Source organism: Prionailurus bengalensis, chromosome A1 (assembly GCF_016509475.1).
Source record: "Prionailurus bengalensis isolate Pbe53 chromosome A1, Fcat_Pben_1.1_paternal_pri, whole genome shotgun sequence".
Lineage (NCBI taxonomy): Eukaryota > Metazoa > Chordata > Mammalia > Carnivora > Felidae > Prionailurus > Prionailurus bengalensis.
The window spans coordinates 158764154-158836242 of record NC_057343.1 but is presented as its reverse complement, the minus strand read 5'-3'; the positions used below and the strand labels follow the sequence as shown (position 1 = coordinate 158836242).

General features: G+C 37.6%; 1 long non-coding RNA gene and 1 pseudogene across 1 annotated transcript; one reads left to right on the top strand and one right to left on the bottom strand.

Moving 5' to 3' along the window:
* The first annotated feature begins 41426 nt into the window (after positions 1-41426).
* On the top strand, positions 41427-41960 carry LOC122475078 (annotated as a pseudogene).
* Positions 41961-44943: 2983 nt separating this feature from the next.
* Positions 44944-65055, bottom strand: LOC122491386. Its single transcript, XR_006299347.1, has 4 exons — positions 64912-65055; positions 49000-49113; positions 47159-47242; positions 44944-45046 (listed from the first exon to the last, which is right to left on the bottom strand). It is a non-coding gene; the product is annotated as an uncharacterized LOC122491386 (long non-coding RNA).
* Between the last annotated feature and the right edge of the window lie 7034 nt (positions 65056-72089).

The following is a 72089-nucleotide window of genomic DNA, read 5'->3' as shown; positions in this document are numbered from 1 at the left end:
CACCAAATATAAAACAATTTCCCTGTGTCTCTGCAACACATAACCTAGTTTTATTCTCTTCAAAATGCCTATCACTCCCTGGCTTTTTTTCTCGGTTTTATTCCTTTATTTTCTTTGCTCCCCATTGCTATTCCCAGAATGAGAGCTTGCAAGATTTTTCTACTTTGTTTACTGTCTGGAACTGTCTCTGGAACACAGTAGATATCTAATATATATTTGTTGAATTGATTAATCCCTATCTCTTCAGAAGCCTTTTTAATTTGCAATTATAAAAGACAAAGGAAAATACCAAGATCTAGAATTCTGTTTTATTTCGTGGGATAGTAGTCTTTCCCCCATTTGGGTATATAAGAAAGTAATGGCATAAAGTATTTTACAAAGTTTCCAGGAGCTATATTTTTACTTTAAATATTGCCTCTCCTTTTCTTGGTCTCATCCCATTATTCCTAGCCATATAGACAGTTGCTGCTAAATAACTTCACAACTCGTTGGAAATCTATGACTTAAAAAGAGTGGATTTCCAGCACACTTATTCTAAAGTATTTAAGCTCAATATGTATAGTAATTTATATATTTGATTATAATTTATATTCTCCATTCTGATTGCTAAATGTTTTCAATTTATGAGGATTTTAACATGTGATCTTGTACAAAAGAGCATACTTCCTGAGATTGGCTTTTAAGATTTTTGAAACCAGAAGAAAATATTTTTATTTAAATGTTGGCAGTATGCTCAATATGTACCAACATAGAAATTGTCCAAGGTATACACACACACAAATAAAATGAGAAGTAGAATAGTATATACATTTTTTTAATTTGTATTTTCTTTTTAAAGGAAAAATTTATAGTTCTATAAATGCTTGCATGTGTGCAGACTGGCTTGAACATAAGACAAAAGACAACTGGAGAACATGGCTGCCTCTTGGGAAGGAGATATAAAGGGGGAAAGGGTGGGAGGAGATTGACTTTTTAACATGTCCTTTTTGGTAGCTTTCAAATTTTGTGTACTTATGTTCATCACTTATTTAGAGATTGGCAGAGTCAATTAAAAAACATAACCCAAACAAATGCTGTGTACATGAAACTCACTTAAAATATAATACAGGTAGGTTGAAAGTAAAAGAATAGGAAAAAGATATATCGTGCAAACATTAATCAAAAGAAAGCAGGATGGGGCGCCTGGGTGGCGCAGTCGGTTAAGCGTCCGACTTCAGCCAGGTCACGATCTCGCGGTCCGGGAGTTCGAGCCCTGCGTCGGGCTCTGGGCTGATGGCTCAGAGCCTGGAGCCTGTTTCTGATTCTGTGTCTCCCTCTCTCTCTGCCCCTCCCCCGTTCATGCTCTGTCTCTCTCTGTCCCAAAAATAAATAAAAGTTGAAAAAAAAAAAAAAGAAAGCAGGAATAGCCATTTTAATAACAGATAAAGTAGACCTAAGAACAAAGATTTACCACAGACAATGACATGACATAATGATAAAATGGTCAGTCTACCAGGAGCACAAGGCAGTCCTGGATATGTATAGCACCAAACAACAAAACTACAAAATAATTGAAGCAAAAACTAGTGGAATTGAAAGAAGCAGACAAATCTATAATTATAGAAACTTTAGCATTCCTCTCTCAACAACTGGCAGAAATCAGATAGAAAATCATCAAGGATACAAAAAATTCTAACACCATCAACCAAAATGTTCCATAAATGAAACAGTCCACCCAACAACAGCAGAACTCACATTCTTTTCAAGAACAATAGAACATACACTGAGAAAGACCATATATAAGGTCACAAAACAACTATCAACACATTTGATAGAATTTAACATAAGACTGTGTTCTCTGACCACAATGGAAGCAAACTAGAAATCAATAACAGAAAAACAATACATTTTTAAACAACTCATGGCTCAGAAAGATGTCTCAAGAGAAATCAAAGATTACATTGAAGTGAATGAATATGAAAGTACAACGTATCAACACTTGTGAGCCACTGTTAAAGCAACGCTGAAAGGAAAATTTATAGCACTAAATGCTTACAATAGAAAAGAGGAAAAGTCTTAAATCAGTAATCTAAGCTTCTACTTGAAGAGCCTAGGAAAAGAAGAAAAAAATAAACCAAAATTAAATAGAAGAAGGAAATTAAAAGAAAAACAGAAATCAACTAAATAAAAATTTGATTTGAAGCTGGCGGTGTAGGAGCACACTGAGCTCACCGCATCCTGTGGATCACTTAGATTCCACCCACACCTGCCTAAATAACCCAGAAAATTGCCAGAAGACTAGAAGAATGGATTCTACAGAGCCAAGCATAGACGAGAGGTCCACGGAAGAAGGTAGGAAGGGCGGAGAGGTGGTGCATGCTACACGGACTGGCGGGAGGGAGCCAGGGCGGAGGGGCAGCCTGCCGGCCAAGCAGAGCCCCCGAGTCTGGCTTGCAAAAGTGGAGGGCTGGACGGAGTGTGTTCAGACAGCAGTGGGACTTAACATCTGGAAGCTTATAAGTTAACAGTTCTGCTCTGAGAGCAGGAGGGCTGGAGTACAACTGGAGGGAGAGTTGTTGACCCCCAGACCACAAAGCGCAGCTTGGCGGAGAACAAAGGCGCTCGCCAGCGCCATCTCCCTCACCCATCCTCCAGCCAAAATCCCAAAGGGAACCGGTTACTGCCAGGGAACTGGCTTGCACCCTGCAAACACGGAACGCTGTGCTTCTGTGGATCAATCCCTCCGGCGGGTATGACTTCCTCCCGGTGCCACAGGGTCCCTCCCGAAGCGGATCACGGAGGATAAGCAAGCTGAGCCTGCCCCTCCCGCCCCCATGCACCTTGCGGATCCACCCCAGCTAATACGCCAGATCCCCAGCACCACAAGCCTGGCAGTGTGCAATTAGCCCAGACCGGCCACACCACCCCACAGTGAATCCTGCCCCTAGGCGAGGGGAAGAGAAAGTACACACCAGTCTGACTGTGGCCCCAGCAGTGGGCTGGGGGCAGACATCAGGTCTGACTGCGGCCCAGCCCACCAATGCAAGTTATTCAAGACAGCACAGGTGAAGTGCCCCGTAGCTCCACACCACTCCAGGGACTATCCAAAATGACGAAACGGAAGAATTCCCCTCAAAAAAAACCTCCAGGAAATAACGACAGCTAACAAACTGATCAAAAATGATTTAAATAATATAACAGAAAGTGAATTTAGAATAATAGTCATAAAATTAATCACTGGGCCTGAAAACAGTATAAAGGACAGCAGAGAATCTATTGCTACAGATCAAGGGACTAAGGAACAGCCAGGAGGAGCTAAAAAATGCTATTAACGATCTGCAAAATAAAATGGAGATGACCACAGCTTGGAACGAAGAGGCAGAGGAGAGAACAGGTGAGCTAGAAGATAAAGTTATGGAAAAAGAAGAAGCTGAGAAAAAGAGAGATAAAAAATCCAGGAGTATGAGGGGAAAATTAGAGAACTAAGTGATGCACTAAAGAGAAATAATCTACGCATAATTGGTATTCCAGAGGAGGAAGAGAGAGGGAAAGGTGCTGAAGGTGTACTTGAAGAAATAATAGCTGAGAACTTCCCGGATCTGGGGAAGGAAAAAGGCATTGAAATCCAGGAGGCACAGAGAACTCCCTTCAGACATAACTTGAATTGATCTTCTGCACGACATACCATAGTCAAACTGGCAAAATACAAGGATAAAGAGAAAATTCTGAAAGCAGTTAGTGATAAACGTGCTCTAACATATAAAGGGAGACCTATAAGATTCGTGACCGATCTCTCTACTGAAACTTGGCAGGCCAGAAAGGAATGGCAAGAGATCTTCAATGTGATGAACAGAAAAAATATGCAGCTGAGAATCCTTTATCCAGCAAGTCTGTCATTTAGAACAGAAGGAGAGATAAAGGTCTTCCCAAACAAACAAAAACTGAAGGAATTTAGCACCACTAAACCAGCCCTACAAGAGAACCTAAGGGGGATCCTGTGAGACAACGTACCAGAGACATCGCTACAAGCATGAAACCTATGGACATCACAATGACTCAAAACCCATATCTTTCTATAATAACACTGAATGTAAATGGACTAAATGCACCAACCAAAAGACATAAGGTATCAGAATGGATAAAAAACCAAGACCCATCTATTTGCTGTCTACAAGAGACTCATTTTAGACCTGAGGACACCTTCAGATTGAAAGTGAGGGAATGGAGAACTATTTATCATGCTACTGGAAGTCAAAGAAAAGTGGAGTAGCCATACTAATATCAGACAAACTAGACTTTAAATTAAAGGCTGTAACAAGAGATGAAGAAGGACATTATATAATAATCACAGGGTCTATCCATCAGTAAGAGCTAACAATTATAAATGTCTATGCACCGAATACGTGAGCCCCCAAATATATAAAACAATTACTCACAACATAAGCAACCTTATTGATAAGAATGTGGTAATTGCAGGGGACTTTAACACCCCACTCACAGCAATGGATAGATCATCTAGACACATGGTCAATAAAGAAACAAAGGCCCTGAATGATACATTGGATCAGATAGACTTGACAGATATATTTAGAACTCCGCATCCCAAAGCAACAGAATATACTTTCTTCTCGAGTGCACATGGCACATTCTCCAAGGTAGATCACATTCCGGGTTGCAAAACAGCCCTTCATAAGTATACAAGAATTGAGATCATACCATGCATACTTTCAGACCACAATGCTATGAAGCTTGAAATCAACCACAGGAAAAAGTCTGGAAAACCTCCAAAACCATGGAGGTTAAAGAACACCCTACTAAAGAATGAATGGGTCAACCAGGCAATTAGAGAAGAAATTAAAAAATATATGGAAACAAACGAAAATGAAAATACAACAATCCAAACGCTTTGGGATGCAGTGAAGGCAGTCCTGAGAGGAAAATACATTGCAATCCAGGCCTATCTCAAGAAACACGAAAGATCCCAAATACAAAATCTAATAGCACACCTAAAGGAAATAGAAGCAGAACAGCAAAGACACCCCAAACCCAGCAAAGAAGAGAAATAATAAAGATCAGAGCAGAGATAAAAAATATAGAATCTAAAAAAACTGTAGAGCAGATCAAGGAAACCAAGAGTTGGTTTTTTGAAAAAATAAACAAAATTGATAAACCTGTCGCCAGGCTTCTCAAAAAAAAAAAGGGAGATGACCCAAATAGATAAAACCATGAATGAAAATGGAATTAGTACAACCAATCCCTCAGAAATACAAGCAATTATCAGAGAATACTGTGAAAAATTATATGCCAACAAACTGGACAACCTGGAAGAAATGGACAAATTCCTAAGCACCCACACACTTCCAAAACTCAAACAGGAGGAAATAGAAAATTTGAACAGACCTATAACCAGCAAAGAAATTGAATCAGTCATCAAAAATCTCCCAACAAATAAGAGTCCAGGACCAGATGGCTTCCCTGGGGAATTCTACCAGACAGTTAAAGCAGAGATAATACCTATCCTTCTCAAGTTGTTCCAAAAAATCAAAAGGGAAGGAAAACTCCCAGACTCATTCTATGAAGCCAGCATGACTTTGATTCCCAAACCAGAGAGACCCAGCAAAAAAAAGAGAACTACAGGCCAATATCCCTGATGAATATGGATGCAAAAATTCTCAATAAGATACTAGCAAATCGGATTCAACAGCATGGAAAAAGAATTATTCACCATGATCAAGTGGGATTGATTCCTGGGATGCAGGGCTGGTTCAACATTCGCAAATCGATCAACGTGATACATCACATTAATAAAAGAAAACATAAGAACCATATGACCTGTCAACCGATGCAGAAAAAGCATTTGACAAAATTCAGCATCCTTTCTTAATAAAAACGCTTGAGAAAGTGGGGGTAGAAGGAACATACATAAATATCATAAAAGCCGTTTATGAAAAGCCCACAGCTAATATCATCCTCAATGGGGAAAAACTGAGAGCTTTTTCCCTGAGATCAGGAACACGACAGGGATGTCCACTCTCACCACTGTTGTTTAACAGAGTGTTGGAAATTCTAGCATCAGCAATTAGACAACAAAAGGAAACCAAAGGCATCAAAATTAGCAAAGATGAAGTCAAGCTTTCACTTTTTGCAGATGACATGATATTATACATGGAAAATCCGATAGACTCCACCAAAAGTCTGCTAGAACTGATACATAAATTCAGCAAAGTCTCAGGATACAAAAATCAATGTACGGAAATCAGTTGCATTCTTATACACTAATAATGAAGCAACAGAAAGACAAATAAAGAAACTGATACCATTCACAATTGCACCTAGAAGCATAAAATACCTAGGAATAAATCTAACCAAAGGTGTACAAGATCTGTATGCTGAAAACTATAGAAAACTTATGAAGGAGATTGAAGAAGATACAAAGAAATGGAAAAACATTCCGTGCTAATGGGTAGGAAGAATATTGTTAAAATGTCAACACTACCCAAAGCTATCTACACATTCAATGCAATCCCAATCAAAACTGCACCAGCATTCTTCTCGAAACTAGAACAAGCAATGCTAAAAATCATATGGAACCACAAAAGACCCCGAATAGCCAAAGTAATTTTGAAGAAGAAGACCAAAGTAGGAGGCATCACAATCCCAGACTTTAGCCTCTACTACAAAGCTGTCATCATCAAGACAGCATGGTATTGGCACAAAAACAGACACATAGACCAATAGATTAGATTAGAAACCCCAGACGACAAACGTATGGTCAACTAATCTTTGACAAAGCAGGAAAGAATATCCAATGGAAAAAAAGACAGTCTCTTTAACAAATGGTGCTGGGTAACTGGACAGCAACATGCAGAAGATTGAAACTAGACCACTTTCTGACACCATTCACTAAAATAAACTCAAAATGGATGAAGGATGTGAATGTGAGACAGGAAACCATCAAAACCCTAGTGGAGAAAGCAGGAAAAGACCTCTGTGACCTCAGCCATAGCAATTTCTTACTTGACACATCCCCAAAGGCAAGGGGATTAAAAGCAAAAATGAACTACTGGGACCTTATGAAGATAAAAAGCTTCTGCACAGCAAAGGAAACAACCAACAAAACTAAAAGGCAACCAACGGAATGGGAAAAGATATTTGCAAATGACATATCGGACAAAGGGCTAGTATACAAAATCTATAAAGAGCTCACCAAACTCCACACCTGAAAAACAAATAACCTAGTGAAGAAATGGGCAGAAAACATGAATCAACACTTCTCTAAAGAAGACATCTGGATGGCCAGCAGGCACATGAAAAGATGTTCAGTGTCGCTCCTTATCAGGGAAATACAAATCAAAACCACATTCAGATATCACCTCACGCCAGTCAGAGTGGCCAAAATGAACAAATCAGGAGACTATAGATGCTGGAGAGGATGTGGAGAAATGGGAACCCTCTTGCACTGTTCGTGGGAATGCAAATTGGTGCAGCCACTCTGGAAAACAGTGTGGAGGTTCCTCAAAAAATTAAAAATAGACCTACCCTATGACCCAGCAATAGCACTGCTAGGAAGTTACCCAAGGAATACAGGAGTACTGATGCATAGGGGCACTTGTACCCCAATGTTTATAGCAGCACTCTCAACAAGAGCCAAATTGTGGAAAGAGCCTAAATGTCCATCAACTGATGAATGGATAAAGAAATTGTGGTTTATATACACAACGGAGTACCACGTGGCAATGAGAAAGAATGAAATATGGCCCTTTGTAGCAACGTGGATGGAACTGGAGAGTGTGATGCTAAGTGAAATAAACCATACAGAGAAAGACAGATACCATATGTTTTCACTCTTATGTGGATCCTGAGAAACTTAACAGAAACCCATGGGGGAGGGGAAGGGAAAAAAAAGAAAAAAAAGAGGTTAGAGTGGGAGAGAGAGCCAAAGCATAAGAGACTGTTAAAAACTGAGAACAAACTGAGGGTTGATGGGGGGTGGGAGGGAGGGGAGGGTAGGTGATGGGCATTGAAGAGGGCATCTTTTGGGATGAGCACTGGGTGTTGTATGGAAACTAATTTGACAATAAATTTCATATAACAAAAAAAATTAAATAAATAAATAAATAAATAAATAAATACATAAATACAAATTTGATTCTCTGAAAAAAATCAATAAAATGGACAAATCTCTAACAAGACAGACAAAGGAATAAAAGATAAGCCACATATTACCAATACCAGAAATTTTAAAAGGGATATCATTACAGACCCTGGATAGTACAGGAATACTGTGAATAAGTGGACACACATAATTCTAACAATTTACAAGCAATGGACCAACTGTTTGAAAAGTACAAAGCACCACAACTAACCCACTATAAATAGATAATTTGTATTGTCCAACAATTATTTGGTTATTTCATGATCTAAAGATTCATCACTTAAAAGCTAAAAAAAAATAATAATTAAAGCTAAAAAAAAAATCTCCAGTCCTGGGGTGCCTGGGTGGCTCAGTTGGTTAAGTGTCTGACTTCAGCTCAGGTCATGATCTCACAGTCCATGAGTTTGAGCCCCACGTCCGGCTGTGTGCTGAAAGCTCAGAGCCTGGAGCCTGCTTCGGATTCTGTGTCTCCCTCTCTCTGCCCCTCCCCTGCTCATGCTTGTCTCTCTGTGTCTCAAAAATGAATAAAAACATTAAAAAAAATCGCCAGTCCTAGATGTTTTCACTAGAGAATTCTTCCAAATATTTACAGGAGAATTTAAAAACCAATTTTACACAATCTCCCAGAAAACAGAAGAGATGAGAACCCTCTCAAGTAAATTTATGAAGCTAATATTAACCAAATAACACACAATGTGAGTGTAGAAAAGAAAACTACAGGCTAGTATCACTCATGAAAATACATGTAAAAGTCCTTAAGAAAACATTAGCAATTAGAATTCTGCAATAAATATAATTATATACCATGAAAAAGTAGAGTTTATTCCAAGGATGTAAGGTTACTTCAATATTTGAAAATCAGTGCAATCTGCCATATTAATAGTCTAAAGAAAAAAATTATATGATCATATCATTTGATGAGAAAAAACATTTGAGAAAATTCAACACTCATTCATGAAAGAAACTCTCAGAAACGTAGGAATAGACAGGAACTTCTTAAACTTGATGAATTTAATATTACACTGAATGATGAAAGGCTAACTGCCTTCCCTCAAAGATTACGAATAAGGCAAAGGGGGCGCCTGGGTGGCTCAGTTGGTTGAGCATCCAACTTCGGCTCAGGTCATGATCTTATGGTTCGTGAGTTCGAGCACCTCATCAGGCCCTGCGCTGACAGCTCAGAGCCTGAAGCCTGCTTCAGATTCTGTGTCCCCCTCTATCTCTGCCTTCCTCTGCTCTCACTGTCTCTCTCAAAAATAAATAAACGTTAAAAAAAATTTTTAAGATTAAAAAAGGAATTAGGCAAAGAAATATGTACTCTTATTCAACATAATAGTGGAAGTTGTAACCATTAAAATAAAGCAAGAAAAGGAATTAAAAAGCATACTGATCACAAGGAAAGATTAATAAGACTATCTCAATTTGCAGATGACATAATTATCTACATAGAAAATTTCAAGAAATTCATAAGAAAAGCTTTAATCATCAATACAGTATGGTACTGGCACAAGAACAGACACTCACATCAATGGAACAGAATAGAGAACCCAGAAATGGACCCACAAACCCATGGCCAACTAATCTTTGACAAAGAGAATATCCAATGGAATAAAGACAGTCTCTTCAGCAAGTGGTGCTGGGAAAACTGGACAGCAACATGCAGAAGAATGAACCTGGACCACTTTCTTACACCATTCACAAAAATAAACTCAAAATGGATGAAAGACCTCAATGTAAAACAGGAAGCCATCAAAATCCTTGAGGAGACAGCAGACAAAAACCTCTTTGATCTAGGCCGCAGCAACTTCTTACTCAACATGTCTCTGGAGGCAAGGGAAACAAAAGCAAAAATGAACTACTGGGACCTCATCAAAATAAAAACCTTCTGCACAGCGAAGGAAACAATCAGCAAAACTAAAAGGCAACCGACAGAATGGGAGAAGATATTTGCAAATGACTTATCAGATAAAGGGTTAGTATCTAAAATCTATAAAGAACTTATCATACTCAACACCTAAAAAACAAATAATCCAGTGAAGAAATGGGTGAAAGACATGAATAGATACTTTTCCAAGGAAGACATCCAGATGGCCAATCGATTCATGAAAAAATGCTCAACATCACTCATCATCAGGGAAATACAAATCAAAACTACAATGAGATACCACCTTACACCTGTCAGAATGGCTAACATGAACAATGCAGGCAACAACAGATGTTGGCGAGGATGCGGAGAAAGAGGATCTCTTTTGCATTGTTGGTGGCAATGCAAGCTGGTGCAGCCACTCTGGAAAACAGTATGGAGATTCCTCAAAAAACTAAAAATAGAACTACCCTACGACCCAGCAATTGCACTACTAGGCATTTATCCAAGGGATACAGGTGTGCTGTTTCGAAGGGACACATGCACCCCCATGTTGATAGCAGCACTATCAACAATAGCCAAAGTATGGAAAGAGCCCAAATGTCCATCGATGGATGAATGGATAAAGAAGATGTGGTATATATATATATATATATATATATATATATATATATACACAATGGAGTATTACTCGGCAATCAAAAAGAATGAAATCTTGCCATTTGCAACTACATGGATGGAACTGGATGGTATTATGCTAAGTGAAATTAGTCAGAGAAAGACAGAAATCATATGACTTCACTCATATGAGGACTTTAGGAGACGAAACAGATGAACATAAGGGAAGGGAAACAAAAATAATATAAAAACAGGGAGGGGGACAAAACAGAGGAGACTCATAAATATGGAGAACAAACTGAGGGTTGCTGGAAGGGTTGTGGGAGGGGGGATGGGATAAATGGGTATGGGACATTAAAGGAATCTACTCCTGAAATCAATGTTTCACTATATGCTAACTAATTTGTATGTAAATTTTAAAAAATAAAAAATAAAATTAAAAATGATAAAAAAAGAAAACTTCTAGAAATACTATGTGAATTCAGAAAGGTCACAGGATACAAAATTAACATTCAGAAAATCAAGTTCATTTATATGTACAAGTATGAACACCAAAATTATAAATATACAATACCAATTACAATCATTCAAAAAATGACATACTTATGTGTAAATTTAACACTATAGTACTGTATTGTATTTGTATTTGTATGATGAAAACGGCAAAATGTTGATTAAAGAAATCAAAGCAGATTTAGATACATGGAAAGACATACTGTGTTCATGGACTGGAAATTGCAACATAGTAAAGATGTTACTTCTTAAATTCATACACAGTTGATCCTTGAACAATGCAGGAATTAGGGATGCTGATTCCTTCCACATACAACTTTTAACTTTCCAAAAACTTAGCCACAAATAGCTTACCGTTGATAGGAAGCCTAACCCATAACAAAAAGAGACCATTAACAAATATTTCTATGCTATATGTATTATATACTATATCCTTAAAGTAAACTGGAGAAGAGAAAATGTTATTAAGAAAATCATACCAAAAAAATACAGTTAGAGTACTATACTATATTAAAAAAAATGTGTTTAAGTGCATATGAGCAGTTCAAACCCATGTTGTTCAAGGGTCAACAGTATACGTTTAATCCAATTCCCAGACAGAATTTTTATAGATACAGGCAAGCTTATTCTTTATAAAATTTATGTGAAAAGACAAAGAAACTAGAATAGCTAAAAAACCAAAATTTTAAAACAATAATAATGGAGGAGAAATCAATCTACCCAATTTCAAGATTCATTGTGCAGCTACAATGAAAGTGTGTGGTCTTTGTGGAGTGACAGACACACAGATTAACAGAAAAGAATAGAAAACCTAGAAACAGATTCACACAAATATGTCCAGCTGACTTTTGACAAAGGTGAAAAGCAATTTAATGAAAAAAGGAAAGTCTTTTCAATCAATGGTGCTAGAGCTGTTAGACATCTATAGGAAAGTAAATAAATAAGAACTTTGACCTAAACCTCACATTTTATACCAAAATTAACCCAAAATGGATGATGGATTTAAATGTAAAATCTTGTTACCTTTTCTTTAAAAAAAAAAAGTGTATTTATTTATTTTGAGAGCTAGAGCATGAGCACCAGTGGGGGAGGAGCAGAGAGAGGAGGAGAGAGAGAATCCCAAGCAGGCTCAGTGCAGTCAGCACAGAGCCCATTGCAGGGCTCAAACTCACAAACCATAAGATCGTGACCTGAGCTGGAATCAAGAGTTGTACTCTTAACTGACTGAGCCACCCAGGCACCCCTGTTACCTTTTCATTGTTAGTGAAAAACAGGAGAAAATATTTGGGATTGAGGTCTAAGTAAAGAGTTCTTAGGCTTGACACCAAAAGTACAATACATAAGAGGGAAAATTGATAAATTGGGCCTCACAAAAATAAAAACTTTTGCTCTGCAAAAGACCACATGGGATAAAAAGACAAGCTACATACTGTAAGAAAATATTTGCAAATTATATATTTGGCAAAGGACTGGTAACTAGGGTATATAAAGAACTCTTAAAACTCAACAGTGAAAAAACAAGCCATCCAATTAGAAAATGGGTAAAAGACATGAAGATGTTTATCCTTGTCACAGCACTTGTTTGCAGAAGACTTGAATTTAAAGACTATAAAAATTATATGCAGATATGAACTTCACACGCTGGACAAGAAACCAAAAAAATAAACAGGCTGTACTTTGGAATTCCTAGTAATGATGTTATTTGGGAGTAAATAATTCAGACTGTTTAGATGCTGAACTAATAAATTATAGGACAATTTCTGTGGGTAGACTAGGGTCTTCCCCATATGGCATTCCCAGTGTCAGTCCCAGGAGGGGTCTGACCTAGAAATATGGGGACTCTGGAGAATGGCACTTTTACTGGAGAGATGAAAACCTCTCTTCTCCCTTGAAGCTTCTTGGGAGAATTTAAACATTCCCAGACTGAGCTAGCAAGTGAGAAATCATCCCTTTAGTCACCCTGAGACGTGGCTGGTCCTAGAAGCTCTGCCATAGATATAAATTATACTTCCCAACATCACTCTGGTCCACTCCCATGTTGGGTGAAGTTTGTGGAAACTTGCAGCCTGGTCTCTGCTGTGTAGAATTAGAAGAACTGGTTTTTGCTTTGGACTGAGCAGCTAAGGGTACAGAAAGGACCCCTGCCTTCCAACACCAGATCGGAAAGATGGTTAAACATCTTTGTACATCAATTTCATAAAATTCACTGACAACAGAGGCAACATGTGGTGGCTTTGCAGAAAGCCCAAATGAAAGAACACACAAGACATGCTCCATCCTGCATATCCTCAAAACGGCACCCTTTGGAACACAGGAAAAGTTGGTGGAACATTTGAGAGTGGTAACCAATTTTGAGGCAATCAGGCTGGTCTGTGAGACTAGAGCTCACATCATTTGGGTTATTTAGGGGAAATAAGATAATATTTTGTAGTCATTGGTTGTTGAGGCTGGTACATTTGGGTTTCACTAAGTTAAGAGAAAAGCTCACTCTCCCCTTTTCAATAACACAATGTCTTTTCATTAGAAGCCTGAAATAGCCGGGTTTTTCTCTGCTCTTCCATTCCTTTGAAACCCTACTCATAATTAGCTTCCCACAACTCCTAGGTTTCTTCCACCATTACTCATCATCCTGGTCTATTTGTGTTACAGATTATGATTTTCAACCTCCATTGGCTTCACCAAGGTTAGTACCATTTTGTTATTTTAAGTCCATATTGCTAATCTTTGGGGAACATACCTACTTCTCCCTTATTACTATATTTAGAACTTTCAAGTAAGTCTGATAATCAAGAACAGACGTTCTTAATCTGAGGTCTTGTGGCTATGGAGATGCATGGATAAAATTCAAGCTATCTGTGATTTTGGAGCAGAAAAAAAACCTCATCTTTGTTTTCATTAGCTTCTATTAACTTCTATTCATTAACTTCTATTGAGCATTTCCTATTATTAATGCAAGCAACAAATTACAATGAAATAAATGGAACATAAAAGCTACTTTTATACTGCATTCTAATTGTTTCAAGTATCTCAAAAGTCATTTAATGTTCTTCACTAGTTAAAATTATGGTTGTTATTAGATGTGCCAATAGATCCTATTATTTAATATGTTATATCATACATAATATCAAATATATATTATAAATTGAAGAAATATTTTGATAACTATTTCAATCAACATAATTGGTTTCTTCTGTAACCCTATAGTTTTATCCAAAAAAACAAAAAACACCCTTATTCTGGGAAAGGATCCACAAGTTTAACTGTCCAAGGGAATAACAATAGCACAAGAATGATTTAATAGTTTTGGAATAGCCAAATGTCTCTACAACACAATGGCAAAAAACTGAAACCAACCTAAATGCTCAATAACAGAAGATCGGTGAAATAAATTATGATACATACCTAGAGCAGAATATGATGCAGTTACTCAATGTAATATTATAGAACACTGCTTAATGGCATACATGGGTAGGTAACACAACATGTTATATAAAAGAAAAAGTTGTACATGTGATTATTTTTTTGTAAATCAAACACATATATAGTGTATTCTACTTATACCACACATATATAGAAAATGGGTGTCAAGACACACAAAAAAAATGCAAAGGGTTATTTACAGATGGTGAGCATTATCGGTAATCTTTCTATTCTACTCATTTGTGAAAATTTTCTATCAACTTACAATTATTTTTTGCAAGAAAAATAAATAAAAATCATCTTTCAAAGAAATGAAGTCCTGAGAAACAATCCAAATGAAATGTTAATTTCTACCTTGATCGGCTGTACATTCATTCATTCAGCAAATAAACTTCAGCTCAGTGGTTAATGTTACAGAATGAATTAATGTTATCTACAGGATCCATTATCATAATGAAAAAAAATCTACTGATTTTCATACAAATCATTTAGCAGCTGAACCAGCAAAAATTTTAATTAATTTAATTAAATTTAATAAATTTATAAATAATATTAATTTATAATATAATATAATAATAATATATAATATAAATTTAAATTAATTTAATGATTTATTAATTTTCTAGGCTGTGGGACCTAAAGTCCAGTCTGTCTTTAGCACAAGTATCAGATATTCATTTCTTTCAAAATTGTGTCCTACCTACCAATAAATAATTTTGTCTTCAGAAAATCCTTTCTGTTTTGTTTTGTTTTTGTTGATTTGAGATTTTGTTTTTCAAGTTTCCTATAACAAATAAAAATAAATTTAGATTCTCATCATACAAATCCTATTAAAAAATAAGCATATTTTTATAACAACATATGTTTCTGAATTCACAAGGCCCACAACAAAAACTTCTCTTGTTTTCATAATTGTGCCATACTTTAAAATTTTGAGTAATTCTGAATCTTACTGTCACTGGAAAAGATATTCAGTTATTTTATTTTTATATCTGGGTGTTAGGAATTCCAAAATGCTACTGAAATAAATATGCCTATCATACTCCTTATATATTAACATTTTGCTAACATGTTATATGATAACATTAGCTGGGAAAAATATACTAAGTTTTAAAAATGCTCCTAACTACAGGTTTAAACCTTTACTAAAGGTTTAAAATACAACTCTTCTAAAATTAGACATTGATCTAACATGAAAGATGTGAATATAAAGTAATTGGCCTGATATTATTGTTTTGGTTCATAAAAGCACCAGAATTTACATAAGAAATGATGTCATCCCCTCTGAGTAGTCACCTTGGGAGACCACACGCTAACTTCCTTGACATTTGCCTTTGCACACAACAATTTTAGCATCTTTCTTTTGGACTTATCTTTAGTCTGTTCCTTTTTTATTTTAAAGAAATGTCTTCAAAGGCAGCCAAATTTTGTCTTTTAAAGTTGGATGTGATCTTCATCGATGGCTAAAAGTAATCTAGGAGATGGGGCCCTGGATGTACCAGCTAGAATGAAGTAGATATGAAAGAAGGATTGAGGAAACACAGTGTGACACTTTATGTTAGGGGTGATATTCCAAGTATCCAACAAAAGGTATTTCAGGACACAGGCCAATCAAAACAGATGTTACTGGAGCAAGGTCCTGGAGTACCCTAACCAAGATCCAGATAGTAACTTTTTAGTAGCTGGGTTGTGCATTGCTCTAAAGAGTCCTGGAAGACAAAATGTAGCAGTGGGGATAAGTGGGCATTTGGGAGTTTCTGAGCTGTGGCATTTACCAGCCAACAAAGATATTTAAGGTATTTTAATGTCCACTGAATATTCCAAAAAGTGAAGAGGCCACTGATGTTTCTGTGTGTCTGGGGCATTGACTCTGAAGGCACTACCCAAGTGTTGTTTGAAGGTGTTGAGAGCAATAGTATTGGAATAAATGTGCAGGAAACCAGGATAACTATTTTGAAGGGCATTGCTTATCTGAATATTTAGAGTCTCTAAATTCTTTAGAACAGGCACCATGTCTTTTTCACTTTTTCTCCCTATAACCTAACATATTAGCTTGGCATATAGTGGTTGCTTAATAAATATGTGTTGAGTGAATGGCATGTTTGTTAAAGAAAAATAACTTCAAAATAATATCTCCTATTTAAGACCGTTTACAATTTTTCTTTTTTAAACCTGTAAACTCTTCATTCTATTAGGGATAACTCTTTTTTGTTTGTTTATTTATTTATTTTGAGAGAGGGCGAGTGAGTGGGGAGGGGCAGAGAGGGAGAGGGAGAATGCCAAGCACAGAGCCAAACGTGGGGTTCAATCCCACGAACCACAAGATCATGACATGAGCCAAAATCAAGAGTTAGACACTTAACCAACTGAGCCGCCCAAGCGCCCCTATTGGAGATAATTCTACAAATTGCTTTAAAGAGAGAAATCTATCAATATTTATTTCTGACTCAAAATACTTTGGATAGCTGCCTAATTCTCTCTGGAAAGCAGTCCTTTTTATTGCTCCTCTAATTTTTCACATGAGTTTAAAAGCCACAGGTAAATGGGAACCTGTCTCTAACTTCTTGACCTTCCTATCATTTCTAGACACAAAGAATTTTCCTTTTAGCAGATAGGACTTGAGGCTTTCTCAAGGCTAGAGTTGCTATACCATGCTGTCAAATATTTACAAGGCTATGGGTATCTCGTATTATGTACTTAATGCATCATTTGTTTCTCCTAACGTCCCCTTTTATAGCTGAGAAAACTGGGTTCTGGAGGACCTAAGCAACTTCCCCATATTTGCACAGTTAGTAAGTGGTGAAGATATGTTCTGAATTCAGGCAACTTGATTCCAGAATTGAGCACCCTTGACCAACACAATATAAGAAGGAACAAAAGCTTATTTACCATTAATCAACATGGTAGAAATTGAAGGATTTCCTATACCTTAGAGCTCTCATTACATTGACTCAAAAAAAGTAGGTTTAGGAAGGGAGATTTCATTTTACATACATTTTATAAGTGATACTGAACACATATGATGTTGAGGAACTGTTCTAGGTTCTAGGAGGGCAGGAAAGAGACCCAGTCTCTTACTGGTTTTAAATATAGTACCTAGAAACTTACTCAAGTCTTCTAGGGCTACTTTTTTCATTACTCCAAATGGGGAGGGAAAAAAAAAACTGAACTCCTGTGTTCAGTTTGAATTTTGGATCCTAAGCAATAATCATCCTTGATGAATTGCATAATAGACATATCTCTAGAGGGGAGGACATCTACTGTTTTCTTCCTTCTGGATTCCCTGGGTGAATATCTGATCACCTTTGACACCCTATGCTTATAACAATAGCAACAGAGGAAGGAGGAGGTGGAGGTCACAGTGAAATATATAGACTGTGTGGAACACAGGTACCATATGATCATTCCGTTAATGTGGGCAGCATTTTTCTGTTACTCTGGGATTACCCTGTATAATGATGGTATTCAGAGTCAGTTCCCCACAGGCTAATTATTTCATATATGAATTTTAGGTTTTAGGAGGCATTTCAAGTTATACAGTAGCCTTATGTATTATCATAATTTGGAATAATAGAAACATTAACTTTGTATCTTCCTTGAACGATTAAGCTGTACTTTAAAGGGAGGTTAATAAATAACCAACAAGAATGCTACTAAAGAACTAAACCATGAATAGTAACCTGTACTAAATGCCTTAAGCAAGTGAAAAATATAAGAAAACCCTTTTTATTTTATTTTTTTTTAATGTTTTTATTTATTTTTGAGACAGAGACAGAGCATGAGCAGGGGATGGTCAGAGAGAGAGGGAAACACAGAATCCCAAGCAGGCTCCAGGCTCTGTGCTGACAGCTCAGAGCCCGAGGCTGGGCTTGAACCCACAGACTGTGAGATCATGACCTGAGCCCAAGTCGGACGCTCAACCGACTGAGCCACCCAGGCACCCCAAGAAAAACCCTTTCTAACCATAAAGTATCTAAGATGTGCTGTAAGATTGGTCTTTTTTTTTTTAATGTTTATTTATTTTTGAGACAGAGAGAGACACAGCATGAGCAGGGAAGGGGCAGAGAAAGAGGGAGACACAGAATGTGAAGCAGGCTCCAGGCTCTGAGCTGTCAGCACAGAGCCCAACGCAGGGCTCGAACCCACGAACTGTGAGATCGCGATCTGAGCCAAAGTCGGACGCTTAACCGACTGAGCCACCCAGGCGCCTCTAAGATTGGTCTTTTATAAGTGGAGTTGGTGACTCCATCTCATGTCTGCCCTAAGATTTCAAGGTAAAATAAGAGTTACTATCAACAACAAAACAGTTCTTTTCCATTTTCCTCTAAAACCCAAAATTATCAATATTAAAGTCATCCTAATGTTCTCAATTATTTATTTTTAATTATTTTTTATTCTATGATGAATAGCCTTAAATCTCCGTTTTGAAACAAAGTACAATATAAACTTAAAAAGAAAAGCAAACAGGGCGCCTAGGTGTCCGCTCAGGTCATGATCTCACAGTTCCAGTTCATGAGTTGGAGGCCCACATTGGGCTCTGTGCTGCCAGCTCAGAGCCTAGAGCCTGCTTCAGATTCTCTGTTTCCCTGTCTCTCTCTCTGCCCCTCCCCTGCTTACACTCTGTCTCTCTCTCTCTCTCTCTCAAAAATAAAATAAGACATTAAAAAAAGATCAGACAAATACATAGGTAAATCATAATCAGGATATTTCTTTCTTTCACCTGAAGATTTGATCTGTGGTAAACTAAAATTTTCTTTGGGAGAGATCATGTTTAAGTGACATTATATCACTATGATGTGAAAGAGTGCTTGACTAACAGCATATTTATCTATAAAATAAAAAGTGAGATATGCCAGCCTTTTCTGAGAGCCAAACGTGCCAGAACTTTCCCTTGTTCTAATTTTGGCCCAAGAACAAACAAGAACCTTTAAAAAGCACCAAAAGCTTTGTCTTTCAAAAGCAAAATGCTGAGGTACATCCATCTTCTACCTTCTGAGAGATAAATCATGTTTAAATCTAATATTTGAAAGAAACCTCTCCCTCACACTCTTATTATACTGCAAGGCAAATAATCAAGTTAGTCATCCAGTAGTCACATAACCCATAAGAATAACATGTTAAAGGAGTTTTGTCAAAGGTATTAGAGAAAACCAGCCCGTTTGTCTCATGGATTGTTTTTGATTTTTCTGATCCTTTAAACTTCCTCTCCTGTGTTTCAGTCAGATCATCAGATCAATAATACCTGATGCTCAAACCTTGAGATTTCAGGCTCAGGAGTGATACAGCACATGCAAAATAGGCATTGCAACACACAATTGGGTTTTGCGGAAACTATGGTGTAATATCCTGAAAAAAAAATAGTTTCAAGTCATAAAAATGCAGTGCACTGACCCCCTGGAGAGAATTGTGTCCACGGGTCCGGGAACGACGTCTGTTGTCCAACACCTCACCCCACGTCTGAGCCCTTGTGCTCCATGTGGTTTTTCCCTCAGGGATCATTATTGGGTTTCATAATGATTAGTTTGTGTATGAAAAAGGAAAGCTCAAGACTATAATTTCATACATACTTAAAAAAAAGCGTATAAAGAAAATTCAGTAGTGAGACAAGTAATCTCCTGGAGCCTGTTGTGACCAAAAGTCTACCTGCAAGAAGGCTGAGCTGATAAATGAGTGTCTCTACATGTATGGGGACAAACCACAGAGAGGAAAGCTTTGTGTCCCTTTGGCCTAGGGAGCTCTGCTCTCCTAGTTCCCCACCCTTTCAGACACAAGGAGAGCACCCACAGAGAAATGGAGAGCAGCTGTTACAGCAAATGAGTATTAGGGCCATCAGAATCAGAAATTTAGTGACAAAAATAGGGGGAATATTTCTTTTAATTTTGGCAACCACATACTTAAAGAAATACTTTTTGGTAAAGGTGTAAGTGAAGGGTAGATTGAGGAAAAGTGGAGCTGAAAGCAAGGCCTGGGGGTAAAAAGTGCATCAAGCAGAGAGGACCGGGAGGAGGAGGAGTTAAAGCCACATCAGGAGTTAGAGAGGCAGGTGCGCATACCTGGTAAAGGTTCTTCAGCCTTACACATGCAAAGTCTCCTTTCCCTGCAGATTCCCAAGTCATCTCACCTGGAGAGGAAGCATAACCTAGAGAGTAGAAAAACCTGGCTGTAAATCCTGGGTTAGCCCCTCACTCTCTGTGGGACACTGAGCCAATCACTTACTAGTTCTGCACCTTAGTTTCCTCATCTGTGAAGAAGAATAACTATAGGAGAATTAATCCAAGAAAATACCTGCAACATTGCTTGACACATAGCTTAAGAAATGTTAGATTTTAGGGGTGCCTGGGTGGCTCAGTGGGTTAAGCGTCCGACTTCAGCTCAGGTCATGATCTCGCGGTCCGTTAGTTCAAGCCCCACGTCGGGCTCTGGGCTGATGGCTCAGAGCCTGGAGCCTGCTTCCGATTCTGTGTCTCCCTCTCTCTCTGCCCCTCCCCCGTTTATGCTCTGTCTCTCTCTGTCTCAAAAATAAATAAACATTAAAAAAAATTAAAAAAAAAGAAATGTTAGATTTTATATTATATATATAATATATAATATTATATATTATATTGTATTCTATATTATATTATATTATATTATATTATATTATATTATATTATATTATATTATATTATATTATATTATATTATATTATATTATTATTTTATTATATTATCAACAGCCATGTCAATATAATTTCCCTTCCAAAACAAACGTGTTCAAAACACGTTGCATCCCCTCCAGCTGTACTTAAGACTTAATGAAAAGGAAAGGTAACTTCCTCTTTTTCCCTTCTTTTAGTAGAATAAACTAAGGAGTTTTCTATATTTTTATTTGTATTCATCTCTGTATTCCTCTACATACAAAAAGTAAATCCTTCAAAACAACAGCATAAACATTAACATCCTTGTGTCTCATAGAGTAGACAGCTTACTAGGGGAGAAGTAGGAGCCTGTGTTCCTTTGGGAACAGAAAATTAAGTGGTAGAAACTGAGAAAGAGAAACCTGTGGAAAGAAGAAAGGAAATGGCAGAAACAACTGAAGATTGGTCTCTGGATTTTTACTGGGATGGATGCCATTTGCCTTGATAAACACCAAACTGTCCTGCCCAGTCATCTAACATAGTGAGTCTCAACTGAAGATGGTAGTAGGCTAAAAGCTGAGAAATGAAACTAGCGATAGTGCTGGACATATGATCATCAGCCTGAAAGATACAAGTTGAGGTTCAATCAGGTTGTAAAAGTCATATATGTGCCCTTCTTGACTGAGAATGTCTGTTGAAAAGGGTATATATGTGATTTTCATATACAACCCCTCAGTTGAAAGCTTTAATAAGCAGTCATCACCTTTAGGCTGAACTAACACAACAGCCTTCGAGCTAGTCTTCCTCATTTCACTATTAACCTGACTGTGGTCCATTCTCTACACAGACCCTGAGTTATCTTTGTAAAATATGAAAGTATATCAATCTCTGATTAGAAACTCTCAGGCAATAAATTCAAATTCCTACCATAACCTGTGAGATCTTGCCTTCTCTGGCCCTTGTCTTCTTTGTAAACTTCTTTTGTACTATCCAAGTTTTCATTAAATAGTGCTACACTTGCATCTCAAGTCCCCTTTTTATTATGGCCTCAGTGCCTTTGCACTGGCTATTCTCTCTCCCTAGAGCTCTTCTCTCACAGCTGTTCACAGTGACCAAGTCACTGCAAATATCACTCCCATTTCCAAACTACTCCATCTAGAGAAGGGACCCCCAAAATTCTCTGATCCAATTTAAGTTTCTTTATAGCACTTGTCACTAGATAAACTTTTTATGTATTTTTCTGCAAGTTTATCTCTTTGTCCTTATCATAACACAGCATCATGAGAACAGGAATCTTGTTATATCCAACGTTGTGCCCGGAGTAAATTGTTAGCTTCCACTAGACTTTTGTTGAACACATAAATGAACAATACGCAAATAGAGCCTAGATGCTAAAAGAAGAAAAGGTACATGTGTCTATGAGAATATATTTCTAAAGGATTGAAAGATTCAAAAGATATTAGGAAAATGATATCTCAGGGATTAGACCTTCAAAAACTTTTGAGCAATGTTTATATATCCAATTGATTAATGGCCTCTGTCTAGTTTCTTATGCCTATAATTCAGGACCTAGCCTCCTGTCAACATTTGAAAGCCTTTTAGATAATCTATATGGAGAAGCTTGGGATAGAAACTCAACAAAGACAACAATCCAGATCAGAAGTGCAGACTCTAAAAACAAGTAAGAAGAACTTTGGGCCTGATAATTCTACTAAGACTCAATCTATAGCAGAATGAAATATTCATGAAAATAAAAAAATATTTTAAAAAAATGTCCAATGAAAATCCTCCTTCATAGAAATAAACATGTATTTAATGCCATTTTAAGCTAACATGAGATTTGAGACTGGAAATAAGTCATTGATCTTGTAAATAAAAATTTTGGCACAAACACAGTATCTGTTTGGAAAGTTTACATATCTATATTTCATAATTAGGTTCATGACTTATTTTCCTCATGTGAGGCTAATTCCTCTTTGACGCTCAAAGCAAATCTTGTTTTAAAAACAGGTCAGTGTTCTGGGGCGCCTGGGTGGCGCAGTCGGTTAAGCGGCCGACTTCAGCTCAGGTCACGATCTCGCGATCCGTAAGTTCGAGCCCCGCGTCGGGCTCTGGGCTGATGGTTCAGAGCCTGGAGCCTGCTTCCGATTCTGTGTCTCCCTCTCTCTCTGCCCTTCCCCCGTTCATGCATTGTCTCTCTCTGTCTCAAAATAAATAAACGTTAAAAAAAATTTTAAAAACAGGTCAGTGTTCTCAGTTTGCACTGATGTTCAGATAACTAGTTGTTTCAGACATAACTTTTAAGTAGCCAATAATAAAGTATGTGATATTAAGTGTATATTCAAATATTGATGCCATAACAAAATGCTAAGACTCTGGTGTTTACTTCATCTGATTGTTTTCTAAGACTGTAGGCAATTTAACTCAGAATTTTCTGAGAGGCCTTTTAAACATGAAGATTCATGAACCCACTTCATAAAGTTTTGTTGCTATAGATCTGAGATCCAGGAATCTGTATTTGTTTAAAGGGCTTCCAAGGTGTTATGGAGACCTGCCAGGCTTAGAAAATAGTGATTTTAACCCAGCCTCCAACTAGGATGAGAACACTTTCATACACATTCCTTGTTATTCAGATATGTTTTGAGTTCTTCCAGAATGGGCAATCTCATCTCCATGTAGTTTGTTCACCTTTATTGGAAAGGTCTGATTGTCAGAAAGCTTTTGATTACATTAAACTGAAATGGGTCTGCCAGTGATTTCCTCACATAGGTCTAGGGCTGCCCTCTAGCATAACAATGGTTATTATACACCAAAGCCCTTCATACATTTTAATATAGCTTTCAGGTCCACACAAGTTTTTCTTCTCTTCTACTGCTGAACAATCAGCTTCCACAAACAATTACTCACAGATCCTTTAACATCCAAGGTACCCCTGTGTCCCCCACCATACCATCCATATTCTCTTTTCAGAGCCTTCCCCTCCACCACTGTCAGATCTAGAGTCCTTAAAACAACTATGAACCACTTGACCCTGCATAGCAATGCAGCAACATGTTACCAGAGATCATAGGGAACTGAAACATTTCTTATACTGTTGGTTCTCAAATGCTGATATACCAAATGATGCCACAATGTGAGGACATTGTCACCAGTCCTTGATGAAATGAGAAAAGTGACTAAGTTCATTCACTCTAAAAGACTGTACTTTTTTCTCATACTATATCCCGCTCCAATCCTTTTAAAATTTAATGTTTTTAATGGAACAATAAGGGTCATTGGTTGGTTGGCTGGTCTGTTCTACTAGAAAGTCAGCTATCCTAGGTTGATGAGCCCCATTTCTTTAAAAGTTGTATTGTCCATAAAGACCAAAATCTGGGAACCATTGCCCTAGCTTTGCCTCCCTTGGTGACATACTAGTAATCTCCAATCCAACTTTTGTTACTAGAACACTAACCACATCACAAGCCACAGTGCCTCACAAGTCATTAGATCATTAGAATCAATGTAGTTTTATGAAAACACATATTTCCAGGGCACACCATCAGAAATTATGGTTCAGGAAGTCTGAGGCCTGGTATCTGCATTTTTAAAGGTCCCCAAAAGATCCTGCTGATCATCTAGGATTAGAAAGCTCTTTCATGATGTGCATTTATTCAATGGCTCTTTTATGTATTTATAACTTAATATCACCAGGAAGCAGGATTGATTAGGAAAGCAGGAGTCTGGTCAAGTGTATTAAAGCAGCCAAGCAGATCTTGATATATAAATATTTAGCAATATTTAGCCTGCTCCCTCCTTAGGTATGAACACATCTGCAATTGTTATCCTTCCTTTCTTTTTTAGCCTTTCCCTTATCAGGACAGATTCTTTGGTTTAGGTTTAGACCTACTAGCTCTACCTTCCCAATTCCACCCAATAAACTGACCCAAACACCTTGGGTCATATCAAGATTCCTACTAAAAAGTAGTGCCAAGAATTGGATATAATATTAATACATAATAGTCCCCTTAATATGGACTCTTAACCAAACTCTGTTAATATAGCTTCAGATCACCTTAACTTTTATAGAGGCAGCCACACACTAATGTTATTTAAGGTTTGGACCAATCCATACTATCTGGTTCCACCTGAATTCAAAGAAGTTCTCCTTCATTCATTACAACTGATGCTTACAAATACAACACTTCAAGTTATAAATTTTTATCACATTTCCTTCAGTATATTTTCAACAGATATCATTTTCAATTCTAATTTTACCCTCCAACATATTCTCTTTTATAGAGAGTAATGGGCCTTATGTAAAGTTGAGAAATACAACATCTTAGCTGTCGTTCAAATAACTGATGACATGTTTTTCAACAGAGATAGCAGAAAATACAGTGAATCTTGTTGATTCTGCTTGGAAGTAGCAAATGTCACCCCTCACATTCCATTGACCACAGCAAGACACAGCCAAGCCTGACACTGATGGGGTGGGAATTTTTGAAAACTAGGGTCATATGTACCTTTCTCCATTCTTTTGAATTTTTTCCTCTGTTCTCCAAAATTTCTCAAAGAATATGGTAGCACTATGATGATATCAATGAGATTGTTTATTTCCTAAAACATAATTTGTCAGGATCTGGGAATTTGAATTCATCTAAAATATTTGTTATCATTAAACTCCTCTCATTGTATAGATCATTGTATATATCAATGACCTCTTAATGCAATGGTCCCTCAATGGTACCAGCTTAAAGATCATTCTTCTTGGTATAGACAGAAGAAAAGCGGATGTGTAGTGTTTTCTTTTAACATGATACCATCATTCTCAAGCAATGGACCTATAATTTTCATCTATCTATTGCTCTGAAAATAGCACTAAAATTTGCTGCTGCTGTCTCTAGTGGTTTTTGTGAGCCTCAGCTAATCTTTGGCTTTAACTCTCTTGAAATTTTTATCCTAGTCCCTTGTATTCCCCTTAGTTATGCTCTCCCACCCACAATTTACACAGATATCTTCCAGATTTATCAGACAAGTTCTCTACCTGCAAATATGCCAGGTTCTCTACTGCCTCCCAATTTTCTTTCCATTGAGAAAATTTTGAATTATGTGGCCAGAATTTCATAATTCAACCTTCCTCATCACCATAGAATTACACTCATTTTTTGAGACTCTTCTGGAAAATGTCTATTTTTTAGGAAAATATGTAATCAGCTTTTATTTGATACTCCACCTTCCTTCTATCAAGGTTTTAATTTTTATTTTTTTCATCATGATAAGTGTACTCTATAATCCCCATCCCCTTCCCCCATGTTTCCACTCCCCTCCCCTCTGATAAACATCAGTTTGTTCTCTATAGTTAAAATATGTTCCTTGGTTTCCCTCTCTCTTTCTCTCTCTTTCTCCCTCTCCCTTTTCCTTTGCTCATTTGTTTTGTTTCTTAAATTCCACATATGAGTGAGGTCATATGGTATTTGTCTTTCTCTGAATGATTTATTTCACTTAGCATTATACTCTCTAGCTCTATCTATGTTGTTGCAAATGGCAAATTTTCATTCTTTTTTATGGCTAATAGTCCACTATATGTATATACCACTCTTCTTTATCCATTCATCTACCGAGGGACACTTGGGCTGCTTCCACAATTTGGCTATTGTAAATAATGCTGCATTTGGATGCATGTACCCCTTTGAATTACTGTTCTTGTATTTTTTGGGTAAATATCTAGTAGTGTAATTCCTACATAATAGGGTAGTTCTATTTTTATTTTTTGAGATTTTCTTAATGGCATGATACTAAGAGGCAATATAACATAAAGGTTAAGAACTCAGTCTCTGTGGTTGAAATTTGAATCTTGTTTTTGTTTGTTTGTTTGTTTGTTTTGTTTTGTTTTGTTTTGTTTTACTTAAATCAACAAAGTCCTAGGAATATAAAACACAAAATCCTACGAATGAGTGAAATGAAGCACAGAAGACTGCAGTACAGAGCAGAAGGGGACCACAGTGAAGGGCAGAGCCTAACTTTCAAAGGGAGTTTGGAAAGTCTCCCAGGTCAGAGCAAGTAGGTTATAGTGGTAACAGTAAAAACAGGGATATCACTGAAAGTCCTTCAATAAAGTAGCTGCACTAGTTGTCTCTCTCTCTCTCTCTCTCTCTCTCTCTCTCTCTCTCTCTCACACACACACACACACACACACACACACACACACAAACCACAGCCCAGGATCTCTGCATGCACAATAAAAGGCAACACAGTGTTCATTCCTCCAAGATAAAAACAGTGCAGGCACCTAAAGGAATTGAGTAAGCTTCCTGGGAAAAGTACAGGCTGCTACTATGAGCTCTGATTTCCCAGTCCCTTACCTACTCACCCTTAGGCAAATCCTGCAGATAATAAACTCTACCTACAAACAAAGAGCCTTCAATTCAGAGAAGAGACATCATGAGGAAAGAAACTTACCTAAAGAGCAGCCAAGAAAACTTGCAACCCAGACCTGGAATAATCAACCTAAACATGTAGCCTAAAATAAGCACTAATAAGCAAGGACCACCAGACATATGAGGAAGACTAAGAGTATTAAAGAGAAAGATCTAGATAAAATCAGAGTTATAGACTCAGCAGAATATGGTGGACATGCAAGGAACTGAAAAAGTCTTTTTTTTTTAATTCTTATTAGAATACTCATAAGTTTGTAAATGATGTCATAATCTTAAAAACAAGAACAACAATCTACAAAAATGGGAAAGATCACAGTAAGAACCAGCTCTTAAAAATATTTTAAACATAAAAATCAAAAATTCATAAAAGAGCAGTACACATTTTTAAAATATCATAATATAGAATGAAAAAATAAAAAGATGAAACATATGACAGAGAAGATAAGAGACACAAAGTTCAATGTTCAGCAAAATAGGGGACCAGAAGGAGAATAAAGAAATTGGAAAAAAAATAAATTATTAAATAAAAAGGAATTGGAGCACATAAGTGGCTCAGTCAACCAGTTAAGCCTGCAACTGTTGAATTTGGCTTAAGTCATGAGATCAAGCCCTGCATCAAACTCAGTGCAAAGCATAATGCCTGCTTGAGATTCTCTCTCTCTCCCTCCATCTGCCCCTACCTCACTTGTTCCCTCTCTCTCTTTCTCTCTCTCTCTCAAAATAAATAAATAAACTTTTTTAAAAAAGGAATAAAATGCAGAAAGACACAAGACATCACACTGAAAAGGCCACTGAATATTTTCACCATCTTACATAGTATTGAATCAATAGATACATTTAAATTTGAGGGAACAAGAAATAAAACATACTACTATTGTAAATGAAAAAAGTAACAACAGAAAGCCTAAAATTAATAATATAATACCCAACATTGGGAGAAAGAATGGAAGAAAAGTTGAGTAGTGTTTCAACAAGTTAAATCTACAACATTCACAGCAGAAAATCACCAATAATAATTAAAATTGGTTAATCAATAAATAAGTTAATAGGTTATATTCACTATAAACACAATAATAAACAAATTACTATGTTTATATAAGAAACCATTAAAAAAGTTAAAAGTGATTTTAACTATGAAGAATAAGATTTCCAAAAGACAGAGAACAGTATATTTTGCCACTGAATCTTTACAGTAGGTGATTTTTTTTATCGTTTCACTCTATTCAGGTTAGCACTTTTTTGGGTAACAGAAAGTCTTAGGCCTATATAGACAGCAAGTAATGAATCACGTGACGAAATAGTATGACCCATGGCCAGGGTCTATGGGAGAATGCAGACAACCCCAGGTGGAAGAGTAGATCACTGACTAGGCTGACAAAAGGTGAACGTCATCCATTGGGTAAATACAAAGGCATCTGAGTCTCCTTCCAAAACCCCAGGCAAGAATGTTTTCAGCTTGACTGAACTGCCAAGTTTCCCATACCTTAGTAGAGTTGAGATTTTTCATTGAATGCCATGCTGCCTCTATCAAGCTCAGGTTTCAGTACCTCTAATAAGCTCCACCCTTGTGTTAGAACTTAAGGATATAAAACATGATATTTTCATAGTTGTTTTTAACTTGAGTTGAAATGTTTACTTCAACAAAAATGTCCGTATGCCTGCTTCATGCAAGGCACCATGGGAAATACACATGTAAACCAGACAGATTGGGTTCTCTCAGGCAGTTGAAGAACCACTAAAGTGAGAGAGACTTGTACGCAACTAACTTTAATGCAAGACCAAATGCAAGTGAACTGAAGCATAAAGAGGGAAGAGAGAGCTTCCAGTTTAGGAAGGGGTCAAGAAAGACTAAATGAGGAGCTGTCATAAGTGAGCTGGGATTCTGGCCCTTGCGTCAACAGGATGCCTTCAGGCTAGTACTGTGACACAGCTGTGACTTGGGACGCAATCTGAGAGTGATATTATCTGAGTTGTACCTAGCCAAAGACAATGTCGGTATCTCTAGTTTGAAGTGGCTCTGAATTTCCGTGAGTTAAATGCTACATTCAATCCAAACACCTTGCTTACCCACACATATGCATTTTCCTTGGAAGATACATAAATAAATAAATAAATAAACAAATAAACAAACTAAAAAAAATAGGAATTAGTTTTAAAATAGGTATTCTAGAGCACCTGAGTGGCTCAGTGGGTTGAGCATCCAACTCTTGATTTCGGCTTAGGTCATGATCCCAGAGGGGCAGGGATCAAGACCCATATTGGGCTCCACGCTAAGATTAAGATTCTCTCTCTCTCTCTCTCTCTCTCTCTCTCTCTCCTTTTTCTCCTCTCCCCTGCTTGCACTATCTCTCTAAAAGTAATTAACTAAATAAATAAAATAGCTACTCTTGTATTTTTAAAACAGACTATATTAGAACAAAGACTGTATTATATTTGTTCATTACTATCAGTATATCATATCATTGCACCTGGATTATAGAATATACTCAATAAATAGTAGTTGAATAAATTAATTAATACCATATTGCATTGGAATTCTCCGCCAACCTTTGTAAAGCACACATTATGTCCAATACTTCTATGGTAAAAATCTGATATGATATGATATGATACCATTATTTGGATGAGTTCAAAACTTTGCCTACCCTTGATAGAAAATCAATACATCCTTTCCCAAAGCAGACTCCATGATTAAAGGCCTTCCTCTAGACCCAGCTGTAAGTAAATCCCAGGTGAGGCCAGAGCCTGTATAGAAGTAGAACAATGCTACTGCTTTCCTCTCGTCCTTACCCCAACCTGGGGGAGAATTGTGGAGGTAAAGCTCACACCTGTTTCCACACCCTGCTCCTAAGCTCAAATAAGGACTTCTTGACTAGCCAAGAGTCTCCAGTTCAAATCACCAGAAACCTTCTCAGTAGTGCCCTAGAGACTACCAACAGGCTAACTAGGAGACACGTTAGGAATTGTGGAGGGAACTTCTAATCCACAGGGCTGTTTGCCAGGGCATAAGACATGGAAGTACATGTCAGAAAGACAGAAGAGTGGGCGCCTCGGTTGCTCCATCAGTTGAGCATCCAACTCTTGATTTCGGTTCAGGTCATGACCCCTCTGCCCCTCCCCATGATCTCTTTCTCTCTCAAATTAAAAAAAAAATAATAATAATAATCTTAAAAAAATTAAAAACTAAAGAGAAAAGAGAGGACTTAAAAAGTTTTATCAAGAATATTAAAAACCTCCCTGTGGGAGTTAATGATGAATAGATACTAAACATAAAGGCATTTATTTAATAATGAAAACGTTTGCAATGTTATGCATATAAATAAGTTAACACAGCTCTTGTTATTTTCTTCATCCATTTTACAGAAATGACAAAAATGTTTTGAAAACTGATGTCACTGAGGTTTTGTAATTGTTTAAAAAACAACAAATGAAATGACTACTTCTAATCTTTTTTGGTATGTTTATACAATAAAAAAAGGAATGTTATAAATAGCCTCTAACTTGTCTGTTTTAATGGCTGCATATTTACATAAGTAACTATAAATGAAATATTACATTTGATCTTTTTTTTCAACTATTTGTATGTAAAGTCATTTAAAGTATAAAATGATATTTTCCCCTATTCTCCTAGTGAGGACATAACCAAAAACAAACATTGAGACAAATAAAAACGCAGGACAAGAGTTAAGGAAATCGTGTTCTTCATAAACCGGCTTCTACCACTGAGTCACCAGTGATGTTCTAGCTATCTGCACCTCACTTACCACCATCTGAGAAACAGACCTGAATCACAGTGATGCAATGGAAGGATATAAGGAAAACCAGCAAACAGTGGTTTACAAGCCTCGCTAACTTCCTTGTAAGGTTGACTATGGCTCTTCAAGACCATTTGATGCCCCATGTCCCATGTCCATCTCAGAAGGTGACAGCAACACCAGGAAGAAGGCAAAAGACAAGGGCAGGTCTTGATGCACGTGTTCTAGAAACTCATCAGGATTTGGCCACACCCAAGAAAGGAAAACTTGGCACTAACTCCAGAGAGAGAAAAATCCTAATATATAAATTTTATGCTTTTCTAATGAAATTGAATCAAGGACTAAAAGTAATCTGGAAAATTTCAGCCCAAATAAAGATTTTTAAGAGATTTTTTTCAGGGAATGGAGAAATAACAACTTGCCCATTTTATAAATGTGAATATATTTCCTGTTGTGAATATTGTAAGACACCCATTCCTACTTCTCTGATGGCAAGAAGAGAAAACATCTACAATAAGGGTATAAGAAAAAGAAAAAGAAAAGCAGGATATTCAGTAACAACTCCCTATATAGACATACATTAGCATATAGAACAATTATCTTGAATAAACTGAACATTTGTTTAGCAGTCTGGCTCTTTTGTACTTTAGCAGTTTGGTACTTTTCCAGTAGGCTACAGGATGGATTGCTGAACTTTCCAGCAAGGTCAGGGGGATCTGTTTGCTCAGTAGGTTGATCCAAGCTGGATTTACTTGTTCCTGCATCCACTGTTCGCATGAAGAAATTACACTTTGAAAATTTTCTTCAACTACAGTAATTAAATGTTACCATTGAGCTAGTGATTTATTTTATCTGAAATGTGAAAATGCTTTATTTTGTTTTTATCTTAAACATTTTTTACCTCAGCAATTTTTTTGTAAACATTTTCTTTAATGTGTCCTTCCTTTTCTATTCTCATTTTTCAAATTTTCCCGTTTCTCATTTTAACTTTTTTTCTTTTTTTCACTTTCTAAGCAGTCAAAAAGAAGTAAAAATGGACATAAGCAGAAAAGCCTCCCTGGAGTAAATGCTTGCAGCATGACTTTCCCAATAAAGTCTTCCACACACAGGGCAGATAAAGAAATAAGAAGCTGAGAGTTGTGAAGAGACACTGGCTCCTGGCTTATATTTTCGAAGTTGGACCTTTGATATTACCACCCAAAGATGCTCTACATAGTGTCAGAGATGGGCCACAATATTAACAGAAGACATTTATCTCACTACTTTAGATTCACGGCCCATTGCCTGATTGTACCTCTTACATACAGTCTCCTACAAACAAATATTCATTCATATATATATATATATTCATATTTGTATCCTATAATTGCTAATAAATAACAAAAAAATTTAAACTGTATTGTTTTCTGTATCAAAGGGATAATCTGTTAAATGTAAGTATATGAGAATGTTACTTTGCATAATCCTGTTTAAACACTTCCTCATTCTAAACTATACCTAGAGCCTCAAGAAAAGCAAGAAGAGGCCTTTTCAAACTTTGGGATAAGCTGGTCACAGATTATACCAAATGTGTTATAACTCTGAACACAGTTCATGCCACAGAATTCTTTTTTTTTTTTTTTATGTTTTTAGTGTTTACTTATTTTTGAGAGAGAGACAGAGAGACAGAGTGCAAGCAGGGGAGAGGCAGAGAGAGTGAGACACAGAATCTGAAACAGGCTCCTGGCTCTGAGCTGTCAGTGCAGAGCCTGACGTGGGGCTCAAACCCACGAATCGAGAGATCATGACCTGAGCTGAAGTCAGACGCTTAACTGACTGAGCCACCCAGGCGCCCCAGATGCCACAGAATTCTTTATCTCACTTTTATATTCCAGCATCTCGAAACCACCTACTGTTCTCTAAACATGGCAAGCTCTCTCCTGCTCTTGGACATGTTATTCCTTCTCCCTCAAATATCATTCTCTACTTCATCTTACTTCTCTCCCACGAGTGATTCAGTTCAACTCCACCTTCTCTGTGTGACTTTCTCTGATAACCCCTACATTCATTCACTTGCCAGGCACCAAACTAGATGCTAAGTTGGCAAAATGAAAACACCACACCTGCCCTCAAGATGCATGCATGACAAGGTCAAAAGGGGTACTTCAGGGAACATTTTGTGATAGGGGCAGAAGAGGGTCAGGGAAGTTTTCCTGGATGAGGTAACAGCTGAATCAAAATTTGAAAGAGATGTAGAAATCACTTAACAGAAGAAAGGAGGAGGGGAGGTCATTCAAAACAGAAACTGTATTTCTGTTAGGCAAGAGTGGGGAGAAAGAATGCTGATTGAGTTAATATGCCATTCAAGGGAGTTCAGAGTTGTTGTTGTTTTTTTTTTTTTTCCTTTATTGCAATAGGGATCCTTTTAAGCAGAAGAATGAGATGATCAGATAAATCTATCAGAAACTATAGGGGGTGCCTGGGTGGCTCATTCAGTTGGTTAAGCATCAGACTTTGGCTCAGGTTATGATCTCACAGTTTGTAAATTCAAGCCCCACTTTGGGTGAGCTCAAGCCCTGCTTCTCTCTCTCTTCTCTCTTCCCCTCTCTCTGCCCCTCACTCACTTGCACTCTCTCTCTCTAAAAAAAATTTTTTTAATAAAAAAAGAAACTGTAGAGATCATATCAGAAAGAACAAGGCTGGAGCAGTCAAGAGACTTATTTGTAAAGGAGATAATGTGTGTACTTAGCGTGGGAATGAAGAACATGAAAGAGAATTTTACAATTTGAGAAAAATAACAGAAGTGAAATACCTTGGTGATAGATTGGGTGTGGTGAACAAGGCATGGGAAGTAGTCAAGAGGGAACCCCAGGTTTCTCTGCCTTCTTGCTGGGGTGGACAGTGGGACTTTCACTGAGATCAGTAATTCAGGAGGAGGAACAAGAGGTGATTGGCTCGGTTTTGAATATGTTGAACAGGAGAGGCCTGTGGAACATCCACGTTGAGAGGCAAGTGCTCATTCCTCTGTGTGTCCACTACCTGTTGTATTACCTCTTGTTACCATGCTGAGATTGCCTATCTTCAACCTCTAACTTTCCCGAGACAGGAAAGACTGTCCAATCTAAACAAACCATCCCTTTAGGGTGCCTTTGGTGAGCCCACGCTTCCCATTACAAAAAAGGCTCTCCCATTTTCCCTGTCTCTCATGAGACCAATTCCAACTCAGAAAAAATATCATGTAAGGGCGGAAGCTCATCACCCCTTCTACAGACAGCAAAAACATGCAATGAAAAAAGAAAGGCTATTTTCCCTCTATTTTAATTCAATTTTAAATTCTATTTCCCACCCATTTTCAAAGGGACCATTGTTTCAGAAGAATTGGGTACTTTCTAAGGTAAATAAATAGAGTGAATAACAATCTTGTTTAAGATTCCAACTTATTAACAGAAAACATGTGTAGACTTAAGCATTAAAAATAAATATGCCTTTAAAGATGACCTGGAAGGCTTCTTACCTGCCAAGAACAGAGTTCAAGACCTCAGAAAGTCTGTTTTCCCAGAAACAGTAGATTATATTGCTAATGATGGCAAGGGCAATAAACCATAAGTTTTTTTTTTCTCCCTATAATTTTGGTACTATTTAGGTGAGTTTTGTAATAGACTGAAATAAGAGAAGTACTCTCGAGAATGATCTTGGGTTGTGAAAATTGGGTCTATGATTTCATCCTTTGGGAGACTGTTTCCAGTTCCTGCTTTTCTTTCCAGACATGCACGTTTGGCATGATTTCTTCTTATATTTGAATGGTAGTTCAGTGATCTTAGTTGTGTTGGTATGCACAAATATAAATTAGAGCATTTTCTATCATACATACTTTACTTGGGCATTTTTAATAAAGTGTATAGTTCTTTCTTTCAATGTCCTTATTTATTCCAAAGTAGAGGAGGATTTCTAAAGATTGTTATGAACCAACATACAGCAGAATGTCTCCAAATGGACCAGAGGGAGTGGCAGATCAGAGGCAGGTCGGTTTGTCGAAGAGAAATTGATGCTGTCCTCTGCATTCATTGACTTGTCTGGTTTTCATAGGACGAATAAACAGATGAGTCAGTTTCTCCTTCTTCTAAGGGACTCTACATGATTAGGGTCAGAAACTCAGCAAAGAAAAATCCTCTCTCATTTTATAAGGGTGAGATGATGAGATACTACAGTGATTCATTTCAAAGGTGCTGGCTATTTTCAAACAACTGCTGAGAAACCTTGCTGTTCCCTGAACTTGGGAGGTTGGTTCTAGCACATGCACAAATTCTGCTTGCCATATGAGCAAAAGTGAGATCATACGGGTTGATGCTGGCAGAGTCTCTGAGAGTGCAGTAATTCATGCTGTCAGTTACTATCAGCAGCAATTTGCTTCTGGATTGGTTCCTGTGAGCACTCATGTGAGTATTCTGCACAAAGGACCAGAGTGCAATATTCTTTTGGATTTCAGGGACTTAGTGCAGTTTCAACATATAATCAAAAGTGCCACGTAGTTCACCACCTCGCATTTTGTTTTAAAGAGACAGAGGCTTAAAATGTGATTCCTTTCTTCTCTCCAAAACAGGAAGTTGATGGCAATGTGGAACTATCTTTAGAGCAATCTGTTGGTGCTTCAGTGGAATCTATCCAGTTGGTAAACAGTAGAGTAGTTTGTTTGTTTTTTTAACTAAATGTCATTCCACTGTCTCCACAATAATAAAAATGAGAACTTTGTTTAATCATAAAACTTAATTTATTAGAATCAACTCTTAGTTACTATATGATATATGATCAACTCTTACTAATTATAGGGTAAATATGATGAGACATGAAAAGATCCCTTGAACTGCTTGGTATTGTAATAGCATATTCTTCCAAATTAAGTACAATTTCCACAAAGTTCTGTGGCAGAGAAGTTTGGATGCTGCAGCCCTAGCTTACAGGCATAATATTAACAAATCTCTGTGAAACAATAAAACTTCACTGACTTCCAAAGAGCTTTAAGATATTCATATCCCTCTTGCTACCAATCTACCTACTAGTCTCTTTCTATTTAAAGAATACTTACTATTGAGAATTCATGGGATTCAGGGTTATGGAGCAATCCTGACCAGAAAGGGTATAGGAGGAAGGAAAATATAATCCTTGTGTGTGAGAAATGGTAGTTTAATTTCACTCAGAAAAGTGAAGGGTATGCCAAAATCTCAAGTGCCACTGTCACTGACATATATATATTTTTTGGTATTATCCTATAATGTCTCAAGTGTTCCCGGTTGAAAGATTTCTTCCATATTATATCCAGCTCAAAAATCCTCAAAATCTTAGCATTTTACTTGATTAATATTACTTAGCCATAAAAAAGGATGAGATCGTGCCACATGCGACAACATGGATGGACCTAGAGGGTATTATGTAAATAATTCAGACTGAAGAAGACAAATACCATATGATTTCATTTGTGTGTGGAATCTTAAAAAAAATGAACAAAAAAAAAGCAGAATAAGGTGTGAAAATACAGAGAACAAACTGATGGCTGCCAGTGGGGAGGGGAGGCTGGGCAAAATGGGTGAAGCGGAGCGGGAGACACAGGCTTCCAGTTATGGATGAATTAAGTCATGGGAACAAAAGGCACAGCATAAAGAATACTGCTAATGATATTGTAATAATGTTCTATGGTGACAGATGATAGCTACACTTGTGGTGAGCATAGCATAGTCTATAAATTTGTCAATCACTGTTGTACACCTGAAACTAATATGACATTGTGTGTCAACTATACTCAATAAAGAAAAGAAAGAAAGAAAGAAAGAAAGAAAGAAAGAAAGAAAGAAGAAATGAGGGTAGCCAAAAATAAAAAAGAATTGATGTTTATTATCTACTTTCCCCTGCCTCTAGAATATAGACAGAATGAAGGCAGGGATTTCTGTCTGTTCACTGATGTATTCCCAGTGCCTAGAATAGTGCATGGCGCATAGGAGGTATTTAATAACAATGTGTTGAATGAATGAATATTTTCTTTTTCTTCAGCTCTAAAGTCCTACCTCTTTAACAAGTCTTACTAGACCCTCTGTTATTGACTTCTGCTCATTCTGCTAGCATCCTCTCTCTCATTTTGTAATTGTGCTTGTGTGCTATATAATTCGGCCAAATGCAGATTGTATGTGGTTTCTTAAATGTACCATGTTCTCTCTCCCTGGGGGCCTGTGCACACGTTCCTCCATGTCGAAGACTTTTCTCTCCTGCTCCCCTGCTCCTTTCTCTGGGACACTTCTCTTTGTTCTTCAAGATCCAATTTAGAAATCTCTTATTTCAGAAAATCTTAACCTGGTCTCCAAAACAGAGCTAGACAGGCTCTAGTATCCTGTGTTTTCCATAGCAGCACTTACCCATTTGGACTGTCATTGCTGTAAGGCAGTGACATAACTAGAGGCATACTGGTATTTGTGAAATTATCCATCAGTATTTAAGTTTCAAAGGAACTCATAAGGAAATTAGCACTGAACCCTTAGAAGTGGCATAAAAATATTTTAAAAGAATAATCAGGATGTACTGTAATAAAGTCAACAGTGTGAGAAAACTATCGCATTTCTAAAACTATTGAGTAGAAGCATCACTCTAGACTAACCATTAAAACATAAATAAGCAGCATCTGTGTGAAAGCTAACAGATTGTTCCATAGTTGCCTTTTGTTATCCAAGTCTTAGCAAAATGTCACTGCCTCAGAAGGGACATAGCCAACAATCCCATGTAGATCTACCCCGGTCACTTTTTATCCCATTGCTATGCTTACCACCTTCATTACAAGTCTATGTCTTTGATGTTATCTTAATCATTTCTGTGTTTACTAGGTTTTTAGTTCTGCCCTTCTCAATAATAGTCTTCATGAAAACAGGGACCTTGTATGTCTTTTTCAGTACTTTTCATTCGCAGAACTTACATGAGTGTTTGACATTCTAGCAGATGGTCAATAAAAATTTTTTTAAATGAATGTACAACAAAGAACAATTATCATCTTGGCTAGTAGGATGGTTTCACTGGCACTGGTTGCTTGCACTTCACCAAAAATTCACATGTACCAGTAGGTTCTTATCAACTAAAGAATCCTAACCAATGGAAAACTACTATTGTGTATTGTAGTGACTTCATTAACTCAAGTGTGTTATTTTATAATTAGTTTATACTCCATTTTCTGAGGATTATCATTTGAGTACTAATAATAAATGTACTGAAAGTCTTGTTTCATAAATTTGAAAAGCTTTAATTGGTTTTCTTTTGGTTTGATACATGAAAAGATATATCTGAAGCTAAATGGTTTCTTGCATAAATTAAAAATCCAGTCAAAATGTGTTGTCTCCTCACATGAAAAAATGCTCCACATCACTCATCATCAGGGAAATACAAATCAAAACCACAATGAGATACCACCTTACACCTGTCAGAATGGCTAACATTAACAACACAGGCAACAACAGATGTTGGTGAGGATGCGGAAAAAGAGGATTTCTTTTGCATTGTTGGTGACAATGCAAGCTGGTGCAGCCCCTCTGGAAAACAGTATGGGGGTTTCTCAAAAAACTGAAAATAGAACTACCCTATGACCCAGCAATTGCACTACTAGGCATTTACCCAAGGGATACAGGTGTGCTGTCTCGAAGGGACACATGCACCCCCATGTTTATAGCAGCACTATCAACAATAGCTAAAGTATGGAAAGATCCCAAATGTCCATCACCGGATGAATGGATAAAGAAGATGTGGTATATATACAATGGAGTATTACTCGGCAATCAAAAAAGAATGAAATCTTGCCATTTGCAACTACGTGGATGGAACTGGAGGGTATTATGCTAAATGAAATGAGTCAGTCAGAGAAAGACAAATATCACATGACTTCACTCATATGAGAAATTTAAGATAAACAGATGAACATAAGGGAAAGGAAGAAAAATAATATAAAAACAAGGAGGGAAACAAAACATAAAAGACAAATATAGAGAACAAACAGAAGGGTGCTGGAGGGGTTATGGGAGGGGGAGATGGGCTAAATGGGTAAGGTGCATTAAGGAAGACACTTGTTGGGACGAGGACAGGGTGTTATACATAGGGGATGAATCACTGGAATCTACTCCTGAAATCATTGTTGCACTGTATGCTAAGTTGGATGTAAATTAAAAAATAAATTAATTAATTTTTTAAAATAAAGCTGAAGTTAAAATTTAATAGCATTTTTAAAGGCAAAAAAATGTGTTATCTTCCTATTGACTTGATAGGAAACTATTAATATCAGTTAGCCTAGATGAATCTGAAATTAATAGAAAAGGATTAATTGAGGAGGAAAGTTTTTGAATTTATAGAAGGTTGAAAATATTTAACTGCATACTTGGGTGAGATGTTAGAATACCACACACCCCATTCGGGAAACCAATTATAAGGAGTATGAATGGTCAGATCCAATTAATTCTACAGTAAAACCATGTAATTACAGCTTTTACTCATTTTGATTGATTAGAAAGAGATTAACAAGATTACAAATCATGAGCCAGAAGAAAGAAATTGTATTACCTCTAAAAATTTTTAACAAATTAGACCAAAAAAAGGGTCCTAATTTTAAATTACCAACTCTAACTAGGGAGGAAAACGCATCAAACTAAATTATAACCTGTGTCTAAACATTAAACTTTTATAATTCAACTAGAGGTAGACTTGCCATACAGAGAGATGATTGTGACTTGCTTTTCCATCCCCTCATAAGGAAGAGCAAGAGTGATCTCAAGTGCATGGAGAGGGGAAAGAATAATTGCAAACAACTGGCATAAGATCTTGTTCACAGCTATGCAACAAATGTCTGTGGATTGGTTAGTTAATAAACTGTGCAAATTAGAGGATGAACTTCATAGCAGTAACCTGACCTGCTAGTGTATGGTCCAGGAAGAATCAGAACCAGACTTCCTTTATTGAAACAGAACCAAATAATCAGACCAGAGGAAATTGCTAAGTTTGGGCAGCCCAAAGAGACTCTCAGGAACCTCAATATCTCTCTGCATAATGTCCTCTGTGCTATTATGCTTGATAGCGTGCCCTTTATCCAGAGTCTCTGAAGTGGCTACCTTCATGAGACTTGAGTTCAAGATGAATCACTTAGTAGGCACGTGACTTTAAAAAGTTGACCTCTCAGGGTGTCTGGGTTTCTTAGTGGGTTAAGCATCTGGCTCTTGATTTCGGTTCTGGTCATGGTCCCACCGTTTAATTTGTGAGTTTGAGCCCACACTGGGCTCTGTGCTGACAGTGTGGAGCCTGCTTGGGGTTCTTTCTCTCTCCTTCTCTCTCTGTGCTTCCCCTGCTTGTAGGCATGCGCTCTCTCTCTCTCTCTCTCTCTCTGTCTCAAAATAAATAAATAAACTTAAAGAAAACTTAAAAAAAAAACCGTTGACCTCCTCAGTTTAAATTCCTAAACTATAGGGGTACCTGGGTGGCTCAGTCAGTTGAGCATCTGACTTCGGCTCAGGTCATGATCTCACAGCTTGTGAGTTCAAGCCCCACACCAGGCTCTGTGCTGACAGCTCAGAGCCTGGAGCCTGCTTTGGATTCTGTGTGTGTGTGTCTCTCTCTCTCTGGCCCTAACCCACTCACATTCTGTCTCTGTCTCTCTCAAAAATAAATAAACATTAAAAACATAAAAATAAAAATAAATTCCTAAACTATAACAATGAAAATAGAAACTCAAATACCTAATAGATTTTTTGTGTTCAAAACAGCAAGTTACATAAAGCCTTTTTCATATTGTAAAACTTCCATACAATGTAAATTACTATCCCATGTACCAAATAGTTACCAATATCCTCTAAATGCTGTCATAATATCTATCTCTTCTAGACACATTTTCAGAATTTCTGGTATTAGTATTTGAGGGTATTCCAATTGGGTTACTATATTATCTATTTTACGCCAAATGTTAAACTTCTGCAATTTAATTAAAATTCCTTGTCCAGACCTAGCCATCGCTTGCTCCATTGCTCCCTTCTCAGTACCTGCTCTGGGTGTCCCTGAGGGTGTTCTGCGGGCCAGGGGTGGGCCCAAAAAGTAGGAGGCAGAAGGGAACCAGGTGTGGGCATCTAAGTGTCTTAGCACCGCAAGGGTGGTTAGAACTAGGAGAAGGAGAAGACTGCAAAGATAGGCCCAGGAGCAATGGTGTCCAAAGAGAAATAAGGGGTGAAAAATGTCAAAATGGAAAATGCCTAACAGGAAAATGAAGGAGAAAAAGAGAGCCCCATGCAGGACAGAGAGGAATTATGCAGTTTGGGAGGGAGTGAAGGCCAGAACTGTGGAGGAAATGTCAACCTGGAGTGAGTGACATGACTTGTCCCTAATTTTTGAGCCATACCTAACAAGCATATTGATCACAATGAAGTGGGAGATGTTGTGGGGAAAGTTCCTAGGACAGATGATGTAAATCAGAAGAAAGAGTAAGGAGCAGCACAGGAGGCACTTCCAAACTCCTGAACCTGATAATTATTATGACTTTTGCCTTATACCTTGAATGCTAAGGTTTCCCTGAGGTTAATAACGTGGCCTATGTTCTATAAGCTTATAGTTTTGTGATTTACTTTTTCTGTAAACCTTTTGGTGTTTCCACTTAAGAGTTTGTAATTATTGTTTTGTCTCAGTGTAAAACTTACTGTCCATAGGGCAATTTCAACCAGTTTTGGGAAAAACTATTCTTTTCATAATATGATATTAATAAAGCAATTTAAAAAGCAATCTCGGGAAGGGTGCCTGGGTGGCTCAGTCAGAAGAGCATGAGACTCTTGATCTCAGGTTGTGAGTTGGAGCCCCACCTTGGTGTAGACATAATGTGTGTGTGTGTGTGTGTGTGTGTGTGTGTGTGTGTGTATGTATATATATGTGTGTATATATAATGTAGAGATTAATATATATTTTTTTAAAAATTCCTTGTCAATATCATTATTCCAGTGACAATTTTTCTTGTACTTGTTGCAAATTGTTCAGGTTTTATGTCATAGTACCGAACACATTTGACATTCATGCAGACCCTTGTTAAATCCCACAACTGCAAATAATATAGTATGAAATTTCTACCATTTTAGGTGCTGCATTACCTCCAGTTTAACATCTCACTCTTATCAGTACTTGTGCAGTAGATCTTTGTCACTTTTTGGGGCCACCCCAAATCTTTTGAACATCTTGAGCAATCTCAAGCTTTTTTGTCACACTTCCACAAAGTAGAAGCCAGAAACTCACTTTCCTAGACACCAGGTACCTATTTTACTATGACTACCAACAAGAAACATCCCCATGCAACTTGGATTCATAAGAGAACACTGTGAATTCATAAGCAGAAACCACCTAAAATTCATCTTCTGGTGAGTATAGTTGGATAGGTACCCAGCATTTGGGTGCAACCATGGTAGAAATTCTGGCATCCACTGACCAGAATCAGCAATGGAAGTTATGGTATCTGTGTTGAGTAATGATGGCAGTGTGGCTTCAGCTGGAGCAATCAGTAGTCTTCTTTAGGCACTGTTCCTGAATGCATGGCCTCTAAGCCTGATTCCTTGGCTCTTCTAGAGAATCTATGAACTACACGATATTCTTTAGTAAATTCCTTTTCTGTTTAACTGAAAAGGAATTTGTTTTTTGCAACTTAAACAACAAATATATATGACTATCAATTATTATTCTCTGTGTTTTTAATTTATTCTGAAATATTTAGGACATGTACAAAAGCCATTTCTTTTTTACTCTTAGAACTTTTCCATACACATCCATCACTGGAGGTAGCAACTGGCCTTCTTCTTGCAGAAAGATGGTCAACATTTTACAAGCATAGAGGCCTATAAACAGAGATGGAAGGGCATTGAATTGGTGGTGATACTCACTCACTTCCTAGGAGACTTGCTCCCACATCCCAGCTTCATATGTGGAATTCATACTTTAGATGCTGGATTACTCTAAACCAATTACATTTGGGATCACTAATGAATAATCTAGAACATCATATTCAATAATCCCAATGGTCTATACTACTAATACAAAACCTGCAATTAGGTTTATTAATTTCTTAGAAATCTGAATACATGGAGGAAGACAAAAAGTTTGGGACTTGCATGATCTACCTTCTTGTCTACACTATTTAAATCAACCCCATATGTGCCAATGTTACTCTGCAGTTAAACTATCTACAGTTAAATATTCAACAAACTTTTTGAAAATGAAAATAATTATAAATTCCATCATTTTAAGATACAACTCAGAAGCTTTCCCTTCTAAAAAAAGATATTTGTATGGAACACTTAAGTCATTTGCTTTGGTGGCTCTGAATAGCCTGTCAAAGCAGAGAGCTGTCCTAGGACACAGAAATTGAGACATGACCTGGAGGACACACTGCTAGAAGGATGGACAGACCCACTGCTGTGCAAAAGGAGACTCATTCTGGCCCAAGAGAGGTGATTGTTGAATTTTCAAGAATTTCTCAAATAATTTGTGAAACACTGCCATTATTAAAAACTAAATCATAGAAATTTACAACTAAATTCATTAAAAATAAACATAATGAATTCTCAAACATGTATTACAATAAATCTTAAAAAATTCAAAAATCATCATTTTCTTAATTATTTTACTACATTTATTGTTATCCCTGCTCTTGGGGTTATTTACATCTACTGTATCTGAATGGAGAAAATACTGTGTAAATGGGGTGCTGCTGCACTTTTCTCTCCAATTGTCGTTGACACAATGCTTAAGTATTTATACTATGGAAATTGACAAAAGCTACCAGTCAGGTCTTGATTGATTGTTTTGTTAATTTTCTAGATTTAAGAAAGTGATGAGAATGTTAATGAATAATGAAAGTGAGAAAATGTGAAGAATGTAGATTAAATCAAAAAGGTGTCATCTTTATGAGTAACTAAAAACAAACAAAAAAAACCCAAAAAGCTTCAGGAAATGTTCTTACAGTATTCAAAAATTATTAGCTACTTCAGCATCCATTCATGCCATAGATGAACTGAAATTCTGACGCAGGTCTTCGCTGAGTCATCCTTGTTTTATCTGTTAACTCACATGAAAATACAAGTGATGTTCATGTCAAGACTATGTTCTTTCATCAGTTGCAACCATAGGTTGGCTAAGAATACTAAGAATACTAGAATACTAAAAATCAATAAAAGCAGTCCATAAGAATCAACTGACTAATATGAAATTTACAGTAAAGAATATTTATACTTTGTTATTTGTAACAAATCTTTTATATATACCAGAAAACTTTATAATAAATGTATGTACATACACATGAATTTATTTCCTTGGCAGCACACCACGGGGTAGATGGGCATTTACTTAGCAAGGGAAAAAGAAAAACTTATATACCCTAATCAGTATTAAAAAAAGAAAAAGAAAGGGGATGGAAGGAAGGAAGGGAAGCAGGACTGGAGGGAAGACATGAAACATAAATGGAAACAATACATACAATTGATTCTTACATTATATGACTCTTTAACATTCTTAGTATATTTCCATATAGACTTAGTCCATCTCTACCCTCGCACCCCCCCCCCACCCCTGTCACACACACACACATTCTCACCAGTGAACGGGCGCTCAATCCAGCTGTGGCTCAGGTTTCTGCTCTACCTTTTTTCTCCATTTCTTCTGTCTTCCCTTACCACCAACCCAAAGACAATGTTTCTTTACCTAGTGGGAAAAAAGACTGAGGAATCTGCTGAGTTGTCAGATTTCCACTCACACTTTCTCCTCTCCTATCACCCACTTGCCTGACCACTCTCAGAGCCTTTCATTTCTCCTCAGCCACTTCTAATTTTCTCAAAATCAAAATATTTATAAATATAACCATTAAATGGCAGTAACTTCAGTACCAAACCATGTGTACATCCCTTCTCCGAATTCCCAATTTTCATGTCTCACCAAGGCTCCCTTAGCCTTCCTCATGTCAATCCTGGACCATTCCAGGATCTATTTCCCACTACAACACCTGGTACTTCTTCCTAACTCACAGACTCAGTGCAAAAAGAGAAAGAAAAATGGAAAATATTTGATCCAGGCATATAACATTTATTCACATTCTTGGCCAACCCAAGACAGGACTGCAACCAGGTACCATTTGTTTGCTTCTTTGTTTGTTTTGTCTATTTCCTCCACACACCCTCCTTCTGCTTTCTGGTTGATCATGTTCTTCATTAAAACTACTTCCAGACTGTGGGAGATCATGTCTGTCTGTTCTCTTCTGTGCCCCCATTGCACAGAACAAAACAGAACTCGGTGAGTCAACCATCTTCCTGATCTTATCTTGTAATGCTTCCTCCAGCAAATCTTACTCCTCATGGGTTCTACTGTTTTAGACTCTGCTAGATGATGGGCTAGCCAGATCAGTTGTCCAGACTGGAGCCAAAATGAGGTTGTACCCTAAATATAGCTTCATTTTAATCCATAGGAAAGAGTACTTCAGCTCTTTCCTTTTTATGGCAGTTGACACTCTATACCTTATATTATATTTATATATGACTATGTCTCATCTCCCACACATCTCTGTGAGCAAAGGACTGATATATTTACTTTTTCTACATTCTACATAGCTTGTACACAAATGTACTCAATACATTTTATCACTTGAGTAAATTATACATACATCTATCTATCGATCTGTCTACCTACCAAGCAATTGGTGGATAAGAGTTTAATAAGGACAAATTAATAGAAGGAAAGTAGCATTAGAAAGGAGGCTACCTACTGTCACCACAGGTAAGGTTAGCCCTACCTACACCAGCCTCCCCAGGTAGGGAGAGAGGAAGGCACACAGTAGAAGGTGCTAACACAAAGGGTCTCCCAAGTACCTAGACTGTAAAGAATAAGCATGGTCCACATCCTCTCTGCTGTTTAGCTCTGAACATGTTGTGGGGATTTCATTAGCATTTTTAAAAAATTACAGTATATTCACCACAGTGGAATCTCATGATTTCATTTTTTCTTTTTAAGTCTAAAGGTAAGTCCACATCACACTTTAGCTGGGTCCTAGACTTTTGCCAGTTTGAGCACACCTGGCAAGCAAAACAGCTGGCTTGAACAACTGAAGGTCACAAAATGCAAAATTATGAGTGCTACTAAATCTAAGCATTAATCACATAATCAGGGTAACTAACCTAACTTTCAACACACAGACTGTGGCATGAAATAAAAACAACTGCCATTTATTCTACATTCTCCTCACTAAGGGCAGCATTATCTACTTAAAGTAGTGCTGACAATCATTTTCATGAAATACACATTTATCAATCTTTCATAGGAAATCTCTTGTGATTAACTGCAGCATCTACTTCTGCTTACATATCAGATGTCAGTGCTTACTGCACATTCATATGATAAATATAAACCATAAATCGTCAAATATGCTGTCACCAGTGTTCTCATAACTGTAACCCTATGGGAGAGAAGGCTGCTGTGGCAGAACTGTAATTTACAGTCCTTACCCAGGACAGAAACATAAGATTCTTGATTTTTCATTTCCTGTATAATTACCGCCCATCCCCCTTAATCATATTATAATAGATCCTTAAACATAATGTGAGTAAAGACCTCTGGTCCTGAGAGCAAATGAAATGATGGTGAGGGTGGCATAGAGATGCAGTTATTAAAAACAGGTTAAACAAGGATCCTCCTAGCATTTCAGATCGGCAAAAGAAGCAGTCAAAGGCTGTTGCTGACAGACACAGATTGTATGATAAAAAAAAACAATAAAAGGCATTGAAATAAAATTCACTGTAAGTCTTCCCTGGATCAATCTGTGCTTACCAATCCATGACTGACTCTTTTCATGGTCTCCCGTCTCTTTGGTTAGTCATAAGTCTTTCCAGGATACAGACTGGATATGGGTGGCTGCAAAGGTGTGGCAAGATCTTATTTAAGTTCTAGTTGTCATGGTTAGGCCAGTTTTTGTCTCGAGATTTTATTTGGTTTTTGCTTGTTTGTTTGTTTTTCCACTGGTATTATATTTCAAGAGCTGCAGTTTGTTTCTTTTGTGCAATTTTTGCCCTGGGAAAATTAAGAGTAAAGATTATATATGGAACCAACTGGAGACTTCCTTGATCAAAATCTGTTCTTTAGATGAATGGTTATTATTGCTGTCATGCCCTAAATCCACCTGCTTGAGTAAAGAAAACATTTAAAATAATCAGCTTATATTATGTTTACAGGATATGACATTTTGATTTGTATTTTTTATGCGTCTATTTCTGTAAACACCATGGCTTGCACAAAAAGGCTCAGAAAGTAAAAAATGCTAACATAACACAACCAAGAAAAGTGAGAAAGCCAACTGCTGGTGTATTGGGCTGAAAATTTTTGAACTCAGCTCTCAGCTGAAGTTCTCTTTACGAACAATGCTTTTGCTGGCAGTTTCATGCTTCTCATGTGTAGCCAGCTCCCTGCTGCCATGATGCTGTGAGTGTGGCATCCGTGGCACCCTGACCTGTTGTCTGAGTAGTGTAACAGAAGGCCGGTTTAGGACATCAGGCCTCTAGAGCCAGTGAGTATGCTTTTGGGAGTATGTCTTTTGGGAGTTTTCAAAGAGGTTTTTCCAAATTCAAAACATCCATGGTCAAATTAGGACAGCCTTCTCAAACTCAGAGAATATCCTTCTGGGAGATTTGCCAGATCAAATCCTATCATCCAAATTATAAAGCTGGAGCAATCTTAGAAATTATCTAGTCCAAGCCCTTCCTTTACAGATGAGATAATCACGACCCATGGAAGTGAAGTGGCTTGCTGCTGATCACACAGATAGGGCAAAACCAGACAAGATTCCAGGTCTTTCTGGTCCAGGAAACAGTTAAACAAAATGTTCTGTTATAAATTGAAAATAATATGTCTTAATTTTGGAACTTAATAGTTTTTTCAAACCATTCAAAGGAGGGGGTGTGAACATAATCTAATGAAATCAACAAAAAACAATTCAAGATACAGTAGAAGATTTTTCACAAGGCAGTACACAAAAAATTTCCAAATGAACTGCATAAACAGTTTTACAACACACATATTATTTTACTAGTAAAAGTATAAAATATATTGTAAGACTTACAGTATTCAAATAATTTTTATGGGTAGAGGAATTTTAACAAGTTTAAGGCCTTTGCTTTGGCAACTAAACCCAGTGACATGCAGTTTAAAAATATCACAGAAACTAGGTTTAAGGGGATTGTGCCCCCCAGGGGGGCCTTTGAAAAGAAGGTGTCTGAGAAATTCCAGTCAATTCATCAAGTAGCATAACGAGATGGTGAATAATAAACTTCTTTATCTAGTCCATCATTATGTTTAATTTTTGGACTTTGAAAAAGAGACACAACCAAGATCAGAGAGTGGTTTAAAATATTTTATTTCTTCAATGCCAACATGCTTAATTATTTCTCCCTAATTGGAGCTCAAATTCAGAGAGTTATTTGAAGTTTATTCATCATCCAAATTACATATAACTATTTTTTTTTCTTCAGAAGTTTGTACCATTTTCAAGACATCCACACATTTCTCTAAATTAGGTGGAAGAGACAGTATACTAAAGAAATGAATGTGATTCTAGGCAATGAAATCACAGGCTGGAGAGAGATCAATTGAAATCAATAGAAAATAAATTTCCTGACCTGTGTTTCTTTGAAGGCTGAAGTAGGAAAAGAGTCACTACAGATACATTTCTGTCAGTCCATTTTTAACAATTCTGGTGCTGCCCAGGCGTCATATCATCTCATGAGTTAGTCCTAAGACCATAATGACATAGGCTATTAGGCTTCAGGGGTAAGTTCAAACAGCAACGTGTTAATATTTGGTCACACGGTTGCCCTAATTAAATGGATGCCTTCTTGGAGCTTCAGTGAGTGATTCCACAAGTTGGAAAGACAACCCTGAGAATGTATAAGCAGTATGTCAGTAATCAGTAACTGGAGGCTAGGGCTTAATTCTGGAAAGCTCCAATGACCAACATGATACAAAATATATTTAATAATATTTACTTTCCCTGTATGTTAAAAGATCAAAAACTCCCCTTCGAGTTGATAAATAGCTGTGGTTCCATACCCCCTCACACATCCTTCAGTGATTTCTCTCACACTGGACTCTCTGCACCCAGAGGGATTGTGCCTGGCACAAGGCCCAGTTGCAGCTCTAGGTCATAGAGTGTCAGATACTTTGAATGTTACTGCTGGTAGAAGTTTCTGAAGCCATACAGAGGCCATAGGGGACTTAGGTTTGAACAAGAAAAGTCCTAAGAGGGTCTTACCCAGGTTGAGGGGAAGGTGGGAGAGAAGAGTTGAGGAGAAAGAGGATTTAACCTGACTATGTGTCGCAGAAAGCTGCCTGGGGGCAGGTATGGGGCATCTAAGAGGCAGGCAGGAATGTAGGAGAATGGACCGGGCCCCTCATTGACTGTGGGAAGTGACACAGCATGCCCAAGGCAAGAGCCACCGAGATTTCCTTCTATACACACCTCTCACAGTCCCTAATAATCCCACGAGTTTTTATGAAAAATTATGTGAAAAAAGGTCTGACAAAACATGAAAGGGAAAATTTGTCTTCTTTTTTAAAATTTATATTCTTGGGGCGCCTGGGTGGCGCAGTCGGTTAAGCGTCCGACTTCAGCCAGGTCACGATCTCGCGGTCCGTGAGTTCGAGCCCTGCGTCGGGCTCTGAGCTGATGGCTCAGAGCCTGGAGCCTGTTTCCGATTCTGTGTCTCCCTCTCTCTCTGCCCCTCCCCCGTTCATGCTCTGTCTCTCTCTGTCCCAAAAATAAATAAACGTTGAAAAAAAAAATTTTTAAATTTATATTCTTAACTTGGCCATGACCATATTTCCCATTATTTCCCTTCAAGCTGAATTTGTTATGAAGGTATGGAACCAACCAAACATACTACTTATTTAAAACTGTACAGCCTCTCATGTGTGATGGGCAGGGACCATCCATTGCTCTGGAAAACAGGCCACCATTATCCCTTCCTACTAGTTCCTATCATTCATTTTTTTTTTAATGTTTATTCATTTTTTTGAGAGAGAGAGAGAGCGTGCACGAGTGGGGGAAGGACAGAGAGAGAGGGAGATACAGAATGTGAAGCAGGCTCCGGGCTCTAAGCTGTCAGCACAGAGCCTGAAGTAGGGCTTGAACTCAGGAACCCCAAGATCATGATGTAAGCCAAAGTTGGATGCTTAACCAACTGAGCCACCTAGGCTCCCCCTATCATTCTTTTATAAGGAAACATCACTCATCTCTTCTGTAACCAAGAGTGGGTACACACATGTTGTAAGACTTTTTAAATTTAGATAGAATGTTGGTTCTTGTCCATAATTCCTATCCACAATAGGATGAAATAGGATGAAAATAAAATTTAAAAATTCCTTAACCCATCGGCAGCAAAATCTGAACTACGGAGAAGAAGAGATCAAACTCCCATGCAGAAGAATACTAAATAATTCAGATGCTCCACCCTCTAGGACAGGGAACATAATCCCCCACTCCTTAAGTATAGGTCATGCATAGTGACTTCCCTTCCAAAAACACAGAATGAAAAGGGAAGAAAAATGTGTAGCTTTATAGTGCGAAAATATGACAAAAAATACCACAGCCAGGTAATCAAGGTCAACATTAACAGTGATAAGTCATGCTGATAGTATGTACCCTTCCGATGTGATGAGAATGGCACTCTCCCTCTGTGGTCAAACCCATAACCCCAGTCTAATCTTAAACCATCAGACAAATCCCAACTGAAGCATAGTCTATAAAATATCCAACATAACAACAAAATGTAATGGAGTGGCCTAGATGGACTCGAGGAACAGAAAAAGGATATTAGGTAAAAATTAAGAAAACATGAATCAAGTATGAACTTTAGTTAATAATAATGTATCAGTCTTGGCTCATTAATTATGGCAAATATGCCATAGTAAAGTAAGATGATAACAATATTTAAAACATAGGGGAACTGTGTACTATCTTTGCAATCTTTCTATAAATCTAAAACTGTTCCAAAATATAAAAATGTATTAAAAAAAATAAACTGACCTGGATTAACATGAGGCTATGTATGCTTTTTACTTATCACATAGTGATCAACAGGTTTTGCTATGAAAATGCCAATGTATTTAATAACATGGCGCTGCCTCAAATATTCCCAGTGTAATGCAATATATGGTTTATATATGTATTTCTACAATCCAAAAAAAGGTATTAATTCGGGAAACATCTGGCCCAAAGGTTTCAGATAAGAGACCATATACCTGAAATACTGTTAGTGGTAATAATGTAATTAGTAATGCATTTCAGTTGTATGGCAGCTTTAGTAGACATTTTCAGTTTAGCCTGAAACTCTAGCCAAGATTGATAACAGTGATAGGAATTTTTGGTTTACTATGTTTCATACAATTATGTTTATATAATAATCTAATTGGACCCTTAAAATCTGTAAGAAGAAATTCTTACACATATTTTTGAAGGAGGTAAATGAGGTTCAGAAAGGTCAAGTTGTTTGCAAGCAATGTGACTGAGAGTCAGATATAAAGGACCCTCCCGTGACGTTTTCAGGACCCAACATAAGAGTACAAATGATAGTTCCCCAGCCCAGTGCTCTACCCTGTCTTTCTTCCCACCCTACATCCATCCCCTTCAGGCCGCATTCTGTGAAAGTTTGGACCATCCTGCCAGCTTATCTCTGGCCCCAGTGTGTTCCCAGTAGCCTGGGCAAGGAATCCAGAATTCTGAGAGCACAGGGACAGTGGTTTCAGGTCGGCATGTGTTCTTGGCCACTCAGAATTCTCTATGAGGAGGGCTGTGTCTGTCAGAGGGTCAGAGTGAAGCATCAAAAATGGGAATCTAGGGCCTCACCTCAAACTCCAGATATAAGGGTTATAAGGCTGGTATTCAAATTCATGTTTACCTGACTCAAATGTTCATGTTCTTGCTACTATAATGTGTCATCAAGGAAAAAATGTGCCTAAAGACCACAATATCAACCTGAAAACCGATTTTTGAAATACATTGTATTGGTAAGGAATATCAAAAAAAGAATATCTTGAGGTCTAATATTCATATAGAATACTGGCAAGAGAGACTAGTTACAAAGCACTCTAACTCAAATTTCTAAAAAAAAAAAAAAAAAAAAAAAAAAAAGAAAATCTTAGATCCCTAAATCACCGAACTTTGAGTTTTAAATACATTCAACGAGGACCTTCTGTGTACCTGGCAGCCTGTTTGGGGACTGGCTCCTGTATAAGGGGCACAGATTCTAATGAGGCAAATTATTTCCCCCCACCAATAGGAAAGGGGGAAAGACTGCACAAATTCCTCTGAAATTCAGAAGTCACTTCTCTATTTACAAAACATTCTTTAATAACAAAAATAGCTGATTTCTTACACTGTCTGCATTTGTCAGTTTCTCTGCTGAGTGCACGTTGCTTGGATGGTGAATAGATATAAAAACTAGAGACATGGAAAACTCTGGCAATTTACATTGTACTGTCCTTTCTTGGTCTTCACAGGGAGCATATTTTACCTCTCTCTTTACCTCCTTGGGTTGACTCTGTACACATGACTACTAGATGTGTCGGCAATGTAGATTCTGTCTCCCAATCAGATAGTTCCTTGAAAGCAGGGGCTGTCGGTTAGACCTCACTTCCTGGGAGTCCCCACAAGCCTGGGTGCCTTACTCCCTGCCCCAAAATGCTCCATCCCCTGGTGGAGACCGAGTGCCAGCTGGAACGCCAGCAAGGCTGGGAAAGTGCCATCAGCACAGGCACTCGCTGAGGTCACCGTCTGCTTGGGATCTCAGCTTTAAATGGTTGAGTTCACATTCCTGCAGAGACTCTCCCCAGGCCTTCTCTAGGCTGCCTGTTCATCTTTCTGCTCTTTTTATTTCCTGAGTGAACAAACTTTTGCCAGCAAAGGCAAACCACATTTACAATCATTGTGTTAAATTGAGAAGGTATATCTGCCCCTAGTGACAGAATTGTTGACATCTTACCTCTATTATTTTGGATGGCATGCTTACAAGTAGCCTTTTCTCAGCCTTACACATAAACAAAGCCCTAGAACAAGTTAAAAGGCTTTCCCTCCCTCCAGGGACTGTCAGGGGAGCTCTGTGTTTCTTTCCCCAGCTGTCCCTACACTCCATAAAAGGTCACCAGCACACTAAAAGAGACTGCTTGTCATGGAAATTCTCAGAAAAGGAGAATGTTATCTGGGACCATCAAGAGCTTGAGGGCAGAGGACAGGAGCTTCCTCACTCTTTACAGATTTTAGATCTTACCTTTTATCAAAGTGTTTTTTTCCCCAACAATGATCAATTAAGTCTTAAACCTCAGTGAAGGAGGTATTTATCCTGTTTGTAGATGTGGCATTAAACTCAGTGCCCTGCACAAAGAATGAAAATACCTTTGGTTGAATCCACCCAAATGTTTCCTGGACACTGATCATAGGATTCCACACAAACTTTACACATGCTGTTCCCTCTCCCCTGGACTCTGCAGGCACCTCCCTCCCCCAACTCCCATGAAACACAGCACAACTGACTCTTTCTGATTCATTACCATTTCCTGAAAGGTCATCCTTATTGAGCTATCTAACTAGGCTCTCTACCACTACCACCCCTCCCCACTATTCTTTAAGAACATAGTTTCATATATATATATATATATATATATATATATATATATATATTTGTATATGTTTATATATATATGTTTTGTATATGTTTATATATATATATATATATATATATATATATGTTTATATATATGTTTGAGAGAGAGACAGAGAGCATGTAAGCAGGGTAGAGGGGCAGAGGGAAAGAGAGAATCCCAAGTAGGCTCCACGCTCAGTGAGGAGCCCAATGCTGGGCTCAATCCCACAACTCTGGTATCATGACCTGAAGGAAAATCAAGAGTCAGATGCTCAATGGATTGAGCCATCTAGGTGCCCCCCATATTTTATATTTTACTCATTTACTAGCATATCCAGGTTAAAGGAACCTGGATCAGTATATCATGAACCCAAAGTGATTTATCCTCTCCAACTTCTGGGAGATTTAGCCTTCAAATCTGCTCAACTTCCTATGTTCTTCCCTGTTGGGAAGATAATGAAAATATCCCACCAGTCCCATAACTGTCCTAGTCACTTCCCAGTCATAAACAAATAGTCCATTTTCTTGGGTGACTTTAATATCAAGACTCTAAACCTAAGCTAATCTACAATTTCTCCCCTCTGCCAGCTCATATCTCCTTCAGGCTTGACTTGTCGAGGAAGCCAGCCTTTGTCAGCTTTTGTCAGCCTTTGTCAGCTTTCTCACTTTACCTCTTCCCATCCTGGGCCCTTTCAAGTTGGGGCAGGGGATGGAGGAGGATAGGGGAAGACAGATCTAACTTGTCAGATTTGGCTGTAATCTGGAGTTGATACCTCTGTACTTGGCAAACACCCAAGCTTCCCAATCCTGCTCTTTGTGAAGTTTTCAGAGGCTCCCATCATAACGGATGTCTTACCTACAATTGCCTTGCTAGGCAAGACTCTTTCTGGTTGGTCCCATAAGAATTTCCCCCTCATTCCCATTGAGCTGCCCCATTCCAGAGGCCTTTTTCCAGTCACCTCAACCTTCCTTATGGTCCTCTTTGTCAAGTTACCTTCAAGATGACCCCGTCTGGTCTTGTCTCAGTCAGTTCTCACCCAGTCAACTTTAAAAGTACTGGCCAATCCCAACAGAGCCATTTTTTTTTCTCTCTGCTGCCCTACCATATCCCATTCCTACCCTCACTATGGCTTCTGCTTTGAAATGCCTCAGATATCAGTCCTTAAGTCCCAAAACTCCAGGAAACACAAAACAGTGCTCTCTCAGACTGGTTCCCTAGAAGCCTCCTCCCAACTAGGTTTGAAGTCAGCCCCTTCCTGAAGTGAGGACAACTACACAGCACAGTGACAACTCTTCTTAAAGAAATTCAAACAGCACTTGAATCTCTCAGCATACTAAGCCTTCTCTTCAATGCCCTGAAGGTGGATGATGGGTTCAGGCTGGCAAAACCAGTTCTGAGGTACCCTTTTTTCAAATCCTGGAGAGGTAGTCTAGCACTTCAATTTAAAAAGCCAAAGAACCTGACACCTACTGTTTTGTTCTTTGGTGCCTCAGCCGAAACTGAGACAGAAATATCCTGTTACTCTTGTTTGTGGTCATTCTCTCCCATTAAGCTATGAACTCCAGAAGGGCAGGGACCTTAGCTGTTTTATTCATTCATGTATCTATCAGAGCAGCCTAGGAGAATTCCCTGTGTAGATTCCCAGCGGGTGCTTAATAAATGTTTCTTGAAATAATGAATATATAATAAAATAAAAGTGGTGATGACGCAGATACCACTTTAGTGAAAAATTAAAAAAAAAACTGAAGAGACTTTCATATTAATCAATAAAATACCTGATCTTGAAATAAATTACCTTGTGATTCCCTGCCTTGAAAGAACCTCCTGAAAGACGGAAGTCTAAATCTTAGACCAACAGTTTTCATTTTAAGCCAAAAAATGCCTGAGGCACAGACAACAAATGCTTACACAAGAGTTAACAGATTGGATGCTGGCTGATGATGCTAATATCAATTCTTTGTCTAGACATGCAATGCCAGTTCTGCTGACACATTCTTCCAGAGCTTTTTTGCAGGATGTGAAACTGGCCCCTGGGTCAGTGATATTCAGAATTAAGCCTGAACTCTGCAGAGAAAACTCTTCCACGGGACTCCAACCCCCCATACTCTGCCCTTGATGAATTTTTACCAAGCTCTCTTCCACAAGGACAGGTGGAGAAATGGGGAGGCACCACCGTATTTTATTGAGATTGATGCCACATCCTTCTTGTCACTAGGTAAAAGGGTGGGAGGAGACAAAGAAGCTGAAAAAGCAAATTTCTCAAGATTCATTCCATGGGAATCCAACCAAGTACATGGGGGTGAGGGTGTACACGAGGGCTACTACCAAAATAGCCTAGCAAACACCCTCCCTACGCAAACATTTCTTCGATCCATCAGTATGGTAGTGGGTAGGAGGAGGTGGTTTAGAGTTCAGCCTCCAGCTCTGGGAAGAATGGGAAGCAGGGTTGTAGAGAGAGCTTGGCCTTACAAGTTTGTTCCTGCTTTGCACACTCAGCCTCCTCATAGCCAAGCCTTATTCCATAATCCCCTTCTATGATCTTCAGCAGAGCTGATGTCAGAGAAAAGATCCCAGATGCCAAGTCAGAACCAAAGAAACTGTCTCTCATAGCAATTGCATTTAAAAATAAATCTTTAAAAGAATGCTAATTTTGGTTATATTAAGATTTATCTAAGGAGGATCCCTCCTCACACAAATATAACAGTTTCAAAATTCTGCAATAGAAATTGAGACCTTAGGAAACATCTGTTCTGATGCCTCACATTTTACAAGTGAAGACACTTGTAAACTTCGCGAGAGGTTATGTGACATGACCAAGATCACACAGCTCTCACTGAAATCTGCTTCTTCCAACTGTAGTGTCTTGCTTTTTCCAATTCATTATGCTGCTTTCTGTGTATACGTAAGCCCGTCTTCACCTATCCCAGGTATGGAATTGCAGCTATACTTCTGAAATGGATCAGATGAATTAATTTAAATAGTCTCCAATTTTTAGAACTGCACATCATGCTATTGCTCTAGCAAATATTAACATAAGACAGTGTCTCTACCTTCAAAAAGTTAACTTCTAAGTTACACAAGCTGCTTTGGAATGAGCATTTAAACTAAATTTTAATCCTAACTCTGCCTCTGACTCACCAGGACGCTTTGGACTAGTCACAAAATTGTCTCAGTTTCTTCATCTGCTCATTGGGAAGAATAATGCTGATCTGTCACTTGTTAATTTAAAGGAGCTGCCAGTCTTGTAGCCACTAAATAATTGTGTGTGTGCAGGGGGAAATCCTATAAAGATTCTAAGTATAAACTGAGACTATGTAACAAAGCCATCAAAGTACATAACTCAGATGCTTTCTAATAATCATGACATATAGAATTTTAGTTCACCAAAAAAGACAGGTGACTGCTACCAGTCAAGCACATTCCTGCAAAAAACCACCTCTTCGCCATATTGTTTCAACATATCAGAGATGTTAATCAAACCTGTAGAATTTAAGGAACAAAATTGAAATGGAAATTGGCCTCAAAGCTAGTGAGACTGGGTGTGTAGCATGTTCCAAAGGTTTCATCTGCCAAATAAAGTCTTCTCATCAGCAGAGGGGAAAAGGAACTGCTTTCCCATGACCAAAGAGTCTCTGTGTGGCTGGGAATCCTGTTCGCCACTATCAGTTTTTGTGGGAGCACCACAAAAAAAGAATTCCAGACAGAGGTAGGCAACAACAGTAAGAGGCAATCCAAAGAATAAAACCTAAATTGTGCTTTGTTTCTCACTGACAATATTCTTTACTATATTACCTAAGACTCAGCTAACAATGGGATTTGTACAGATGGGATAAAAATAAATTCCATTCCTTTATTTTCAAAAATGCCCACAAGATGATTTTCAGAGTCCTGATACTACTTATTGCCAATGGAATCCAGCACCATAAATAATTGCTTTAATAATTACCGAAAGAGGGGCGCCTGGGTGGCGCAGTCGGTTAAGCGTCCGACTTCAGCCAGGTCACGATCTTGCGGTCCGTGAGTTCGAGCCCCGAGTCAGGCTCTGGGCTGATGGCTCAGAGCCTGGAGCCTGTTTCCGATTCTGTGTCTCCCTCTCTCTGCCCCTCCCCCGTTCATGCTCTGTCTCTCTCTGTCCCAAAAATAAATAAACGTTGAAAAAAAATTTTTTTTTAAATAATTACCGAAAGAATTATGTGCTTGGCAAAATTGGCAAAGAAAAAGAGATGGCATCTTACTTAATCAGTCCTTAATAGAACAACTAAAATGGCCTAATAACGAGGGTTTACCAAATCATTTGTAACAGGAGATGAAGTTTTCACAATAAATTTTTCTTTTGAGATAATGATATAATTAGACACTGTGTTTAATGCCACACGGACAATTAGGAATAAAACAAAAAATTACTCATAGAAGAGAATGAATATTTTTTAAAGGAATAATAATGTTTGAATAACTATAAGCAGAGGTGTACATATGGGTTTGAGGGCTCATGGGATTCTTTCTACGTCCAGCTCTGCCTAACCACAGAACATGGACACTAAAGTTAGTCGGGTGCCATAGTGGAGATAGTTAGGGCTTACTAGCTAACTGTGTCCCCCCACCCTACATTTCCCCGCCTAATTTGCAGTTAGGTGGGGGTCATGCAACTAGTTCAGACCAATGGACTCTGAGAGAAGGGAACCTGAGTCACTTCTAGGCTGGGGCAGTTAAGAGCTGATGTGGCTTGCTTATCTCTTCTCTTCTCTCTTCCCCTGCATCAGCAGCAAAGAGGCACATGTTCCAGATGCTGTAGCCCCTACAGAGGAACGCTACTGACTCATATTGGACTTGACATAAGTAAGAATAAACCTTTGTTGTGTTAAGCTAATGAGATTTCAGGGGCTCATGTTGTAGCACTAGGATGAATTACCCTGACAAACATAAAGGCCCTATGTTAATATGTTCATGGTGGCCTGAAACTTAAATTTATACTATTGACACTAGGCTTTTTAAAATACTATTAGAGGGAAAATAATATATTTCCTTCTTTTTTCCTCTTTTCCTCACTCTTTCTGGCCCTGCACAGTCTAAGGCAGTGGTTCTCAAAGTGTGGTTCCCAAGACCATTAACATCAGCATCATCTGGGAGTTTCTTAGAAATGTCAATCCCCTGGCCCCACCCCAGGCCTGTTTAATTAGAAATTCTGGGAGTGTGGCCCAGCAATCTATATTTTAACATACCCTCCTAGTAATTCTGGTGAACACTTAAGTTTGAGAAACAATGAACGGTCTAAGGTAACCTTTCCTTGAGTCCACCTGAATGTGATCAACATGCAGCTATTCTTCCCCTTTATAAAATATGCATTCGGGCAGATTTTGAACTTCCCAGGCCTTTTTATGCCCCTGTCTTTTTTCAAATGTCAGCTTTTATATTGATTAGCTATAAACAGATTTACTATAGCAGATTAAAGATAACTGTAACATCTTTGTCACTACCTCCACTGAGAAGTGAAGTCTTCTTTCCTCACCCCCTTTGAATAGAAGTGGGGCCTGTGACTGCTCCTGACCAATAGAATGCAGGGGAAGTAAAGTCGTGCACCTTTTAGGCTAGGCTTTAAGAGGACTGGCAGCTTCCACTTCCTGCCTTGTGAAATCCAGCAGCCGTGCTACAGGGAAGCCTAAGTAGCCATAAGGAGAAGCGTGGAAGGCCTTGAGGAGAATCAAGACCCCCACCACCACCAGAATGCCCCACTGAGCTACCTGCTGATGGCCAATATTACCTGTCCACTACCATCTTGGCCATCTTGCATGCTCTGGCCCAGGTGAGTTCCAAGATAGCCGTATCCCCAAGTGACCTCATGTGAAGCAAAAGGACTCAGCTGAACCCATTCAGCCCAGAGAATGAGGAGATATAATATAATGATTGTTGTTTAAAGCCACCAAGTTTGGGGGAAGAGGGAAGTTAAGAAGCAATAAAGAATCGAAACATTCACTTTCATTGTTTTTGAAAAGCACTATCTAAGTCAAATTTCAATAAGGTCTGATTAACCAAAATTCTTCTGTCTCAGACAAACTGACTCCTTGGCTCCTTACAATGGTGTTTTCCTAATATTTCCCTCTCCTTAGGTTTAGCTACAATAATAGGCAGCTTCTCCATCCTCAACTCTGAAAGCTTGCAAGGATTTCTCTACTAGCTATCCAAGAAGTTTCAAACGGAGATCTGAGTCTTTTGCCTCCCATATCCATAACTATCAAGGAGAAAGAAAAGGAAATAGAATCAGAAAGTTTATAGCCTCATCAGAGGATCTCAATATAGTTGGGGGAGGAGTCAGATTTTACTACTTAAATAAACATTTTCCTTTCCACATTCACCCCCAAGTATAGTCATCAAATAAGATTAGAACCTGGTTACCAGAAAGCTTATAGCTTCAAAAATCCTAGTTTTGAATTTTTTATTGAAAGAGATACTTGCAAAATGAAAGAAAACTAATATTAAGTGTTCATATCCACTGAATGATGGCTAAAAACAGCTTCCTTCAACGGGCTATTACACATACATAACAGAATTTAGGAATGAATTATATAAGGCTAAGAGTCAAAAACTAAGCATTCAAAATATAAGTACATTCCCAGAAGCTATAAATAGCAAAGGACCAAACTTGCAAAGAAATTGCACCCAAAAACATGATGCTGGGCAGTAAGCTCCTAAACAGTAAGTAACATATATTAGCTCTCTATTCTCATGATCCAACACCATGTTTGGTATATGTGTTTATGAATAAATAAATGAATGAGAGTCACGCAAAGAAAGAAACAAAAGAGAACAAAGTGAAGAGGAAGGAGTGATAGGAAAAAGAATCAAATATAAATCCCTCTAGGAACAGATATCACTGAATTTTTCAAAGGTGCTTTCTCAACTTCAGCGTTCTGATACATAACCAATTGGGATATAAACCTTGGTCAGCACATGTAAAACACAGCAGCTAAACAGGCCCTGCAGCTTTGAGCTCTCAAGGCAAGTCAGACCTCAGCAGAGGAGCAAGGCTTTCAGCACCTTAAAAGGAACTAAAGGAAGGAAAGTTCTCACACTCCTTCCAGGCCAGTCCCTAACATCTTTAAGAGAAAGGATTTGGTAGTCATTTCATAATAAAAGGGGTCACCTGGAATTAAGAGGAAATCAATTCTATATGTACAGAAGCCTCTCTCAACCTGGAACTTTTAATACATCAAAATTATTTTTTTTTTTTAGTTTATTTATTTATTTTGAGAGAGACACAGACAGTGTGAGCAGGGGAGGGGCAGAGAGAGAGGGAGAGAGAGAGAATTCCAAGCAGGCTTTGCACTGCCAGTGCAGAACCAGATGCAGGGCTTGAACTCACAAAACTGTGAGATCATGACCTGAGCCGAAGCCAAGAGTTGGACGCTTAAGCACCTGAGCTACCCAGGCACCCCGATACACCAAAATTCTTGATGGTAACTTTCAAACATTAAAATTTCCACACTCCACACCACAAAAGGGACAGATTTTCACTTAGGACAATAGTCATGTGCTAACAGTCATGGTTGTTTATCAGCCATTAAAACATCTATTTATCGGGGCGCCTGGGTGGCTCAGTCGGTTAAGCGTCCGACTTCAGCTCAGGTCACGATCTCATGGTCCGTGAGTTCGAGCCCCGCGTCGGGCTCTGTGCTGATGGCTCAGAGCCTGGAGCCTGCTTCTGATTCTGTGTCTCCCTCTCTCTCTGCCCCTACCCGTTCATGCTCTGTCTCTCTCTGTCTCAAAAATAAAAACGTTAAAATTAAAAACAAAAAAAAAACAAAAAAAACACATCTATTTATCTTTTTTATAAATTTCTTTTCATTATTTAATTTTATATAAGTTTATTATTTAAGTCATTGCTCATTTTCTTACTCTAATCCTCAAAGACCATCCTATCAAGTATATGTATATAAATAAACATTTATTTATATATATTTAAATATAAATATTTATATTTATAAATATAAAAATTTATTTATATATGTTTAAATATAAACATTTATTTATATATAACATTATATATATGTTTATATATATATTTATATTTATTTATATTTATATTTATATTTGCCATGTTTTACAATACATCAAATCAAAGAGTCAAATTTTGGACCTGTAAGAAAATGTTTTTTACAAGCTAATCCCAATCATTTTATAGATAGAAAAGTCTCAGATCTGCAGAGTTGAAGTAACTTAACCTTGTTAGAGTAAGTAGTTACCAAAGCACTACTGCTGATGGATAAATTCATCCTTCAGCAATCATGAGGGAAATAGGCAGCTTGGCACTCTACCAGTCCCTGGGAGAACAAGGATGAAAATGGAGTCACTCTGTTATCCTCTTACATGTATTGTCTATATATCCATCCAATGATTTCCTAGCATATTCACTGAATTGTATTATTTTCATTTATAGCAATTTACCTTTAAGTCATTACAATACCTTTATTTGGACACAGGGGCAGATAACATAATGTCCTTTATGGAAACTCAGACACTGTCATGTTGACTGATATTTCAAAGAGTCTGACAAGTAAGTCAGTGGCACCAGAGTGCCAAATGTCAGGGTCTGTACTTAATCCAACTAGATCACACTATTAGAAATAGATATCCTTTTGAATGTCTGATTGGATTGGATTAGGTAATAGCACAATAACTAGCAAGCAGCAAGAGCCAATTAGTATGCACCTCATGAAGGTGTTTTGGATGTGCCTCGTTTTGAAACAGGAATGTGAGGTTGCCAAATCTCAGACAAGTCATGTTTATTCCTGTACCTGAGCTGCTGAATGATACAAAATTTTCTTGAGTAAATTTTTAAATCTTTTTCTGGCTGCAACTCTACCCCATCTCTGCTCACATCAGTGCATTAAAGGATATACAGTCAAAAGCTCGCTGTGGGCTTCAGAAGAAGAAAATAAATTCAACGACAAGTAAAAACAGGAAGTGCCATCCTAGTATAATTTAACATTCACAGTTTTCAAAGTCTGACAAGAAACTCAAATTCCCACACTCTGCTCAAAGGAAAATACTATCTCTTTTCTTAATCTGGCTTTTATTCTGTATCTGTAAAATATGGAGTAAACTGATCTGGCAATTTTATGCTCAATTTAGTCAGTGTAGTGCACAATTCAAGTTTCAAAACATAATATGATATAGCCAATTGGGTGTTTACATTTACCAAATTAACTAGATCATTGTTAAATCATTTCCCTTTGTTCTTTATGGGTATTCTCCTAAGCATGGGAATGTATGGGATGTACCTATAGTCACAGAGGTGACAAACAGTTATTCAAGTTGTCAAAAGTTGAATGTACACCCCCCCCAAAAAAAAATCAGCATGTAAACTGGCCTGATGCCCACATCAAATACTCCCCTACGCAGCCTCCTAACATGACTACACATAATCCCTTGGCCCTGTCTCAATGTGTCCAAAACCACATGCACCTGGGTCATGGGGCTGTAAGAGACTAAACTCATCTATTATAAGCCACTATCTCTATTAATAACTCGAATTCATCTTCACAAACTGTAGGGCTTCTCAGGAGGGCACAGAATAAATCAACAATACCAAAATCAGCAAGACTATACATAGCTATGGCGATATAAGCTTAACAAGATCAAACATTTTTAAGAGCATTTGATTAGGCTTTCTGGGGTGTGGGGTGGGTGGCTGCCATTGCTTCTTCAGGTAGATCAGCTAACTCTACCTACCTGGGAATGGGTAAAGAGCAGTACTCTTCCTATTCTGTATTAATCAAATCATGTTTTCTGGAGGAAAAGATGAACTTTATACTGGTAGTCACGTAGAGACACTATTGTGATGCATCTATGTTATTTGAATGGAGAATGGGTCTAATTGAAGAATTCCAACCATTTCTATGCAGCAAGGGAGGTTCAGTTGCTAGATCTCCAAACTTTTCAAGAGAAGCCAGAAATTAAAACTTTTGTTATAAATTTTCCTGACTTATTTTAACAAAATAGGTCTATACTTAGTTTGGCCAATGACCACTGGTTCAGATGTCTTATATATACACAGGGATTTTTATTTACTTTATTTTTTAATGTACTCACTATATACTTATTTGACCAATCCTTATTTATTTATGACAATCCCAACATTAGTTTAATTCTACACAATTTTCTTGAGTCAACTGGCTATAGTTCCACTATGTGCTAACTAAAGAAAATCCACCTATGAATAAGATAACATTTCTGACATCAAAAAGACACAGCAGAGAAAAGTCAGGAAGTAAGGTGTGTTGTAATAAAGGAGTGTATTCAGGATAAATGGGATGAATTTAGGGAGTTAATGATGGCAGATGAAGTGAAAAAGACCAGGTAGCAAAGGCCTTATATGCCATGGAGACGTGGATACCAGCAGCTACCATTTACTGAACACATAAAATGCACCAAACCCTGTGCTTGTATTGTGCTTATACTACCTAGGTTAACTCTCATACCAACCTCGATGAGGAAGGAACTATTATTATCTCCATTTCATAGACAAGGAAACTGAAACTTAGAAAGCTCAAGTAAACTGCCCAAGAACATGGCTGTATATGGCAGAGTCAAAATCTGGGCTCACAACCTGTATCTAATTCCAAAACCTATGTTTTCAACCACTATGATATTGCTAAGGAATTTGGATTTCAGCCTACAAGTAATGGAAAACAAGTGAAGAATCTTAGGCCCACATTATCCTATTCCGTTCTAACATTCCATGAGCTAAACAATGGAAAATATGATTACTGTTTTATATCTGGAGAAATCAAAAAAGGATAAGCAACTCAAAGCAAGGGAAACAACGGTCTCCCACCACACAAATAGCTCAATTTCTAGCCCACGACTAATTCTGGTTTTATATGGTTGGCAAATGTTACCTTTTAAACACTTGGTATGCTTTCAAGCAATCATACTTCTTCAAATTCAGAAATTCCAAGAGCACATTCCCAGTTAAATCCTCTTCTCAGCAGAACCTTAGCTATTTCTAGCCAAGTTCTTCCTAATTTGTGATGTAAATATGAGAAATACAAAATAATTACTGGGACAAAGGACAGCAGTCATCAACCTCTGATCTCTGACAACTGTGTGTGTAGGACATACAAATCCCATCTGAATGTCATAATGAAATAATATTATACTAAGAATTTACATACTAGTAATTTAATAACATTCCTTGGGTTGACTTATAATTGCTGTGAAGCATTTAAGCACTCAACTTTCCAAGTTATAGCCATAATATTTTATTCATGTATGTGAAAGTTTGTCTCCATCAAGTTTCCCTGCAACAAAATTTAACACCACTTTTATTATACAGGTCAAGGCTAATAGTTAAAAAGAGATTACTTATTTATAACAGTGCTATAACATGGTTGGATCAAAGCTATGACCAAGATATTTCTTTGCTCACAGAATTAAAAAGTTGCATAAATGGAAATATATTCTGGTCACTTTTGTTCCCCAAATATGTCACACAGCTAGAGAGTGTAATTCTAATGCTTTCCAGAATGAAAAAATACAGTAACTTTCTCCATAAAAGATAAATAACAACCACTTGTTCAGCACTTATAAATATGTCACAAAGATCCTTTGAGAAAGGAATAATACACCAACTTTTTCAGAGAAGCAAATTGAGGCTCAGAGAGGTAAAAGAACTTTTCCAAGATCAAAAAACTAGGAAGAAGTAATCCCTAGAAATTGAACCCAGAAAAATCCTAAGTCTATATGTTTGACTGCTTGGAAGTCTTACACATTGGAGAGAAAAATAAATGAAGAATGGAAGAAGTGAGTGATACAAAGCAGCTCAAGGTTTATCTAGATTATATATAATCCTAGATTTCCTAGATTATATAATGTAGGAAAATGTTGGGAGGGGCGCCTGGGTGGCTCAGTCAGTTAAGTGTCCAAGTCTTGATTTCAGTGTAGGTCATGATTTTACAGTCATGAGATCAAGCCCCATGTCAGGCTCTGTGCTGAGTGTGAAGCCTGCTTAAGATTCTCTCTCCTTCTCCCTTTGCCCCTCCCCACTCTCACATGCTCTGTCTCTCTGTCTCCCACCCCCCCCACCTCTCTCTCAAAAAAGTATTGGGAAACAAGTGTAAGATGTTTATGAAAAGAGAACAAAATATAAATATAAATTATAGAATGGGGAGATCTGCAAAATCTGTAACAAGCAGAAAACTAGAGATAGAAGGGAAATTCCTCAAACTGATAAATAACCTCTACGAAATAACTACAGCTAACATCATACTTACTGAAAAGATAATGGATTTTTTCTCCCTTAAATCCAGAATAAGATGAGAATGCCCCCTCAAAATTGTCCAGGTCATCAAAAACTAGGAAAGTCTGAGAAACTTTCATAGCACAGAGAAGCCTAAAGAGACATGACAATTAAATGTAATATGGTATCCTGGGTGGTATACTGTAATAGAAATAGGACATTGGAAAAAACAACTAAGAATATCTGACTAAAGTATGGGCTTTAGTTAATAACAATGTATCAATGTTGGTTCATTAATTGTAACAGATACACCATACTAATGCAAGATGTTAATAACAAGGGAAATGGGGCAGGGAGGATGAGGGTCATATGGGAACTTTCCATACTATCTCCATAATTATTCTGTAAATCTAAAACTGTTCTAAAATTAAAAGTTTATTTAAAAATACAAATATAAATTGCTAGTTCTAAAAGATAAAGAACTATAAATTGAAAAGAAGAAAACAACTCAAAATAAGAATAAGCAAAGGCTATGAGCAGGAGAAAAATCCAAATGGCTATAAAATTTAAACAACCAACCAAAAAAACAAAAACAAAAACAAAAAACAAAAACAAAAACAGAAAACAAAAAAAGCCCAAACGCATTGACCGCATCAGTGGGCAAAAGGTATAGAAATTAAAACATGATACTCTTTTTTAAACATCAGTTTAGCCTACATTTAAAAACGTAAAAACATCCTTGGGGTACCTGGATGGCTCAGTCAGTTAAGCATCTGACTTTGACTCAGGTCATGATCTCACGGTTCATGGCTTCGAGCCCTGCGTCCAGCTCTGTGCTGATAGCTCCGAGCCTGGAGCCTGCTTTGGATTCTGTGTCTCCCTCTCTCTCTGCCTTCCCCTCCTCAGCTTCTGTCTTTCTTTGTCTCTCTCTGAAAAATAAATAAATATTAAAAAAAATTTTAAGTAAAAATATCCAGTGTTTAGAAAGATGTAGGAAAATGGACATATTGCTGATGGAAGCATGATTGCTAGAACCTTTCACAAAGTAACGTGGTGATATCCATTGCAAATAAGAAATGCATATAGATCTTGACCCAGCAATTATCTTTGGGGAATCTATCCTACAGCATTAAAAGCCCCAGAATGAATTGATATATTCAAAACAGGTCTCACTGTAAAATTACAATAATGTAAAACAGTATTTTTAGTGGTTAAAAAAATTAAAAGCAAATTTAATGTCCATGATAAGGATAATGATTAAATAAACTATAATATATCCACACTATTATGCAGCTACTAAAGAATATGACATATACCTATTAACCAGAGAGATGCTATGATGTAATTTTAAGTGGTAAAAGAAAATTACAGAATAATATACCTAGTAGGAAAGTAAAACCCTCTACATGTGTCTCTATGTTTAAATATTTTTGGAAGACAACACACCTGGCTGAGTTACCACAGGACAGTGAAGTTCTGCTTTAGACTTATTCTCTTATTACTCCTCATACATACAGATAGTAAAATTAAAATAAAATAAAACTTCAAACATAATTGTCCTATGTTGACTTAGCTGCACTGTATTCAAAAAAAAATTAATGTCAGAGCCTCAGAAAGGATTGACATGATCACTTTCTAGAAGCAACAGTGTAACACAGTAAAATGAGAAGATATTCTCCATGGGACCACAGTAACCTATTTTCTGCATCAAGAGAAAAAGCACCAAGTTATTTATTTTTATCAGTGACCTACATAAGGGAAATGAACCCAGTAAGTCTGCATTTGCCTCCATATGTGTGCAACTGTTAATTTTCTAGAAGTTGGGCAAAGGATGCAAATTGTGACAAATTCAGAGAAACAGCATTTTTGAAAATAAAATGAAGTCCAGTATATATGAGTATCAAAACATACACAGGAGAACCAAAAACAATAATTTCAATCAATAACCATGACATCAATAACCATGGGTAGCATCTGAAACCAGAAGTCCAGTCAGCAAGAGTTGGAAGATATAATAAATAAATATAAATCCAACTGGGTAACTCTAGAAAGAAAAAGCCAGAAAAGAGAAAAGCTAGCAGAACATTTATAAACATCTCTGTTAAAGCTTCATTCAGCAACACAGATGAAAGATGGTATCTGAAGCTATTCAACCTAACTATTAAACATTTGGCTATATTTAAAATCATATACTGTTTGACACAAAGCAATGCCAATGCATGTTTTGAAGGAAAGGGGAGAAAAGAAGAGAAGGACAGAACAAGGAAATTAGAAGAAAAGTAAATGATGAAAGTGTTCAATAGAGAAACAGTTACTCTTAAATTTGAAAAACTGTAAAAAGGAAGAATTTCTAGAGTTTTTGTGGAAAGAACAAACAGAAATAAAACTACAGTTTTCTCGCCAACCTGGTTATCCCTAATCTTGCAAATGGAAGGAAAAGATGTCCCCCTCAGAGTAAAACTCCAAACAGTGAGTTTTTATGAGAAAGCTTGAAGCACACCCACTGGACTCCATAGTAACTTTTCCAGACAAGTGGATGAAAGATAAGATACTACAAGGAGCAAGGCACAGAGGACTCTACGTACCAAATAAGTATATCAGTGTATTTCAGATTAGAGCTTCGGAAACATTAAGACAACAAGCAAGAGTCAGGCCCCAGACACAGAAAAATTATAATGATTTCTCTTGTAACCAGGCCTGTCACATAAGGGGTATATATTAACTCCAAAGCATCTCACAAAGGAACATAAAACGTCTTCAAAGCCTTACTTACACCCAAGGCATTGGTTTCAGCAAAAAGAAGAAAGAGTAGAAAAGAACAACCTGTGACCCAAACAAAAGAAAAACTAATATTTGTAGATTTGCAAATGTATACTCTGATTAAAAAGCCACTTTTTTTTTTCTTGTCAGAGATGTCTCAAAACTCTCCTGAAAAAAATAGAGTTTTGCCCCCAGAAACTTGAAGTTTCTCACAGCAAGATAATTTTGAGAGAAAAGGGTGTGAAGAAGATGCAGAGGGGGCACCTGGGAGGCTCAGTTGGTTAAGCAACCAACTTCAGCTCAGGTCACGATCTCATGTTTTGTGGGTTTAAGCCCCACGTAGGGCTCTGTGCTGATAGTTTGGAGCCTGCTTCAGATTTTGTGTCTCACTCTCTCTCTGCCCCTCCCCCACTCATGTTCTGTCTCTCTCCCTCAAAACTAAAATAAATGTTAAAAAAAAAAAAAAACCCAGAGTAATGGGAGGACTACTGGAACAGGAATCAGGAAGTTGGGTTCTAATCTTGGCTCTGCCTCTGAATCACTGATGGACCCTTGAGTCTAACATTCTCTGTAACATGAGAGAGGTGAAGTATCCTACTGCAATACCCCATGTATTATAACTGAAATGTGTTTTGCTTCTTGTTAAATGGAAACTTGCTTATACCTATGGTTCTAAGTTTGAGACAATTTCCCATATTTTGCTTCAAAACGTAAGGGTATAGTCAAATTTTAGCCAGATGATTTTATATACATTCTTGTAATATTTTAAATTCTATACCTAGAACTGCAGTGGTCCAGGCCAGTGGTTTTAAAAACTTGTTTTAAGATAATGAACCCATTGGTCATCAAGTTTATTACAAAGGGGACTGATGTACAAATAGAAAAGGAGAACTTCTTGGGGTGCCTCAGTGGTCAGTCGGTTGGGCATCCAACTTCGGCTCAGGTCATGATCTCACAGGTCGTGGGTTTGAGCTCCATGTCAGGCTCTGTGCTGACAGCCCAGAGCCTGGACCCTGCTTCAGATTCTGTGTTTCCCTCTCTCTCTGTCCCTCCCCCACTCTTACTCTGTCTCTCAAAAATAAATAAACATTAAAAAACATTTTAAAAAGAAAAGAGGAGCTTCTTTATTGAAGACAAGGCAGGGATATAGGGAATGAGGGTGAGGAAGAGTAGAGTTCTTCTTCCTCTACTTCCCCAACTGTGCTTTTCCAGAGACCCTTAAATACTGCCACTGAGAGCCCAAGAAAGTCAACATTCTGGGACAGCTTATCACCAAGGACTAATGTAGGTAATACATATTAGAAACAAAGGTTGAGGAATACAACTCCATTTAAACTACCGCAAAACCTCTGTTTCTATAGTAGGGAAACTAACATCATTTGGCCTTCACTTGGTGTGAATTAATCACAAACACAAATGCAAATGAGGGCATGAAAAGGCCACTACAGCACTCTGTGATAAAGTGAGTTTCCAGGGGATCCACAATATGCTCAAGTGAATTTTTTCAGAATACTATAAAAGTTAAAATACAAATACGTACCCAAATATGTATTAGAAGGGTATTAACCAGTAACAGGAAAACATGGAAGAATAAAAGTCACTGGTAAAGGTAAATATATAGTTAAAATTAGAGTATTCTAATAGTAAAATGGTGGTAGGTAAATCATTTATAATTTTAGCATAAATGTCAAAAGATAGGAGTACTAAAAATAAGTATAATAATTGCTAAGGAATATACATAGTAAAAAATGTAAATTGTGAAATCAATAACATAAAATATGTGTGGAGGGCAGTGTAAAAGCATGCAGTTTTTGTGTGTATTTGAAGTTAAATTATTAGTTTAAAATAGACTGTTATAAATATAAGATGTTTTGTGTAAAGTTTATGGTAACCATGAAGCAAAAAACAGTACTAGATACACAAAAGATAAAAGAGAAAGGAATCAAAGCATAGCACTAGAGAAAAGGAGAAGAAGAAGAAGAAGAAGAAGAAGAAGAAGAAGGGGAGAAGGGGGAGGAGGAGGAGGAAGAAAAGAAAGAAAATCACAGAAGAAAACAAGAGATAAAAAATGGGATGCCTGGGGTTCAGTTGGTTAAGTATCCAACCCTTGATTTCAGCTCAGGTTATGATTTCACAGTATGTGGAATTGAGTCCTGCATTGGGCTCTGCACTAACAGTGTGGTACCTGCTTGGGATTCTCTCTCTCTGTCTCTGTCTCTCTCTCAAAATAAATAAACATGAAAAAAAGGGAGAGAGATTTAAAAAAAAATGAACAGTGAATTACAAAGCAACCAGAAAATTATTAGCAAAATGGCAATAGTAAGTCCATTCTTATCAATAATGACTTCAAATGTAAATTAACTAAATTCTTCAACCAAAAGACACAAAGTGGCTAACCAGATAAAAAACAAGTCCCAACTATATGCTGTGTACAAGAGAATCACTTCAATTTTAAGAACAAACAGACTAAAAGTGAAGGTATAGAAAAAGACATTCCATGCAAATGGAAACCAGAAGAATTCAAGGATAGCTATATTGATACCAAACAAAACAGATTCACTGTAACAAGAGACAAAGAAGGTCATTATATAATAATAAAGGAGTCAATTCACTAAGAGGATGTATTTGTATATATTTATGCATGCAAAAATAGGAGCAGCTAAATACATAAAGCAAATATTACAAGATCTGAAGAAAGAAACAACAATGCAATAACAGCAGGAGACTTTAATACCCCACATTCAACATTGGATAGATAATCCAGGTGGAAAGTCAATAAGGAAACATTAAACTTAAATTATATGTTAGGCTCTGGGCACCTGGGTGGCCCAGTCGGCTAAGCATCTGACCTTGGCTCAGGTCATGATCTTGCGGTCCATGAGTTCAAGCCCCATGTTGGGCTCTGTGCTGACAGCTCAGAGCCTGGAGCCTGCTTCAGATTCTGTGTCTCCCTCTCTCTGTCCCTCCTCTGTTCATGCTCTGTATCTGTCTCAAAAATAAATAAACATTAAAAAAAACTTAAAAAAAAATTATATGTTAGGCTTGATGACCTAACAGACATATACAGAATATTCCATT